General features: G+C 32.4%; 3 protein-coding genes across 4 annotated transcripts in view; 2 read left to right on the plus strand and 1 right to left on the minus strand.

Annotated features, from left to right (window-relative positions):
* Window positions 1–12,699: 12,699 nt before the first annotated feature.
* Window positions 12,700–15,294, plus strand: LOC107892369 (putative pentatricopeptide repeat-containing protein At3g01580). Its single transcript, XM_016817437.2, has one exon. The coding sequence runs from the start codon at window positions 12,794–12,796 to the stop codon at window positions 14,879–14,881; it is 2,088 nt and encodes a 695-aa protein (XP_016672926.1). The 5' UTR covers window positions 12,700–12,793; the 3' UTR covers window positions 14,882–15,294.
* Window positions 15,295–28,992: 13,698 nt separating this feature from the next.
* On the plus strand, window positions 28,993–31,838 carry LOC107892370 (probable WRKY transcription factor 72). The gene is made up of 4 exons (XM_016817439.2): window positions 28,993–29,257; window positions 29,348–29,866; window positions 29,951–30,064; window positions 30,551–31,838. The coding sequence occupies exons 1-4, from the start codon at window positions 29,165–29,167 to the stop codon at window positions 31,280–31,282; spliced, it is 1,458 nt and encodes a 485-aa protein (XP_016672928.1). The 5' UTR covers window positions 28,993–29,164; the 3' UTR covers window positions 31,283–31,838.
* Window positions 31,839–72,031: 40,193 nt separating this feature from the next.
* LOC107892371 (translation factor GUF1 homolog, mitochondrial) overlaps window positions 72,032–72,089 on the minus strand; it is a 4,468-nt gene continuing 4,410 nt past the window's right edge. For both annotated transcript variants that reach the window (XM_016817440.2, XM_016817441.2), the window contains exon 12: window positions 72,032–72,089. This exon is cut by the window's right edge. The gene's annotated coding sequence lies outside the window, so the exon portion shown is untranslated.

The following is a 72,089-nucleotide window of genomic DNA, read 5'->3' on the forward strand; positions in this document are numbered from 1 at the left end:
CTCCACTGCAACTTGAGGGAGATAAGACTTGTAACTTTAACCTGCTCCAATGCATCTTCAGGGAGATAAGGTTTGTGACTTCAATCTGCTCCATTGCAACTTCAAAGAGATAAGATTCGCCATGATAACTTCGATATGCTTCACTGCAACTTCAGGGAGATAAAATTTGTGGCTTCAATATGCTCCACTACAACTATAGGGAGGTAAGATTCGCCATAATGACTTCAATCCATCCCATTGCGACTTCAGAGGTATGGGATTCGTATCTTCATTGATCTGTTACACCATTCTCTGGGTAACATGACATGTAAAATTTATTTTATGATTCTATTTATACCAAGTGATTAGGATGTCATGATTAAAATGAATCAAATGCTCCTAACTGAATGTTTATGAATGATATTTGCATAAATACAGAATGTCATTTTTCAGGAATAATCTCTTTGTAGTGCTTAGGTTGTCATTGCTTGTTGCTCATCGAGGTTCTGTCACTGATGTGTTACTATGCATTCTTCTTCAGCCGGTATCTTTGGTAGAAAATTTGAAGAAATAATCACAATTTAGACTATTCTTTCTCAAATGTTTCCAATTCTTAGGTTTGGTTAGTTCTAACTAGTGGTCCTGTTTCAGGTCCCTGTACTATTTAGAAGCTTTTCAGAGCAATATGCAAAACCCTTTTATGAAAGTATTATTAACCCATTAATCATTATTTCAATGCAAAATGCTTGAAAAAGATTGTAATAATGGACAAGACTAAAATTTATCGGAAGCAAAGCTCGAAATGAATGAAATTAATCAAAATAGCAAATTTTGCTAAAATACAAAGCGGGTAAGATGAAAGTCAGTGCCTCAGATATCACAGCATGAGTTTCCCTGCACAAACTTCTTGAGGACCATTTTGAGCTTAATTATGTGTTTAAGGGATCTAGAGTACTTTGTTGATGCCTCAATATGTAACGTTCTTCTTTTTTAGGAGACCCGACCATCACATGTTCAATCTTCAATCCAAATTTGAGCTGCCTCTTTCCAAGTTTTCAACTCAAATCCCTTTGGCCTAAAGACGGCTTTTACGCGTTTTCGCCTTGGCCTCTCCTCTTTTTTTTTGTTTTTTTAGGTGAAGTATGTCTTGACCGAATCTGAACTCACTGGATTAGGCAGGTTCTTTTCATTCATCTCAGTTAATATTAGTGCTCCTTCAGAAAAGGTCTTCTTTACCACATAAGATCTTTCCCAATTTGGTATCCATTCCTTCTGAAGTCCTTTTGTATGGGCAAGATCTTTTTCAATACTAGGTCCACCTCATGGAATTCTTTAGGATGAACCTTTTTGTTTGGTTTTGGTACATCTGACCATAACAGATGGCTTTCAACCTTTTCTCTTCGATCAAGTTTAGTTGATCATATCAGGATTGGATTCATTCTGCTTCATCCAACTTTAATTCTGACAAAACCCGGAGAGAAGGAATCTCGACTTCAATGGGCAAAACCGACTCCATTCCATAAACTAATGAGAAAGGCGTTGCCCCAGTGGAGGTTCTAACAGAAATTCAATAAGCATAAAGGGCAAATGGTAACTTCTCATGCCAATCTTTATAAGTCTCAATCATTTTCCCCATGATCTTTTTGATGTTTTTATTGGCTGCCTTGACTGCACCGTTCATTTTTGGACGATACGGTGACTAGTTGTGGTGTCTGATCTTGAACTGACTGCAGGCTTCGGATATTGTGTTGTTGTTTAAATTCAATGCATTGTCAGATATGATCATTTCTGGCATTCCATATCGACAAATGATTTCCTTATTTAGGAATTTGCTAACTGCTGACCTTGTAACATTGGCATATGAAGTGGCCTCTACCCAATTGGTGAAGTAGTCGATGACCACAAAGATAAATCGATGCCGATTTGAAGCTTTTGGCGAAATCGGCCTGATGACATCCATGCCCCACATAGAGAAAGGCCATGGAGAAGTCATAACATACAGATGCGAATGAGGTACATGAATTTTATCTCCATAAATTTGGCACTTATGGCATTTTTTGGCATAATTGATGCAGTCTCCTTCCATGGTGGACCAATAATACCTGAATCTTATGATTTGTCTGTCCATTGTAAAACCATTAGCATGTGTTTCGTAGATGCCTTGATGGACTTCTTCCAAGATTTTCTTAGCCTCAACAACATCCATGTATCTTAGTAGAACTTGATCCTTTCTTCTTTTATATAGGATCTCCCCATCCAAGACATAGTCACTGGCCAATCTTCTCAACGTCCTTTTATCATTCTCAGTAGCTTGGTCAGGGTATTCATGATTCTTCACGTATCACAGTGTATCGTGATACCAGGGGTGATCATCTCTTTCTTCTTCTTCTTTGATACTGTAGCAATGGGCCTGAGCCTCATAAATACTCATCTGGATTGGTTTCACATCCTCTTGTTTGTTCACCTTAACCATGGAAGCTAAAGTTTCTAGGGCGTCAGCCATCTAATTTTCTTCTCGTGGGAGGTAGTAGAAGGTGATATCATCAAACTCTTTAATTAATTCAAGGACTTCAATAATCGATCAACTTGGGATCTCTCGTCTCCCGTTCACCTTTGAGTTGATAGATCACTGGCGCAGAACCCTCATATACCTCTAGACTTTAATTTTACGTTCTATGGCTGCACGGATACCCATGATGCATGCTTCGTATTCTGCCATATTATTCGTGCAATCAAAATCCAATTTACTAGTAAAGGGATAATGATCTCCGTTTGGGGATACCAGAACTGCCCCGATTTCGTTACCAGTAGTGTTTGAGGCATCGTCGAAGTTTAGTTTCTAATGATGGCCTTCTTGATAGTCTTCTTTGGTGGTTGCAACATACATTAGATCTTCATTTGAGAAATCAAAGTTCAAAGGCTCGTAATCTTCTAGAGATCTATTGGCTAGAAAATCTACTATTGCACTTCCTTTTACTGCTTTCTGGTTTACATAGACTATATCAAATTCAAAAAGCAGAATTTTCCACCTAGCCATTCTTCTTTTTAAAGCAGTTAACTCCATCATGTACTTTAGAGGTCCAGTTTCGAGATGAGCCAAGTTGTGTGGTACAACATGTACTGTCTCAGTCTTCGAGTTTTCCAGATTAAGGTACAACATAATTTCTCAATCTGCGAGTACCTTGTCTCACATTCAGTGAACTTCTTATTCAGGTAGTATATCGCCCTTTCTTTTCTTCCTAACTCATCGTGTTGGCCAAGCACACATCCCATAGAATTCTCAAATACTACCAAATACAGTATCAGTAGCTTATCTAGACTAGGTGGTGTCAGCACTGGGGCATTGGACAAGTATTGTTTAACCTTGTCAAAATTTTTCTAGCATTTGTCATCCTATACACCTAGATTGTGTTTCTTGAGAAGACAGAATATGGGGTCACATTTCTCGGTCAGTTATGATAAAAATCTGGCAATGTAATTTATTCTTCCTAGAAAACCTCGGACTTCTTTTTGAGTGCGCGATGGAGGCAAGCCATATTTTTATAGAGAAACGAGGCGTCAGCATCCCCATATAAGTAGGCCATGACGGCCGGTGAGACGGGTCTATCAGCAGCACCCACGACACCGAGGACCATAGAATTGATGCCCACTCTACCCACCAATCAGTATGTACCATCTTATTCTGGTGCGTATTCTAACCCTATCATCTTCACAGAAGCACCATATATTGCACCACATTTTTCTGCTTGTAGTCATATATGAAGTTGTTGTGTAATACATCCGTCCTAGATGTATTACACACCTATGCCATCGATAACTCTGATGGCAATAATACCGACGATGATGTATAGGTTGTCTATGTTTTAGGCACCAACAGAGAGTCCACTATTATCCTATCGATGTATGAGACTCAATATAGTTATGCTCGTTAACTATTTATGAAGCAAACACCTACAAGATCTTTATTCTACCAAGTTGGGTCATCTTCCTAACCATCTAATCCTAGACTGAAGGATGCACGATGGCAATCGAGAATGCAAGGATCGCAATTGACCGAAGGTGAAGAAGAGCAGCTATCGAGACCACAACTCTAACGACCATAACTCCGCCCAAAGGCTGAACCAAGAAGAAATCCAGCGCGCAACTGTCGACCACCTTGATGTGACACAAATTTTGACCGATATCTGGACTGATTAATTTTATCATTGTATGTTTATATTGTATTGATGATTTTTATTTTTATGTTTTTAGAGGAATATTGTTATCATTTAACAAAAATTAAAGTTGATATTTGTTATCACTTCACAAAATTGAAGTTGTAATTTGTTACCATTTCACAAAATGGAAGCTGATATTTATCATCATTTCACATAACCACACGTTTACATATTACAATGGAATTGATATTTGTAATCTAGTTTGCATCTTCTTCAGTTGGTTTGACCTATTTGAATATTCATGTTATCGCGTATTCGAGTCGACATCGAATGACCTTTTGGTTTGCAATGCAATGGCCTATCGGGTAACAACTTAAATGGAGCACTCGATACAGGCAGCCACATACAATTTGTGTAAATATAAATATTTTAAATATCGAATTCAATAATCACAATTATTATGTTAAAAATTTAATCAATTTAAAACCCTAAACCCTAAACTCTAACACACTAAAAACCTTAACGACCCTAATATAACATCTATTCCCGTAAATATTCCAAAAATCGGCCTATTCTGGTAATTTTAAAAAATGACCTTTTTGGGTTAATCGAAATATTAAAAAGGTATCTCAAAAGAAATATTAAAAAGGATATGTAAATGGTAAAATCTATATAACTATATATGGAAGGGCCGTTGACACACGGGTCATCAATCTTCCCTTTTTTTTTGCATTTTATAGGAAAATGGTAATATTTCAATTTTGGTCCCTATGTTAATATACCTATATAGTCACTTTTTTCTTTTATTTTTGCATTAAAATGGCAAAGTTTTAATTTTGGTCTTGGGGTTACACCCAAATTTAAGATTTAATATTTGAACTTTAACTTTTTACAAAATTCGGTACCTCAAACTTATACAATGTCATTTATTAGTTCAAATACTTTATTTTGATTAAAACGCTTATGCAACTTTTAAAATTTGTAAATACTATTAAAATCATTTGTTAAATTCAAGTTCATTGCAATGTCATTTTTATTACATGTCTACTAAGTGAGCTTTTTTTTTTCAAAATATTAAACCAACAAATTTAACAAAAGAATTTAATGGTATTAACACTTGTATATGAATTTTTAAATTTGAAAAATAAATAGACTAATTAAAGTATAAAAACTAAATTTAAATATAGGAATAATACAAAGACTTCGAATATATTTTAATCTTCAAATATTTACACTATAATTGAACTTAAAAAATAATCGTTAAAATTTTGTGACCCAAATTCCTGTTAAATAAAATAAGAGATTGCTTGCAAGTCAAGTTAAACAAAATTTGTGTGTTCAATTTCTCAATTTCTTTCGCTATTTTTACTTGTTCGTTGCTTAACCTGGTCGATCCCCATCAAGTGGTGACCCAAATTCCTGTTAAATAAAATAAGAGATTGCTTGCAAGTCAAGTAAGAGATTGCTTACAAGTCAAGTTAAACAAAATTTGTGTGTTCAATCAGGTTGATCTCCATCAAGTGGTATCAAAGTTAGTTCAATTTTCGTAGATCAACCCGTTCAGAGATGGCAACAACAAGATATGACATTGAGAAGTTCAATGGTGTCACAAATTTCAATCTGTGACAAGTTCGATTGATGGCAATTTTAGTTCAGATCGGCCTAAAAAAGGTCATTACCAAGAAAAAAAACTGAGAATCTAGATTAGACAGAATGTGAAGAACTTGATGAAAAGGCCATGTTTGCAATCTAGATGTGCCTCGTGAATAGGGAATTGCAGGAGGTATTGATGCAGGAAACTTCATTTGCATTGCGGAAAAGGTTAAAAACTCTTTATGCTACTAAGTCGCTAGCTAACTGTTTAGTGTTGAAACAACGTTTATTTACGTTTTGCATGAATGAATTTGAGATTCTTAGAAATCACATTAGTCAATTTATTACTCTTTTGAATGATTTAAAGAATGTTGAGGTTAAGACTGATGATGAAGATCAGGCTTTCTATTTTTGTGCTCTTTACCCTCTTCATACAAGTCTTTCAGGGTGAACCCTGATTTATGGCAGAGACAAACTCCCGTCCGAGGATGTGAAGAGTCATTTGTTGAGTAAATACAAACTCGACAATGAGTTTGGTTCAGATAGCAAGGCAGATATACAAGCTTCTATTTTGGTAGCATTAAAGAAGTGAGACAAATGTGTAGCTATTGTAAGAAGTTAGGTCACGTCAAAGCAAATTATTATAAACTGCGAAATAAAAGGGCTACTGAGAGTAACGAGCTGGTGCTAATTTGGCCGACAAAAGCGTTGATGATTACTTGTTAGTGTCAATGAGTAGCTCCGAGCTTACGTTTGAGTGGATCCTAGATTCGGGATGTTCTTTCCATATGTGTCCCAATAAACAATGGTTCTCCATATACAGTTCGGTTGAAGGTGAAGTTGCGCGCATGAGAAACAATTCATCTAGTAAGGTAATCAGTATTGATACTGTTAAAATTAGGATACACGATGAGACGATTAAGACACTCTCAGATGTTAGGTATGTATCTGATTTAGGAAAGAATCTCATCTCTTTGAGTATTTTAGACTCGAAAGGTTGCAGAATCAACATCGAGTCGAGCGATATTAAGATGTTTCGTGGGGCTTTCGTTTTGTTAAAAGGTAAAAGGACCGACATTTTTTATATTTTGAAAGGTTATAGTGATCGGTGCAATAGGACTTCCCTGTCCGTTACGGAGTCGAAGTCAACTCGTTTGAAGCATAAGCAACTTGGTCATAGGAAGGAAAAAGATATGACCGTTTCATTGAAGAGAGGTTCTCTTTTGGATGCAAGTTTTGAAAAGTTAGGGCACTGTGTTTACGAAAATCAGACCCGAGTTAGTTTTGATTTGGAAGTGCACAAATCGTAGGCTCGAAGTCTTCCAGCTTCTAAGCACAAATTCGACTTAGTTAATTCCTTGCATAGTTCAAGATAGGCCCGTGGTAGGCTTTGACAAAGATGGCGATGTGAGAATCCGTGTTAACGTGGAGATTGTTAGAATTGTGTGACCCAAATTCCTGTTAAATAAAATAAGAGATTTCTTACAAGTCAAGTTCAACAAAATTTTTGTATACAATTTCTAAATTTCTTCCGCAATTTTTACTTGTTTGTTGCTTAAAAAGGTTGATCCCCATCAATAATTAATCATCGCAAAGCATGGTAAAAAACTATGTAACGACCCGAAAGTCAATGGTGTCAAAAAATACGGTTTTGGGACCCCGTTTCTATAAATCGAGAATATTTACAAGTTATTGTATAAGTTAATTGGATTTTGGATAGGTAATTTTGCTGAATTAGTGTTTAATCAGGGCCCAGAGACTAAATTGTAAAAGGTTATTACTATAGGTTTTCAATTGACTAAAGGCTTAGAGACTTATATAGTAACTAAACTAAAATCTAAAATGGAAAAAAGAACATTTAGCAATATAATGGACGCTTAGGTGTATAATTGTTAACAAATAATGTTAAAAGTATATTATAAACTTAATAAAATAAATAAAATGTGAAAAAGGCATAAAAAAACATTTCTCACCTCCCTCTCGTCTTCTTCACTAAACCAAGAGCAAGAGAATAGGTTTTGAGCTTCAATTCTTTTGGCATTGTATGGTGTGTTTAATTTAGTCTTTTTTCTTGTAATTTTTATATTTTTTTAGGTCATAAGAACTTGATTTAGCTAGCCCATGTATCAGTTTGTAAAATGGTTAAAATTTTAGAAAGTTACCATTGTTTATTTTTTGAATTTTTTGTATTACATTGATAGATTTTAAACTTAGCGGTGAAAAATGGTTAAATTGTGAAGTTAATTGATAGTTTTGTACATTTGGGACTAAATTGCATAAAATGTAAAATTGGTTGTAGAATTAAGAAATATGAGGTCCTTAATGGACAATAGTGAAATCGAATTTCAATTTGGAATTTTAAATTAAAAGTTATGTTAGTCCCGATTTTAGGGACTAAATTGAATAAAATACAAAGTTTGTATAAAATGACAATTGGTTGTGAATTTCATTGATTATTGATGATATTGTATGTTTATGTTAATTTGTAGCTAACGTCGATCCAGTTTCCTCAAGTGGGGAAGGAAAAGTTGAAGTTGTTGACTAATAGCTTGGAGTTTTTAGTTTGTATTTCTATAATTCAAATCACTTCAATTGTTGCATGTCTATTCTGTTATGCATGGTAAGATAAGGAGGTGAGCCATAATTGATTAATCGAGATGAATTTATCTGATTTGACTAAGTATTGAGTGGAGAACTAAATTGAAAATATTGTAACTTTATGTGAATGTAAAATTAACCTTGAATTGGATTGAATCATGTTATGATACAAGTGATTTGATGATTGGATGATGAAATGAAATTTATGAATTGTGAAATTAAGCTATTTTCGAAATTGAATAATTGCTACCCTATTAACTGCTCAGACAGAGTCAGATATAGTTGGCATGCCATAGGATAGATTGAGTATGGGTTACTTCGACTATGAGTCGTTAAGTGCTGGGCACAACTTTTACTTCGATTATATTGATGATTGTTGGGCTCAAATTATTTACTTCAGAATTACTCGATGAGACATTGGGGGCAAAATTGGTTTGTTAGTTGGATTTGTGTATCAGCTTGAGTCCGAGCTAGGTTAATAGGGAATTAAAATTTGAAATGTATATGATATACAAAATGATTGCTATTGCGAAGTATTATGTACAACGGATTTATAAATCCGGAAGATTGGGATGGAATTATGTTAAATTAACCGAATTGATTCGGAATATGTGGTTTTAATGCATTATACTCATATACTAGTAGTTAAAAATGAATGGGATGATTCAAATGGTATAATGATATATTATGACATGTTATTTAATGTTTGTTTTAAATAGCATATCATTTATATGTTGTATTTGATTTTAATGTGCATTTTATTGATTGAATTATAGAAATACTACTGATTTTATTACTCAACGTACGATTTTGTTTTCCGTGAGCATATTAGGTTAAATACAAGTTCATGAGCATTGGTTCCAGCATCCGGAGAGAATCTCGAACTCAACTAAGTTGGTGAAACTCTTTTGTTAGTTAAATAGCATGTACCTAGTAGAGTCATTTTGTATTTTGCTCTGTTTGGAATGGCTGATTTGGGAAGTTGAGTAATGTAAATGCTTATGTGTATGCAAAGTGGTAATGAAATATGGTATGCTATGTTGATGCATATTTTAAGATGGTATATTTTCAATATTGGTTAGGTTGCATATAAGGCATGTAAATTGGTAGAAAATGTGGTAATAATGGTTAATGCTTTATTGATGTTGGCATGTTTTGGAGATGTTTGGATGGTTTATAGGTATGTGAAATGGTACTTAGGGATATGGATTGGTATGAACATGCAATATGTAGTTACCGTTTGATTGATGATTTTGATAAGTGAAAATGATAAGTTAATGGATGATTGAATTGTTAAGATTGGTTGTAAATATGTGAATTGTTGTTTAAATATGACTTGAACATGTCTTTGTGTTTGTTTTGGTATGGTTTAGTGAAAGGATTGACATTAAATAGGTACCAAGTAAAGATTTTTGAACCTTATTTATGAGGTATCGATACCTAGGGAAGGGTATCAATACTTTAGTAGTTTTTCTTAAATTCTTGAGCCATCGAACCTTAAAATGGTATCGTTACTAGAGTTAAAGTATCGATACTTTGAAAGAGGTATTGAAGCTTTATGGGATGTATCGATTCTATTGATTTTTACTCAATTTTCCAACATCGAAGCTCAAATTAGTATCAGTACTTGTCTAGGGTATCGATACTTGATTAAAATTTTTGAAGACTTTATAATTTGGTCCTTTTTCACACTTAGGCCAACAAAAGAGCTTTCGTAAGCTTGATTAAAGATAGAATTTAATTGTATGACATATTGTGAATGTGTTTATGACCCATTTGAATGTTTGAATGATTTATTTACGATGTAATTGTCAGTCGTTGCTCCAACAACAAATGTGACACTTTGTTGTACTAACCCGGTAATTGGGTCAGCAATAGGGTGTTACAAACTATACTAATAATAATGTTAAAAGTTGAGCGAAGGAGCGAAGGAAGAGGCTTTTAATGCAATTGCCTTATTTCGCCACACATTCACTTCAAAAAATTGGTTAAATTTAGTTATTAATTTTATATTATGGGTAACTTACGGATTTAGTTCTTATATTTTATTTTGGTCATTTTTAGTCCTCATATCTTTTGAATTTTAAAATTGTAGGCCTAATTAAATGGTAGTTGTTAAAATTCATTAAATTTTTCTACTTTCAAAATTTGATGCAGCAAACATATTACTAAATAAAATGTCATGTCAGTTTGTTATTTTGACATAGTACTCATAAAAAAGTCAATTAATGCACTTAACTGTTGTCGTTTACATCAATATTGAAATTTTGAGATCCGAAAAATATAGAGATTAAAAATGATTTTATTAAAAAACATATACTAAATCTATAATTTTACGCATAGTACAAAATTAATAGCAAAATTTAATCAATCGTATTTAATTATTGCTATTCGAATTAAGACTGAAATTTAAAATTTTAAAAAAATATAATAATTAAAATTAATGAATTGAAAAGTATAAAAATTAAATTCGATGAAATAAAAATATCCGAATGTATATATATATATTAAAGTATTTAGGCAAATTAGGAAACATATAATTGGTAATGAGTTTGGAGTGAGAAAAGTGGCAGTGTTAGCTAAGTCACACATAAGCAATTTGCATTATTAAAGTAATGTGGGTCCGTTTTTTTAATTTGATGATTTAATTTTTATTAATTCACACATATAATGTTTGTGTAATATTTTTAATTAAAACTATTAATTTATTTATCATTTTAAATAAGTCCTGTATTGAATTTTTATTAATAGCATTATTAATCCCTTTTAAATTATGATTTATTTTTAAATAAATCATTTATATATTAATTTTTAGTAAAAACGCAATCTTTTAGATTACGGTTATTATAAAAGATAATGTAATTTCCTTAATCATTATTATTTAGTAATTTGATAATAATTATGTTTGGACTAAAATATAATTACTTAGTGAAATATAGCAACATGTCTCTTTTTCTTATTTAAATACTTACCAAAAAATTATAAATGTAATTTTTAACTTATTACCTATTTATTATATTTTTATCCTAGTTATTTTATTTTATGCCTTTTTTAAATTTATGTTAATTGATTCACCATCGTAATAAAAGGTCATTCACTGATATATAAATATGATAGTGGATAGGGACTGCAAAGAGTTAGACTTTTTCTTTGGCTAGCATTTAAGCAAAGGCTTCTTACTAACGCAGAGCGAATTAGATAAGAAATTGGTTATAATAGCTCTTGTTCGGCCTGTGGTCATGAAGTTGAGGATATTATTCATGTACTTCAGGATTGTTTCGTAGCTAAGGAAGTTTGGATGCAGGTTGTCTTAAGTGATCAACAGTGTAGGTTCTTCTCTGGAAATCTCTATGATTGGTTCGTGTATAATCTTTCTTGCCATGAGAGGTTGACTGGTAGGAGAGTAATTTGGTCTTATCTCTTTAGAATCATTGCTTGGCGACTCTGGAAAAATAAGAATATGTTTATTTTCCAAGAGGTTTTTTGGATGATTCTTGAGGTTGTAAATGTCTCTTTTAATTGGACGAGGCAATATGAGTCAAGTTATAAGATGTTTTAGCATACTGGTTTACCTTATGGTCCTTGAGGGGCATTTACAAAATATTTTATTCATTGATGATGCAGTGGCAAGGGAGAATGAGAGTGTAGTGGTGTGTTGTGAGATCAGCAAGGGAATTGGATCTTAGAGTTTAATCTTCTTGCTGATTGCCTAGCTAAACTAAGTTTAGTGTGGAGGACAAGTCTACATGTTTTTTAAGATGCACCCAATAAAATTTTGGGGTACTACAACAAGACAAAGAGAATGGTGCTTTTGCTCAATTTAATAGATGTAACTTTAATTTTTTTTTAATTTTTATCACACAAAAAAGTAGAATTTATTTCTTAATATATTTATGTAGGTTTTCTATTAAAGATTAGATTAATTTTATTTTTTATTACCTAATCTATTTTTATTCACTTCAAAACTTAAATCAATATAAATAAGGAAATAAAAGTCTCATCATTATCTAATTTAACTGTGAAAATATCTTAAAGTTTCTTTGTTTTGATACAAAAAAAATTTAGAACTAGCCATAGTCCTTTCTAACCCTTTAACAAAAAGATAATTGCGTTTCAGCACACTTAAACTTATATCCTCTTACATGGACAATAATGCTAATATCAACCGAGTTAGTACTCAATTAGCAATACCAAATTATTGCAAACAGATGGTGCAAAATATGTACAACATTATATTTGAACTTAAAAAGAAATGGCAGGGCTTGCTATAACTTAAAAAAAATAAAAGCCCATGACCAAAATGATGAGGATCCCGAGCCCAGATAATAGAGCAGCATAAAAGGCAAGCCATTGTTTTGCAGTTAATGAAAACCTAAGACTCTGAACCTGGATCTGTTTCATTTGGTGAAAAAGCTTGTGAATTTTATTTTATTTTTCTAGTAAATTGGGATTCCGTCGTTTTGTATATGAAAGGGAGGGAATTTTTTATCAATTTATGCAAAGCATGTAACGATGGAAAATCAACAGCAAAATTACATTCACAAATTCTCAAAACTGGGTTTTCCCACGACAGTTTCCTCGCCACAAAGCTCACCTCTTTGTATTCAAACTTCAGTTCCATTGAGCAAGTTCAAAAACTGTTCGATGAAATGCCTCAAAGAACTGTCTATCTGTGGAATTCAATTCTTAGAGCTTATTCTAAACATAAAAAATGGAAAAAGACTTGGGTTTTATTCAAAAACATGATATCCGATGATAAGGGGGAGGAAAATGTGCCTGATAATTATACTCTCTCTACAGTTTTAAAGGCTTGTGCAGAGCTGCAGTTGCATAAACATGGTGAAATTTTGCATGGTTTTTTGTGGAAACATGAAAAGATAAGATTGGATTTGTTCGTGGGATCTGCGTTAATTGAGTTTTACTCGAAATGTGGTGAAATGGGTGATGCTTCCAAAGTTTTTAATGAGTTTGAGAAACCTGATGTTGTTTTGTGGACTTCAATGGTGAGTGGATATGAGCAGAATGGATATTTTGAGAAGGCTATAGCTTTTTTCTCAAGAATGGTAGTGGAGGAGGGTGTTCATCCAGATCGCGTAACACTTGTTAGTTTAGTTTCTGCCTGCGCAAAGTTGATGAATCTCAAGCTTGGCAGGAGTGTACATGGTTTTGTTGTTAGGAGAGGGTTTGAAAGTGAATTATCTTTGGTTAACGCATTGTTGAATATGTATGCAAAGACAGGTATTGTAAAAGTAGCAGAAAATTTGTTTAGGATGATAGAAGTGAAAGATGTTGTAACATGGAGCTCAATGATTGGTTGCTATTCTCGTAATGGGGCCGCAGTTGAATCATTGAATCTTTTCAATGAAATGATCAACAAGGGATGTCGACCTAATGCAGTTACTGTTGTTAGTGCACTACAAGCCTGTGCGGTTGCTTGCGATTTAGATGAGGGTCGGAGGATCCATGAACTTGCAACTAAGACAGGTTTTGAGCTAGAAGTCTCGGTTTCAACTGCTCTGATCGATATGTACATGAAATGTTTGTCACCTGATGAAGCAGTTAATGTCTTTAGGAAAATGCCTGGGAAAGACGTAGTTGCTTGGGTTGCTTTGTTAAGCGGGTATGCTCTAAACGGGATGGCTAATAAATCTATCGGAATCTTCAAAGATATGCTGTGTAGTGGAATCCAACCTGATGCTGTTTCTATGGTAAAGATTCTTGCTTCTTCTTCAGAGTTAGGTATTCTTCACCAAGCAGAATGCCTCCACGGTTATGTCACTAGAAGCGGCTTCGATAATAATGCTTTTATTGGGGCTTCTCTCATAGAGTTGTACTCGAAATGTGGTAGCTTGGATTATGCAATAAAAGTGTTTGAAGGAATCATAGACAAGGATGTTGTTCTGTGGAGTGCAATGATTGCTGGCTTCGGAATCCACGGAAGAGGCGAAGAAGCATTAAAGTTATTTCACAGGATGGTCAAGAGTTCAGCAGCGAGGCCAAACGATGTAATGTTCGTCTCTATTTTATCTGCATGTAGCCACGCAGGTTTACTTTTGCAGGGGATTGAAATATTCCATATGATGGTAAACGATTATGGACTGCATCCTGGTTCAGAGCATTATGGCATAGTTGTGGATCTCCTTGGCCGTACCGGAGAGTTAGAAAAAGCCATGGACATTATCAACCGAATGCCAGTTCCAGTTGAGCCTCATGTTTGGGGTGCATTACTTGCTGCATGTCGGATTCATCACAACGTTGAGATAGGTGAAGTAGCAGCAAAGAATCTCCTCTGTTTAGATTCTAATCATGCAGGTTATTATATTTTGTTATCCAATATGTACGGTGTTGATGGAAAATGGGGTAATTTGGCAAAAATTAGAAGTTTAATAAAGGAGAAGGGGTTAAAGAAGATGATTGGTCAAAGCATGATTGGGATAAGAAACGAAGTTCATAGCTTTGTTGCTGATGATAAACTTCATCCTGAATGTGAGAAGATCTATGAACTTGTAGGACAATTGGAGTTAATTTTGAGAGTGCAACTACAACATATTTAAGGAGTTTCTTGAGCTCTATCAAAATTTAAGATAACCCGAATCATAGTTCGTTCTGATATCGGCTTGATCAGTAGCTCGCTCAGCAATGACATTGTAAGAACATGAAGTAACATAAATAGATCTTCCAGTAAATTGTTGTTGCAAGTGAATTCTAGATTTCACTGAAACTCATCCACCATCCGTATATCGGCTTGATCGGTAGCTCACAAACAACATTGTAGGAACAGGAAGATAAAGAGATCTTCCAGCCATGGTAGCTTTTGTCCAAAGAACAGGATGTAAAAATTTAGTAGCTTCTGGAGATATAAGTTACTATCTTGCTCCAACTTTCATTTTTCTTGAAGTATATGCATTTGTTTTTGGCAGATACTGAGACATACGTATGAAATATATAATTTTCAATTTTTTTATAATTATTATTATGATAGTTTATTATAATAATTGATTATAACTATTCTAGTAAATATACAATATTGTGATTGAATTATTTTTCTGTGTTTCTTAATAATGATTTTTTTAATAAAAATCTTATTTTATTTTATTTTTGGTATAATAATTTTTTTCCCTCTCCAACTTTATTAAGAAAAAATTATTTTAGACCTACATTTAATTTTTCGCTTCTTTCAACCATTTGAATTTGCATTTTTTTTAAAACATCCAAAAATGGATTAAAAAGTTCAATATTTGTTAACTTTGCTGACGTGGTATGCACAAGGATTACCACGTAGATAACACATAAGCATTTAATTAATTTTTTATTTTTTTATAATTTTTAATAATTTTTAATAATTTTAATTTTTTTAAAAATAATTTTTATAATTTTTCTGAATTTTTTAAATTTTAAAAAATTAATTAAATATTGATGTATCATCTACGTGGAAATCCACGTATATGTAACCTCAGCAAAATTAAAAACTGTGAGTTTAAAAGTTAAAAAAGATGAAAAAATAAATTAAGAGCTAAAATTACCTTTTTTTTTTTGAAGTCGAAGGGTAATTATGTCATTATACTTTTATTTTATTTTTTTAAATCAATGAATTTTTAGTGTGGGATCTAAAAGGAAAAATAAAGGATATGAAAGAACAATTAAAGAAAAAATAATAGGAAAAATGTTAGACATGATGTGTTGGGATATTGAAGAAAATTTAGAAGACCATTTCATTAGCTTTGAAACACACCAAGATGGAACCTATAAGCAAATACATTACTATCATAGCATTAGAATGCATTATATCTAAATATATATATATCTAATTATAAGCATGATTCACAAGTATTAATTTATTTTTCTAAATATATATATATTTATATACTATTTTATCATATCTCGATTCTCGACCTGATTTTGGATTTTAAACTCAATCATAGAATAATTTTTACATTAGAGGTGATTATTGGACATGTCATTTTGGCTTTGGGTTAAGTATGGTATTAGCACAATTTATACTTGTTTAAATTCGATCCAATTCAAAATATGAACTTCAAATTTTGTTCAAGTCCATTTATATTTATAAATAGTCCTCATATTTTATTTAAAAAAATTAACATATACTATTTTAATTTATATTTAATAATTTTATATATTTTTCTTTTATTAAAAATTTAGATATAAACAACCTGTTTATATTATAGTATTATATATTTTTTGATTTAATTTTTTTGAGAATTCTGAATTTAATAATTGAGACCTTAAAATTGTAACTCAAGTAGGCTTGAATTTAGATGAGTAATTTGATCCTCCAAATTAAACTCTTAAAAATAACAAAAGCCTTGATTAAATAGTCTTGATATTTAGTTGTGCAATTTCGAGGTGTTTATGGTTTAAGATAGTTGGGTTTAGCTTGGATTCATGTATGGTATGAATATCATACACAATTGTTTAAATATAGTTTGACTCGAAATTTTAATATCAAAATTTGCCGAACTGGGCTCATATTAATTTAAGACTAACATAAGTTCATTCATTTTATTTTTTTAATAAAATAAGAATATATTATATTATTTTAATATTTAGTATTTATATGCATACTTTTTTTAATATTTTCATTATACACATATCTAATTCTCATATAACAAAAATTACATAATACATAAAAAAAATATATTATAAACTTGAAAAATAGGCTAACTGAAGCTTTGATCGTTGAGTTCGAGCTCAACCCAATACATTTATTCAAACTTTTTTTAAGTTTAATATTTTTTTCTAGACCCTCTTAAATATCATATAAATATCCTAACAAATATACATATAGAACTAGGCATGGGAATATGTAAATTTTGTTTAATCCCCTTTAGGTGTGAAAAGATGTTACCACTTTCAAAGACCTTAACTTATTTTGGTCTGATCCATCATAATTAAATTGAATTTAGTGTCTGTGGGTTCAACTTCAACTATTGCTTCATAAAATAATAAAAATAATTTACTAATTAATTTTCAAAGCCTAATCAAGATAAGCATTGGTTATTAATTTTAATAATTAAACATATAAGTCAAAGGTTTATTAAATGATGAACTAAATTGACTAGAACAAAATAATTTTGGTGTATTTAGGGGCAACTAATTTAGTAATCCAGACCCCCAAATAAAAATGATTTACCAACTCTATATAAAACCTTGAGAAGAGATGTAGATATTATAATAATTTCAAGAATTTTTACTAACCATAGTCATATGTTGAATTTTATTAAATTAATTTAATTAGGTTAATGTCAAATGGGCTGAGTATATTAAATGATTAAATTGTAGAAGAAAATGGTACAAGTTGTAGAAATTTATATCCCAACTTAATTTAATAATTTACATGTCGCCGCAAGACTTGAAACTACTATTCACTCCCAATAACTGCTTGACGCCTTGGTAATTTATTTATTTGGGATTCCATTTTTAGTCTTAGATTAACCAGTTGAGTTGGGCAATTAATTGATGATTGAGTCTTAGCTTAATTGATATGTGTATTATTGTCAATGCATGAGAATGTGGGCTCGAATGCGCTGAAACGTATTATTCTCCTAATTATGAGTTGGGGAGGGACTATGAGTAATTCTAGGCATTGTGAAAAGCAAATATAATCAGAATTTATGATGAGATTGTGGGAAGAATTGTCACTCTAGATATCTTTAAAATCATTTAGTCATGAACAATCAACATATATAAGAGTGATTATTTTATTGTTGACTATAGTGAAGTAAAAATATATATATACTTGATCACGGATCGAATCGGATTAATGTAAAATTTTATCCAATGCAAAAAATGCGCATAAAATTTGGTCCAAACCCGATTCAGATTAAAAAATGCTAAATCAGAGCCCAACCCAATTAACATTAATTTTTTTAGATTATTTTTATATAAAAAAAATTAAAAATAGAATACATCAAATACACTAAAAACATTAAAATAAATGTTTCCCAACAAATTAAAAATACATTAAAAAAGTCTTTATACTTAAATAACACTAAAATAGTTGAACTTAGCAAGCAAATGCCTTTAAAACAGTAACAAAATTAACAATAAAATAAGAATTATATAATATCCAAAAAATAACAACAAAATAGTAATAATATAATAGTGAAATGCTAGTAAAACAGTAGCGAAATGACAATGAAACAACAACAAAACAATTGATTCGGGCCGGCCAAAAAAACCTACCCGAGGTCCGATCCATTTAAAAAACGAAAATTATTTTTTGTCCAAACCTATTTTTCAAGCTTATATTTTTGTACAAACCTCTCACTTTTCAAATACGTCTTCGAATCTAAACAAATAATCCGACTCATAATCAGGTCTACCACTTAATATGGTTTTTTATTATTTTACTATTTGTGTCATCTTAATCTATTTGTGAATTATTTTATTCATTAATAATGAATAAAATAATAAAATCTTGAAAATAATATTCTTGACAAGAACAGCCTAAATATTGAATTTTAAGGGAGAAAAATACAAACAGTCAATCAGGAAATGGACTTAGTAATTTATGGGGAAAAAAAGGTATTGACAAAAATTACTTGTCGTTTAACAAGAGTAAAAGAATTCAAACAAGTTTTGGGAAACTGTAATCGTTGTTCTATGTTATGTCGGCACATGCCTTATCATGTTCATGTGATCTTTTTCAACCCTTCAGATATTTGGGGACATCTCCCCACTTCATGAAATTCAATTCTTAAAAAAATATTTTTAGAGATTTTTTTTAATAATTTTATTATAAGTTTTGATTATATTTATTTATTTTTTTCGAGACAATACTTAGAACTAGCCGACTCATAAATAGGAGGATAATGCGGTTCAACCCACTCGAATCTAAGTCCTCTTATATTGACAACAATACCCATATTAATCGATTTAAAATTTAATTAACTAGTGAATTTTAGACATTTTTAAAATGTTAGTATTTTGAAATTCATAAATTCAAAAGGTCGGTAATTGTAATTGCTTAATTTGGATAAACAGTTATTTCAAAAAAAAAAAACTAGTGTTATTGAAATTTTACAATTTAAAAATATAATTATAAAAGAAAATTAATAATATTAAATATAAATAATATAGAACATATTCAATATGGATATCATTAAATTTGTAAAATATTCTAAATATTTTTAATAAAATATTTTTTTTAAAAAATATATATTAAAATTAGGTAAAATATTTTTTAAGTTGTTTTTATTTTATAATGGACCATTTGTATTAAAAATAAAATAATGAGAAAATTTGAAAAAGCAACTCTTTATATCAAATTTGAAAAAAGAAATTGAGGGACTTAAATACCCTCTTAAAATTTTTTTCATTATTTTTTCCTAAACAAATAAATTTATTTTTAAAATTTTAAAAATCTTGATATAAATGAAATTATTTGAGGAAATTCTTCATATCTTGAGGGATACATTTTATATATGAAACAATTAAGCTAATCTCAATCTTTTGCTTTTACAATGGTATATACAATTAAGAATATTTTGTAATCCAAGGATAAAGATGTAGATTCAATCAACCATGTTTCATGGGATGACAATTTCACAAGTGAAATGCAGGATTTGGAATGGTTTATTTTGGATCAAGTTTTGAGTTTAATATTTTAATTATTTCAATTTAAATAATTTCAACTTTTTTAATTAAATCAAGTTAATAAATTTCGATAAATTTAAAATTTGTCAAAATTTGGCGAGTTTCAATTATTTGAGTAGTCAATCAAAATGGTTATAATTTAAATTCAAGCTATGTTTACTTTAATTTCTATTAATACAAAGATCTTTACTTATATTAACATAGAGGTGTTCATGGGTCAGGTCGGGTTCAGATCAAGTCTAAGCATGATATTAACACATTTTATTTTTGCCCAAGCCTGACTTAAATTGAAATACGAGTCCAAAATTGGAACTAAGCTCATCCATATTGGTAAATAGCTAACTCGATCTAATTTTAGGCCCGCGTATATTATTTTTTAAAATTTTAAATATTTGTATTTTTAATTTAATATTAATAATTTTATATGTCACACCTGGAAAAGTCAAAACTTATGTTGTAATAGTGACTTTGGGGATTAAATTGAAAACTTTCTATTTGGGCGGGCTCCAACGTAAATAAGAGTAATTGGCGGATTAAAAAACGGTTTGCATGGAGGAAACAAGCTAAAGTTTATGCATAAGTAACTGAGAATTTATCAAACTGGTAAGTTACTTAACATGTAACCTCCCAAACTCGACCTATACGTTATGACCAAATCGTGAAGGTTACATTAGACACCCAAAACAACGAGACTATTCTATCGTTGGTTATATTCTATCGTGAATGTGTATGAATGATATGCGGAGTTGTAAAGGTTTGTTGAAGTGTAGGTATGATAAAAGAAGTAGCAGAGAAAGATAATATAACATGTTATAAGTTTTACATCCGGTATAGCATGTAAATGCAAACCGAGAATGGCTAATGACCCTGACCTTGTTAGGGAACACTTATGTGTTCAAATTAACAAGGAGGATTTGTGGAGGTTCGGGAGGACTGTATGGAGAATGATGTGCACCAATATATGAAAGTCTTTTACAAGTAGTATATGAAAGCCCTTTAAGGGTAGTATGAGACTCTAGGGAGTCTAAGGCTTTAAATCGTATATATGAAATGCAAGACCATGGCCATGACATGATCTAAGGAGGTTCGCCAAACTTGCCTAAATGGTATAATCTAGTAGAGGTTCGCGATATAGGTCGCATATGTGAATCCGTGTATATGTTTGCATCTATGTTTCCGCAAATATTGGATCCACTTTTATAAGTTTGCCAAGAATGAGTTCATTTAGTTCTTATCTGTTACTATGCACGAATCCAAAGTACGAGTTATCTGTGAATGTGAGTCGTATAAAAGATGTGACAATCCATTAGGACCATCTTACAAATGTACAATTTTGCAAGTGGAAGTCCGCCAAGACTATCTTATAAGTGAGAGCCTGTTAGGCCTATCTTACAAGTATGAATCTACAAATAAAAGATTCGTTCTTATGAATCCACCTACATGTAATATGTTTCTATAAGTAATGCACTATGTATGGGTTATCTGTTATTACGATACAAATGTAAGTTATTACAATCTGCCAAATTTGTTCTCTAAACTTAGTTTCAAAGCTAGACATAGAATTCCATCTTATGAATGTTCGTAGAACCACTCGCATATTGGAATCCATTTCTATATGAAGATCTTTTCCTATAAATCTGTATCTACTTATATGAATCTGTAAGTCAGTATCTGTATGTATATATGTTGCATTCTAAGAAGAATGGTCTATCTTTCAAGTGGAATTCGTAGAAGCTATTCATCAAAAGAGTGTTCGCAAGATTTAGTCGTCATGCGCTAATCCTCTATATAGTGGTTAGTGAAGGTATTTCACGGTTGTGCCAATGACAAATTGGTAATATGATGTCAGTTATACTATCACTTAAAATAATCTGCAAGGGGTTCCATAAAGAGAAGTGAGGAAGAGGAAGTTTGTGTCATAGAAAATAATATGTTAACTTGTTGGATGCTTCGATATGTGTGGTGACAAGTTTGCACTAGTGTTATTGACAAATTGTCTTAGTACGGATAAAGTTAACATAAATTCAGAACCATGAAGGCCATGTAAATACAAGTTTTGTGAGGATACGAGGTATGGATAACTCACTAAGTTCAATTTGAACTTACGTATGTGTTATTATGTATTGTAAGTAAAAAAGGAAATTCGAAAACTCAAGAAGGGACTAGTCCAGAATCTGTCATGCTTAGGCAAACTTGCTCCTTAGTCATAATATGTATATAGCAGGGCTACTTAGAGGTGAAGCCTTAGGGTCATAGTCGAATATGTAATTGAACATGGTTAGAAGATAAATGTCAAGACTAAACGAATATTCAATATGTTAAAGTTACTTTGTGGAATTTTTGTATCTTAAATTAAAGTTATATATTTGAAAAAAATTCATGGATATTGTAAAGTCAATTAGCTAATTGTGTTAGATAATATTTGTATTAAGTGGTTATAAATTGCAGAGCGTAATAAAAAATGTGTTAGTTAAAATTCAGATATGGAGCGTAGCATCCTGTAGTTCGAATCCAATGATCGAGTTGAGTATGGGATGTTATATTATGTATTTTTATTTATTGTAGTTTTATATATACTCATCTTAAAATTTTTTTAATGTTTACATTATAATTGTATTATATATTACTATAGATTTAACTTTTATGTTATAAATTACATAATATAGACATTACAAACTTGAAAACGTACTAGGTTGGGACTTAAATGTTCAAGCTTGAGCCCAACCCATATTTTAAATGAGCCTATTTTTTTGTCCAAGCCCATTTTTCGGGCCTAATATGTTTGCCCAAACCCTCCCAAATTCAGGTGGGCCTTCAGGCTTGGACGGGTAGCTCGGCCCATGAACAAGTCTAGCCTTAACATAAATATTGTTGACAGTGTAGGAGGACGTGAGTTTGAGTGCGCTGAAACACATTTACCCTCCTATTTAAAGATTAGAAATGAGTTATGGATATATATAAACATTGTAATAAAAAATAATTATTACATGATTAAATTGCATTAATTAATTGGCATATCGAGATTGTTATATCTTCACATCAAACACCAGAAACCAAGTTTAATAATTCATCCCTCATTCTCTTTTTCAAAATTTAAATTATAAAAAAAGGTTAAACTATATGAAAAATTACTAAATTCCTATTAAATTTATGTCTTGACTACCTAATTTTCAAATGTTGTGTATAGTCAATAACAATATCAAATTGTTATATCTTTGTCACTCATCCATTAACTTCTATCATCCCTTAATGGAATGATGACGTGACATGTTAACTCAAAGGGTTAGTAACTAATTTGGCCTTGAACTAAAGCTAAAATATCATTTTGATATTATTTGAGTTTTTCTTAACAACAATTCTAACAAAATTCTAAAAATATAAAAAAATTAAAATTCATAATATATTTTCTAAAATTCTAAAAAAATATTTTTTGAAATTATAATTATATGATCTATTTTTTAATATGAACAAGCTAAAGCTTTCTTTCAACGCTCACTATTAATCCTCTTTAGACAGTACTTGTAACCTTCCCAACCCAGTCCAAACATTATGGTCGAATCATGGAAGTCACACTATAGACACCAAAATGGCCAAGTAAGATGTTGAATTTTCAGAAAAGCTACAAAAGCCCATTTCATAAAGGAGTCAAGTTTTACAATTCTTAATTTTAGTTCAATTTAGTCTACAACAATCATTCAGAGAATAATAGTTCGAGTAAGAAATAGTTTTAAAAATACGAAATTCTAGATCTCCCCGAAGGGTATCAATTTCAAATAGAAAAGTATTGATACTTATTTAAGTATTGATACGATTTGAGCATTCTAACAATTTTGAAATCTATAAAACGTCAATTGGTATTGATACTTTTGTAAGTATCAATACTAGGTAAATCCAAAAAATTTCAGATTCAAAACAATATGTCGATAACAAAACTCGACATTTGTTATTTATCAATGAAACATAGACCGTAATAATGAGAAGTGGTTTGTTTGAATAAATAACCTCGGTTTTTTATGACATGTCTATTTTTTACATTAACAAAATTAAAATAAAAAATGCAACTGTAGCCTTCCTCATTGTCATCATCATCGCCTGAGTACATAGCTAGCGCAGCCCCGTTGGCAACTGTATCTTCGAGATTGACACCATTGTCATTTTCTTCTATGGTCAATTGTTGCATCGTCCCCACTTGCCATCATGTATCTGCCACTCGCTCATCCACCAGTTGCGACAATGAGCCACCAACGTAAAATTGTGATGTGCACGGTGTTTGGGTTACTATAGGCGTGAAACCATAAGGTGCCCCAAATCTTGGGTATGTCAGAATGGTACTGAGCATCGACATCGCCATCTACTGCTGCATGGGTACTTGCATCGGCGGCGGTGGGCACGTTGGTAACTGTCCTGACACGGGGTTTGGCATTGACATCTATGCAGGGGTGTAATATGCGAAAGACATCAATGAAACGAAATATGTACCTACGGGAACAAAAGAATTGACCATGTGCAGTGATGGTCCGTAGTGTAGTGGTGCTTGTGAATAAAACACATGGTTAGGTAATTGAATAGGAATACCTGGAGGGAAGTGACCTGAATATTGCGTAGCCATAGGCGGCACATCTTCTGCTAGAGTGGATGACGAACCCGTTGTACGACCTCGTCCCCTCCTAGTTTGTTGTGGCGATCGATGTGACTTCTTCGCCCGAATTTGGCGATTCCTCTCCTCTTGTGATAACAAATACAACTTACCAACAGCTTTGAACCATGTCAATTAATCATCAACTACCAACGTATCCACTAAGAAAAATTGTTCGCGAATGGGTATGGATTGCATCCTATTATCCTACGCCTTAATGTGCTTCTCGTGCTGCACAGACCAGCCGATGTTGTTCTTCCCCCGCATGTCCACATTGCGCAGATCCTTCAGGTCTTACGGTGGTGGTGAAATTCGTTGCCTCTATCTGAACTTCCGCAACACCTAGTCTATTTCGTGCATTTCAACTGTCGCGTATACTATCAACAGCAGCTTTGCGTCTTACATCTGCCAGTTGTGCAACACTTCTGTTGGGATGTAGGATATGACATCGGTGTCGGCGTACAACATCCATTCAAACTAATAAGCAAAATTGTAAATATCGTTATTTATGAATTTCTTTTTTTACGTATAATTGTGTAGTTAATATAGGTTCAAAAGAATAGATAACTAACCTCGACTTCCTACCGTTAATCTAACAATAGCCTAATATCTTCTAGAACCTCGGGCAATCCATGGTTCCACTTGTACAAGCGATATGTCAGTCAAAACATATAATAATAAAAATTATTGTACAAACTACATATTTGTTAATAAATGATGTTTACCTCATCACGAACGGGAACATATATAGGTCGGTTGCCTTGGGAAGTATAAACGGTAGTCGCCATTAAACCCACGACTGTAGTAGAAGCAGACAACCACCGATTGATGTCGACTTTGGGTTCATGGCCCAACACATCTCTCGGTATAACGTGGATAATACGGCAGATCCCCAACTTAGTTTCATGCAATCATTAAAGTCTACTAAATGTAGTAGCCACCTTACATGCACCAAATTTCAAGATTTGTCGGGCATTAACCTTATGATGTATGCTCGAGTATATTATTGTATCACTTCCTCCGTTCTGTCTTCAGGGTCTTCAGAGAGCTCGTCGAAATTATCCTTCAACCAGTTCATTGATATTCAACCACTTTTGAACTTGTTCGGGACCTTCCTTAATAGTGATTGACAAAAGGGTCACTTCATCTAAAACGATCATAGATCCCGTGGCGATTGGCCCATCCACTGCAGACTGAGTTGTAGCTCTACGTCTTCAAGTGTGATTGTACACTCACCGTATGGAAGGTGGAAAGTATATGTTTTCAGCCTCCATCTTTCCACCAATACGCTGATCAGTTGCAAATCGAGTTTGTAGCCCTCGGACATGCTAGATACATATGAGAATCCAGTCACTTACAAGTGACCACGAATTTCAGGAATTGCACGCTTTCCCATATTATGAATAAAGCCCTCTAGAACATGATCATCCACCTATTTGCACAAAAAAATTATAATTATAATTATAATTATAATAAAAACAATTAAATTTAACATTATTGAAATTTAAAAAATTTAAATTTCGGTCTTACCATTACTAATTGGGTAGCGAAAATATGCTTGTCGTCAAAGCGGATTAAGGAGGCGACCATTCGTGAGAAATCAATTTAAAAGAATAAAAACAAGATAATTAAAAAATAATATTTTTAAATAAAAACAGTGAAAATTATTAAAAACGAGAGAGTTGAGAGACTTGAGAGGGTTTGAGAGAATTGAGAGAGTTGAGAGAATGATGTGAATGAAAAAAATGAAATTTGAGGGGTATATATAGTGAAAAGAAGTTACCGTTAGGGTTTTAATTTTCTTTATTGTTGGTGGCAATGTTCAAAAAGTCATTGGGATTTGACCGTTAGCTGGAAAGCGTGCGCTTTCCAAAAAATCGACTCATATCATTAATTAAAATTAAAATCGATCAAAAACCCTAATTTTTTTTTAAAAAAATCGACCTATAGGACTTATTTTGCCAATAGTAAAATATGGTATATCATATGTATAAGAAAAATTTTGAAAATTTTTTACACAATAATTCCTCTCTATATAATTTTATGATTTTTTAAAACTTTTTTTTATAATTATAATTTCGAAAAATTTATAATTTTAGAAAATGAATTGTGATTTTTAAGTTTTTACTTAATATTTTTAGATTGTTGTTGATTATTTCTTTTAGAATTATTGTTAAGAAAAATTTTAAATGCATCAAAATGCTATTTTAGCTATAGCTAAGGAGTCAAATTAATTATTAACACTCTGAATTAACATGGCATATAATTGTTTTGTTAAGGGGTAACATAAGTTAACGGACGAGTGACCAAAATGTAACAAATCGATAACATTAAAAGTTTGGTGATCAAAACATAATTTTAATTAAAATTTAGTGATTATTCACATTTTTTACCCTAAAAATTCATATAACCCGATATCTATACTTATTTTAAGGCTGCATTAGTTTCACTGAATACAATTTTTAGAAAATGATTTTTGAAAAAAGGATTGATTGTTTGGAAAAACTAATATTTTCTAGTGTTTGGATGATTCTACGTAAAATATTTTTTGTCATTCACATAATTTTAAAAGTTGGGTGACCAAAATGTAACAACTTGATAACATTAGCGACTATTATGTAATTTTTAAAAGTTGGATGATTAAAACATAATTTTAATCAAAATTTAATGATTGTTCACATAGTTTACCCTAAAAAAAATCATATAACCTGATATTTATACTTATTTTAAGGCTGTGTTTATTTCACTGAAAACAATTTCAAAAAATTTAGTTCTAGAAAATGGATTTTTTTTATTGGAAAAACTGATATTTTCTAGTGTTTGAATGATTTTGAGTAAAATATTTTCTATTTGTCAAATTTTCCTCAAATCATTTTCTAAATTTGTTACAAAATATTATATTACAATTTGCTTTTGACTATTGAAATTTATTTTATAATAAGATAATATTTTGTAAAAATTAATATCATACAGAAACTTAATAATAAATAATTCCTAATTAAAACTTAATTTAAATTACATACATTTCATATATGAGAGTGAATATTGACACATAAAGTTGAAAAAAATAAATGAAGCTAAGCATGATTTAAACAAATACTCATATTTATATAATTAAAATATTCATATTTTATACTATGTTAAAATATGTCATAAGTCTTTGTACTCTTCATAAATTTCAAATTTAGTCCTTATACTTTAATTTTTAGGAATTTAGTCCTTTTACTTTTTTAGGTTTCAAAATTCAGGTCCGACTATTAACACTATTAAAATTATTTTGTTAATTTCAAATTCATTATAACATCATTTTTTAGTTACATGGTTACTATGTGAATATTTTTTTTTAAATATCACATCAACAAAATTAACAAAAAAAAAATTAGCAGTGTTAATAATTGAACCTGAATTTTGAAATCTAAAAAGTAGAGGGACTGAAGTCCTAAAAATAAAAATACAGAGACTAAATTCCAAATATATGAAGAGTACATGGACTTATGACATATTTTAATCTTTATACTATAAAACATTTATTAATAATTTATTTATAATTATAATATATATTTATTACTAAAATCTTAATATAAATATTTTTCAATAATATATGAATAATATTATTTAAAATTTAAAAAGATATTATTTTTAAAATTTATTTATTAAAATAAAATTTTAATATAAAATAATATATTAAAATAATATTTTATTATATTATTAAATATGTATTTTAATAATATTGAAATTTATAATACTTGATATTAATATTTTAAATATTTTTAAAATTAAAAATTATTATTATAATATTAGGCTTGATTGTTAATTTTTATATAAAAATAAAATTACCTATAAATGAATTTTTTTCCGAAAAATTATTTACCTTTTTTAGAAGTGTAAGTCATTTTACAAAAAAAAAAGTTTATTTTCAGTTGATCAAGTTATTTTTCATGAAACAAACACAAAAGTCAAGAGTCGACCGAACACCATCCCATATGTAAAATTACTAAAATAGCCTCTCATATGCAAATTAAATTATATTTTTATAAGGGTGTTTTTAATTTTTTATAATTTTATATAAAAAATTAATGATAATGAAAATTGGTTTTTATGTAACGGCAATCCAATTCCTAAGTTGAAGTGGGTTTATAAGCATGGAAAATGAGGCAAAGTGCAAATCCGTGTTAAGCAAGCGTATTGACCAACAAAGGCCAATGGCCAGGCTTAAACTCCAAGCAGCTGACTCTTCCAAGAAAACTCGTCCATCACCCAACATCCATGGCTACCTAAAATGCATACTTTGACTATCAACCCCCCCCATGTGACGTCGCCTCATTAATTATCATATACACATTTACATTTAATATTAGGGTATTGGCCGCAAAATTAGCTCTCTTTCTACACCTTTCAGATTCATTTCTATATCTCTAAACTCTGAAAACGTTGAAGTTGAATTCTTCCATAACAGTTTACTCACTTTTTTTTTAAAGATAAATAAATTGATCTTCCAACTGTAGATGGGATGTTGACATTTTATGCTTGTATTATATAGAAAGGGGTTATAAAGGTTTTCATCATTTTCACTAAAACAATAACAATGGAGGTTTTGTTGATGAATATGGCAGATGATCATGCTGTCAAACAAGAGGAAAATATTACTCAAGAAGGGTGCAGTCCAGAACCTAGCAAGGTACATACATACAAACCATGCATACATACATACATACATACATACATACATACATGTACATATATATTAATTGACCATTTTAAGTTTTAGACTGATATTGGAAGAAAAGTTCGTAAAACTGTTGATCTGAAATTATCGTCGTCGTCATCAACCCATGATGAACTTGAAACTGCAAAGGAAGAAAACGAAAGATTGAAGATGATGTTAGAGCAGATCCAGGAGAATTACAAGTCTCTTCAATCACGCTTCTTTGAAATTATTAAACAAGAATCCGCCATTGAAGAAGGTTCAGAAGAACCTGAACTTGTTTCACTTTCACTTGGAAGATCAAGTCCAACTGGTTCCAAGAAAGATGATAAAAAAACAACAATCTGCAGCAAAACTGAAGAAGATGATCATAATAAAAGCGGTCTAACTCTGGGATTGGACTCTAAATTTCAATTGTCTACTGAGATTGTCTCAAATCCAAGCCATGAAAATAGTTCAAAAGATGCAAACAAAGTTCAAAAGAGACCAAGTTCTGATGAGGACCACGAAGAGGGAGTTGAACAGAAAAGCCAAGTGAAGAGAGCTAGGGTTTCTGTAAGAACCAGATGTGATGCACCAACGGTTAGTGTGTCTATATATATATATATAATATTGCTGACTTTAAAAGCTTTCAAGCTTTTGATTATGGTGGATGTCAATGGACAGATGTATGATGGATGTCAATGGAGGAAATATGGCCAGAAAATTTCAAAAGGAAATCCATGTCCTAGGGCTTACTATCGTTGCACTGTTGCACCAGACTGTCCTGTAAGAAAACAGGTAGATTTCTCGTTATTTTACTGTTTAAGCTCTCATAAATATTTATGGTAATACAATAATAAAGGCTATTGCAGTTGAATTGCATTTTTCTTTTGTTTATTCTATAAATTAATTATTATACATTAGATCAAAGAGTAAACTAGTCATTATATTAAAAATTCTATCTATTTCGGCTATTAAAAAATTGACTTTGTACGTCAAAAAGAGGTATACATTACAATTCACTGTGTAATTCTCTACTTATTCCATCAGCTATTTCAATTTTTAATATCAGAAATAAATGAGATTTTTAATAGAAATAATCAATTTGTTCTATAATTTAATGTAAATGGACTAATTCACTCATTTTTTAAGTAAAGAAGATAAAATATAATCTAATTCCTAATAGTAAAAATTTCATGTAATTTTACCATATGATCATGATAATCAGATCATGATAATTTTACCGATTGAGAGTAGTGATAGCAATTGGTGATATATATATAGGTGCAAAGAAGTTTTGAGGATATGTCCATCTTGGTCACAACTTATGAAGGGAGCCACAACCACCCAATTCCGGTGTCAGCCACCACTATGGCGTCCACGACGGCGGCGGCAGCTTCCATGTTGTTATCCGGCTCTTCAACATCTCAACCAGCTCTTTCAACTGAAATCAATGGACTCAATTTCAGTAGCAGCCTTCATGAAAATTCAAGATTACCTTCGTACCCAACGATTACTCTAGACCTCACCGCCTCACTGTCCTCCTCCTCGTCGTTTAATTATTTCAACAGGTTCCCCACCAACTGCCCGGCAACACCCAGATTTCCTTCGACAAATCTCAACTTTTCTTCACCACTAGTATCCAATGAATCATTCACCCAAGAACACTACTTTTACCAAAAATCATTGACAGACACGTTAACCAAGGCAATCACATCAGACCCTAGTTTCAGATCATTGATATCTGCTGCCATTTCATCAATGGTTGGCCATAGCAGTGCAAAGCCTGGAGATGGAACCGATCAAAGAGGTGATAGTTTTAGTCAGAATTTGATGGAGGCAGCCTTTAATTCTCAAAGTTTAAATGATTCATCATTACGTGGGTCAAGCTACTTCAAAGGATTTGAATCTTCAAGTTCTCGAATCGGAAGTTCAAATCAGTCGTCTTCATTGTCGTTTTCTAGTTTCAATGCTGCTTCTACACTTGCTTTTGATAATAAACAAGGAAAGAATTAATGGATAGTATTGATAAAGATAGGTTAAAAAATGCTATTAGTCCCTATACTTGTACAAAATTGAGATTTAGTCATTCTACTTTAAAACTAAAAATTAAGTCTTTTTTACTTTTCTGATTTAAATATCTCTGTCCAATTATTAAAATCGTAAATAGTTTCTATTAAAATTTCTCAACTTAGAATTTTGATTAGACTATGATTGACAGAAAATAGGTATGAGAAGTTGACAAATTTTGATAGAAACTACCGAAAACAATAATGGTTAGATTAGAATTTTTAAATTAAAAAAGTAAGAAGATTAAATTTTTAATTTTTTAAATATCGAAACTAAATCTCAAATTCTATATAGGGACTAACAGCATATTTTAACCTAAAAGATACGGTCCTTTGAGATAGTTATACATATTGTTTTACCAATATTAGGTGTTTATATATTGTTGATACCTTATTGTTATACATAGTGTTTTAATGTAGTTGTATGAAATTATTGATTATTTGTATAACTCCTGGGATTAAAATTTAGCATTTAGTCTATTTGTTGAGGATGTTTATATTTACATTGTGAGATTTGAATGGCAAAAATTATATATAGATTATTTACAATTAATATTTTTTTTCTTATTAAATGATGAAGATTTGGGAAAGAGATTGTAAAAGTTTTTGAGGTAAAAGTAATCTAAAATGGTTGGAAGGCACCAATTAATGGTTTAGTATACACATCACATCTCAGTGGGCATGCTTGCCTTCAATCAGGGAGGTCATGCCGCTGCAAGGGACCCAAGCAGCAACTTCCAACAGCCTCCTTGCAAGTCGAGCAGTTGTTATTGGGGCAGAAGTCAAACCGAGAATGTGGGTTAGACCACCAAAATAAATCTGGTGAGTTGAATGCGGATTGATGGTGAGTTTGATTTTAGTGATATTAAAAATAACGACGGTGATAATATTAGTTATTAATAGTGAAATTAAAAACAGTGATAAAATATGTATTTAAATTTAAACATCGTAATAATAATGATGTGAGAATATAAAATGATTATTATGAATATTAAAATAAAATGTGTAGGTAATAAAACATTAAAAATTGTATTAAATTAAATAAAATTTAAATTTATCTTGGGTCAATTATAATTATAAAAATCCTAAAATTATATTAATTTTAAATAATATGTTATAATTTTTTTACTAAATAATAATAAATATTATATTTATATTTAATAATACATATTATCCTAACTCGATTTGAATTTTTTTGAAGCGAGTCGACTAAAATGATATTCAAGTCAAGTTGAATTGAATGGAATTGTCCGATTTAAATTAAAAAAATAAAACTTGTCAAATTAAAATCCTGTTACAATATAATTAATTCTATGTTAGAGCACATAAATTTGAAACTATATATTCTTTAAAACTCTTTCAAAGCAAAATAAGAAAGAAAAAAAATATTTTAGTATGATAAACTTGAATCATTAATTTACTTATTTAGGTTCTAAAAATTATTATTTTAGATTTTTTTAATATTTTTATAACTTTTTTAAAATATAAATTTTGGAATTTTATAAATATTTTGAATTTTAAAAATTATTTGGAATTTTTTTTTTGTAATTTTTGTTGAGAAAGACCAATTTGTTCATTTTCAAAATTGATAGGGACCAAAGGCGTATTTACATCAATCTGTTATTTGAGTTACTCGAGTTATTTGGAATTATTTGGAATTATTCGAGTTATTCGAATTGTAAAATTTAACTCCACTCGAAAGTCAAAACTCGAATAACTTATTCGATTTTTAATTCTAGTTTACTCGAAAAAACTAAATAACTCGATTAAATTAACTCGAAATTTATTTTTTTATTTTTTTTATATTTTTTAGTCGAATCAAGTTTTGCTCACCCCTAATTATCAGTAAGTGGTTGAAAAAAGTCAAAGTGGACTTAGTGGACTTCTTCCCCTAGGTATTTGGACTAATTTTAAATCTTAAAGTCGTCACTATTGGGAGAGCTTTACCTAAATACTTGATCTGTCGTATTTATATACGTCAAATTAAGCTTTTTAAACACTTAAAGAGCTTATTCTCGAGAATTTTATGTCATCTTTTATTACTTTTCCGCAATTATTAGATTTCATGCTTAATCTTAGATTTTATTGTGTTTTTATGCTCTCTTTTTTTTAATAAATTAACAAGTTTATGCCTTTAGAAACTTAATCTTTGAGTTAAGCTTGTTTCAGGCACTTGGTTAATGCGAAAATGAAGAGAGGAGCCTAAACTGGAGCCAAGGTTGCAACACCAATGTATTTGCCATCAACTAAGGATTTTGGACTTAAAAAAAATGCAATCGAGAGTGGACTGCCCCCGAGGTCACAACACCAACACTGAAGGTCATAACATTAAGCTATTGAAGTCGCAACATTGACCACAGTCTCCAAAGTTGAAGTTGAGTTGCCTAAGGATAATGCTGCGACACCAAAAGGCTAATGTCCTGACAGTGAAATCCAAAAGCACCCAAGGGAGTAGATTGTCGATGATGTCACGACACTAACTTCTGATGAGGAAAATTTGTTGAAGGGTATTTTGCATCCAAGTAGGGGCATATTTGTAATTGTTAGGTTAAAATTATTATAACTATAAATATTATATTTATGAGGCTTGTTGAGTGTGTAAAGTAGCAAATTAGGACAGAACATACTTTACTTTTCATATTTTTTAGATGAGTTTCTTTCTTTTTTTCTTTTCCTTTCTTTTCTTTAGAATATATTTTTGTTGTAAATTTTCTTCTCTTTTGTCGAGAAATATGCAAATGGAGATGATTAAGCTTGTGGACTTCATGTGATCAACCTATTTTTATGAGCATTTCTTAAACTTTTACTTTTATATTTTTCCACACCATGTGTTTGATGAAATGTTTGTTTGGCTATTGAGTTTGGTTATGTGCAAAATTGGTTGTTGGTTAATTGATTAGTTATTTGTTAGACTAAGTTGATATTTATTCTTGATTAATTGGTTGTTCAATTATATTGAATTGCTTAATACGCTAAAATTGGTGACTCTAGTGAAAAATCTAGATAAACAAGATCGAGACGAGAGTTTATCCTTGATAGTTCGATATAGTTGTATCGGTAGTGAGATCAAGAGGAGAACTACTTGTCCAAGTGAAACTAAGAGGAGAACTTAGTTAGTAATTTCAAATTAGGATGAGATCGAGAGGAGATTCCTGGCTAAGAATGGCAAGCGAGCTAATAGGGATAGGTTATTGGCTTAGTTAGCAATCGACTAATCAATCGAGCATTGTTTTTATCATTTGGATAGTCTAAAGCAATAGGAAGAAGGTTTAGTTTAAATAGTTTAATTAAAAATTTAGAATTAGTCTCAATACATTTTTATATTTGGTTTGTACTAATAATTTTTCAAGTCGATTAGATTAGTAATTGCTTAGTTCGTAATTAACTTGATAAATACATTTACCAATTTGATAATTCTTTGGGTTCGATCCTCAGAATACTTTCGTATTTTGTTGTAAAATTACTATATTACCACTAGATACAATATGCTTGTGACTGTGTTCGAACGTACGCATAAAACAAACGATTTTATAAAACAATTTTAAAGCGTGATTTTATTGCAAGCATATAGGTCAGTTGTAATATTTGTAGTGTTACAATGTAAGACTGGTGTATTCCAAGGATTAAACCCAAAAGAGATGAAGATTGAGTGATAAATAGCAAACACTATAGAGTCTAAGCGGCTGTTGATATGATTTTATAGTATGACAAATCATAACAAGAAAGCTTTGCAAGAAAATTAAATATGCTAATCTAGGGACCAAATTGTAAAAAGTACAAAACTAAGAGATTAATCAATAAAGGACTAACGGTCATTGGTTGATTTCGATGTGGTTTGTCAATCTTCGAATAAGGGACTTAAATCGCTCAAATTACTAAGTGGTTCCATTTTATCTTTCGATCCCAATTTTACAAACTTAGACGAATCAATCCAATTTATCTCTCGATCTCACCGGTTAATCCGGGACTAATGAATTGCTGCAAAACAAGATTACCTCTAGGTATTACTTGTCTAGATATTCCCTTATGGGAGTCACTTCCTAAGTTTTTAGGTCTATTCGATTTAGGCTAATTTATTATTTAGTCCCTTGTCCAAAAAAATTCAACTTACCTACATTTCCATCAACCAACCTCTTGTTTAGGTTTAGCTACTCGTGCTAAAAATAAAGAGAATGAGCATGCAAATGAAAGGCAAAGAAAACATTAAAGTAAAGTTTAAGAAAAATATAAAAGTTTGGATTTTTATGCAAGAAAACTTAAAGAACATGAAACTAAAGGCTTTCAATAAGAAAATCTAAAGCAATAAACATAAAAGGAACAAATTTTAACTGATTCAAAGTAAAAGAAACTGAAATACATTAAACTAAAGCTAGAACTATCTTACAACCAAGGTACATGAACTGAAAGTGCAAATAAACATAAGTTACAATGATAACTAACTTAACTAACATTAAGAACACTAAGAACAAGAAGTAAATGTAGAAAAATAAACCCTAAAACTAAGAAAGAAGAAAAGAAAATAAAAACCCTAGAAAAGCTACAAAAAAAAAGAGAAAACTTATAGAAACTAAAGCTAAGAACTAAACTAATGTGTGTGTGTCTCCTCCTCAGCCAAAATTTGCTATTTTAGGTTGAAAGTTGATGAATTTTGTTTGTCAAAATTGCCCCTACACAGGCCTTGGGTGATTAATGGATCAAGTGGACAAAGACTATGTTTTTTGTCCAATTTTGTTCCCCTCACAATGTCAATGTCGAATACCCAGAAGAGGATATCACGATACCTTAGACAGTTTCGAACCTTAGGGGTCTTTTGAAGGTGGATATCGTGATACCAAAAGTGGATATTGCAATTCCATTGAAGAATGGTCTCCACTCTTCAATCCTGTTAGAGGTATCGCGATTCCAAGGTATGGATATCGTGATGCCATTTTCTTTGGTGTCATTTTCGCTCATTTTGAACCTCCAACACGTCCTTACACCACTTAACCACATGTTAGGTCCCCCAATGGCACCATTGACCAAATTAGGTCACAAAATGAGTAAAAACGAGACATTTAAACTTATTAACTTAAAATCTAAAAATTATGAAATACTATGAAAAATATGCTACTTTTCTCGAAAACAAGCTCCTTAAGTATACCGGTAAAGACTAAAATGCCGTATCAAACTATGGCAAATTAGCTTGCAGTTAAAATCGCATTTCAAATTGTTAAACAATTTCATTTTTTTTTGCACTTGCAGTACAACGGTCAATACCACTTGTTGCAATAGCCCGGTCAATGAAGACTCAATATTCTATTATTGTTCGGTATATAAATGGTCAATTAAGTATAGAATTCAGTAAGTAAAGTATTATTTTTAGCTAAGTAGAGAACTTTGTGGGATTTGACGTTTGACAAACTTTATGTTTTGACGAACATTAAGGTTTTGACAGACTCTTCTGTTAAGTATCCACCCACCCCAAATTAGATCTGTTCATGGGTCGGGCTATCTGCCCAAGCCCGAAGGCTCGCCTGAAATTTGGGAGGGTTTGGGTAAAAATATTATGCCTGAAAAATGGGCTTGGGCAAAAATATTAGGCCTGTTTAAAATATAGGCTGAGCTCAGGCTTGAACATTCAAGGCCCGAGCCCGGCCGACCCATTTTTAAGTTTATAATACTTTATATTATGTTATTTTTATATATTATGTAATTTAGAATACATTAAAATTTTAAACATATACTAAATATATAATACTACTATAATGTAAACATTAAAATAATGTCAAGATGATTGTATAAAAAATTTCAATAAATAAACAATGTATAAAATTATTAAATATTAAAATAATATAATATAAATATTTTTTTAAAAATAATATGGGCGACCCTAAAAGAGGCTTGGGTTAGTCTTTTACAAAAATGGGTGGGTTTAGGCAAAATTTTAAACCTATATTTCAAGCCAGGCTGGGCTTAGGCAAGCATGAAGTATGTTAATATCATGCTTAGGTCTGACCTGAACCTGACCTAGCCTGGCCCGACCGATGAGCACCTCTACCCCAAATGTTTTGGGCGAACTTACTAAGTTCGCAGTTTTGATTAACTTGTTTTATTTAGTGCTTGGTTACTAAATTAGTTATATTGGGTTTTAGTTGAAATTTAGTTAGAACTAAACTAAACTACTGTAGAATGATTAGACTTAAAACTTATTAAGTGCATTTGATCACGGGAATCAAGAGTGTTAGAGGGATTATATGATTTCTCCACTAAACGTTGCCTCCGTTGCTTGGTATATAAAAGTATTGGTGGCTATCATAAAACACCTTTACATATTCTTCTTTCTTGAATTTCTCTGTAAGTTTTTGAAAAAACTAAATTTAGAAGAACTTTATGGAGGAGAAGGTTCGTAGTGTTTAGATAACATCCACGTTAATACCATTTTACTGGTACTTTTTGGTGAACCTTTAGGTTATTATCAAAGTAATCTACGTGTTTATCATATTGTATGCATAGATGTTTGAATTGTTTGTAAGGAAGGAAACTTCTTGATTCTGGATTTTGTGATACCGATTCTTGCATGCTGTTAAGTTTCAACAGATTAATGAACTGAAAAGAATAATTATCTTTCTTTTAGCTCAAGAAGCTAATGAGGGTCCCAGCGATAAAGGTAAAGGACCTGTTGTGTAGATTTGTACTAGAGTTTCTAGTGAGTTCCTTCTTATCTCCATGTGTTGTAAATTCTTTTGTTATATAAATTGTGCGAGGTAAGTAATCTTCCTTTGTAATGTTTGAATGGTATATGTGTGGGTGATGGTCATTTAGTGTTATCATTTTAAGTTCAGTTTGTCTGTGTTTTCAAGTAAACACTATATGCTTAAGCCAATACCGACAATTTGTGATATTTGAGATATGATCTATGGTGAAGGAGAAGGGGAGATATGTTTGTGATGCCTCTAGTAGGACAGCTATATTGCAAACCGGACTAGCAAATCACAAAAACATGTTATTTTGAATGAAAACGATATGAGGAATTAAGGGGGAATATGTACGTGAATGAGATTGTATGATATGCTTCTGACTCTAAATTTTGGGTACGTGGCTGGCATGTGGATAGGTTGTCTATTTCGGGTTAAGTTGGCGTACAGTATCCACCTATGTGTTATGTATATTGGTGTATTAATTTTGTTTAGGTTTTGTGAATGCCATTGGGCATATTATGATCATCATGTGTAACTCCTTCTGAAAGGTTTGGTATTATCATGAAAAATAGTGTGCATGATTTCTATTTACCTTTAGAACTCACTGAGTTCGTATGAACTTACTCTGTTATCTTTTTCTTCTTAGGCGTGCTAATTGAATGAAGACTTTTTTTTAAGGGACTACACCAAAGAACTATTGCTATTATGAGCTATCTGTTTTGTCATGTATCATGCATGACCTTTTGAGGGTGGTGTGCAGATGTATTTTTGAAACTAATCTGTATAATGATCTATTATTTTGTCAAGACACTATTTTTATGAGAATCTTCTTAAATTTTAAATGTTTGTATTTGGATTATTATAAATTGTTTCATGAAATTACTTATTTGAACTTATTCGCCAAATGGATTGAACATTTTTTTAAACTACCAATGATGTACATTGAAACTTTTGTAAAGAAATAGCTCATCACACGTTTTATACTCATAAATTTGAAAAATTTTACAAAGTTTCCACTAAATGATTTGTTAAAATTAGTTTCATTTTAAGTTGTGACACATCATACTTGGATCCAATTATCAGGTCGTGCATGGTGCGTTAAAGTTTAGTATCAGAGTCAAGGTTGAGCCGATTCTCGAAAAATAGAAGTTGTGTCATGCCCCATCATGCACGATACACCTTTGGCTTAGTCATTGTAATTTGAACTAATCTGAGTTTTCTTGTAATGTTGACAAAAATGTTTGTATAATCTAGATAAGTAATTGGTGAGGAAAGTGAAAGTCATGTGCCTCCCTGCTCAAGAGGAAGCTCCCATAGCCAATCTAGGTGTTGCTACTGGGAATGCTTTTCGAAACATCTTCTTCAAATGATGACCCAAATGTTCGATCAATTTATGGGTCCTACTCAAGCACCCTAGCCTCAATAACTTCAGCAACCACAACCAAAATGGTACGACCAACACCACATGTACCACTAGTACCAGTTGTAACTCCATCTAAGAGAGATCCTGTAAAGGATATTAGAAAGAGAGGTGCTAAAGAAATTTTTGGTGATAAAGGTGATGATCCCACTGTAGCTTAGTAGTGGTTATCACGACTTTGTAAAGTGATTAAAAAAACTAAAGTGCTCTCCAGAAGATAGTCTTTTGTGTGCAATCTCTTTGTTGGAAGGAGAAGTCTATCAATGGTGGGAGACATTGAGCAGTGTAACCCTTGAGGAGATGATTGATTGGGCATTCTTTTTAGAAAAAATTAGAGAAAGATATGTGAATCAAATGTATGTAGAATAGGTACAAAATGAATTTATGTATCTTAAGTAGGGAAAAATGTCTGTAATGGAGTATGAACGTAAGTTTATTAGACTCAGTCCTTATACCAAGAATATGTTCCAAACAGAGAAAAAGACGTGTGACAAATTTGAATAAGGTTTGAGAGATGAAATTCCTACTTTGGTAATAGCCTCAGGGTGTGAAAGCTTATAGCCATGACAACTAACACAAAATGGAAACAATTATTCAAGATAAAAGTAGAAGTTTTGAAAGAGAAAAAATGAAGCGTGGAATGTCTAGCCCTCCACTACCAACAAATTTCAAGAAACCGAGAGACAAAAATGTTTCAATATCAAAAAGGGAGTCACAACCTATGAGCTTCATGCGTGATGGAAATAGTAGACTTGTTGTTTCGATGGCAAGTTCTAGTGGATCTAGAATAATGAGAAATTCTATGTAACGCCCTCAACCCAACTCGATTCACCAGGTCCGAATCTTGGGTGTTACTAAATAATACAAAACGTTTAACAAAAATAGTTTACATTTTTATCATATAATTTAAACTTGTTACTTGAAATTCCAAAAGAAATCATAACATTTAGAAATTTTAAAATAAAATATATAATAAATAACTTATTACATCAGATTTGATAGAAATATTTACAAGTTGGAAACTAATTCAAGATAGGCTTACAGGCGTATTCAAAATTGCACCACAACTCTACTGTATGCATAATAGCCCACTTCGCCACCAATTTGGTGTACTCCTGGTGTTGTCCCTCTAGAAGAAATCTCTTCTTGAAATACCTGAAAAGAAATAACAAACCTTGTAAGTATAAGAGTACTAAGTCAATCCCACTATAACCATACCTTTATGCGTACTTTGTGATATTATATGAATTCTTATGAGCCAACCATAATCTGCACCCTTTACTTCGGCTAATACCATCACTGTGTTATCATTTTTTATACAGCAATATCATGATCTTGTCATACTTAATCTTCCATATCTTGTTAACTGAGGAATTCCTCCAATCGATTCATGAATCTCTTATCTCATAATATTTACATAATAGAAAATCCCTTTAGAAACTATTTCCGCACTTATCACCTTAACCCATGCTATTATTTCAAACAACTGCTCACTGACCTTATCTTGGGCGGATACATATATATGGTGAATACTTACACAAAGTTTCATACCATTGGTTCACACTCAGACATACCATGATCCAATTTTGTACACATATCTCTATTGATAATTTATAGTGTATAACATCTAGATAAGCTCCATATCATGCTATTATAGAATCTCATAATTCAAATAGTAGTGACTCAGATTCAGAATAAACTTAGAAGAAGATGCGATACCCCTTTCTTTTCATACTTACAAATCATCATAACATATACCCTTCTTGACCTACAGATACACATCTCTTTTTCATGGAAAACCTTTAAGGATTTATTTAACTTTTATTCCAGAGCATATCAATACCTTATCTTGGTTACATTTATTACAGAACTATTAGAACTTACTCATATGTTCCCATAAAGACAGATATTCAGATTCATAGCTTACCAAATGTTCCTAACAGTTCACGCCACATAGACTTAGCAGAACACATCATAAAAGCAATCAGATAGAATACGTCACTTAAGCAATCCATTCAGAATTTGCAACAAAGGCATCCCTTTTCAGAGTTTGACACACAAGCTATTCCTTTCAGAATTCACTACAAAAGCTATTCTTTTTTGAGTTAGTGACCAACTGCTCGCATGCGTATTAAAATAATGAATTTATGAAACTATTTTTAAAGCTCGATTTTACAGCAAACGTACAGGTTAGTTGTAATTATATAGTGCTATAATGAAACACCAAAGTATTCCAAGGATCGAACCCAAAGAAAAAGGCAATTGAGCAATAACTAGCCTACACTATAGAGTCTAAGTGGCTACTAATATGATTTTATAGTACGTAGTCCATAAAAGATGATTTTTGCAATAAAATTAAATATTCTACCCTACTAAATTGAAAGAAATAAAAACTAGAGGGACTATCTAGCAAATAACTAATGGAGGTTGGTTGATTTCAATGTTACCGACTTAGATGAATTAGGTCTGACTTATCTTCTGACCTCACCAGTTAATCTGGGACTAACGAACGGGTGCGTGACAAGATTACCTTCCAATCTCACTTTATCTTAATATTCCCTTAGGGGTGTCACTACCTAAGTTCTTAGTTCTATTCAAATTAGTCTAATTTGTTACGATTTAGTCCTTTGTCGAAAGATTTTAGTTGATCCACATCTCCATCAGCCAACCTTTTTAAAGGTTTAGCTACACATGCTTAAAATAAAGAAAATAAACATAACAATGGAAAACAAGGCAGCTATGAAAGTAAGACTTCAGAAAAATAGAACAATTAAGATTTTTATTCAAGAAAACTTAAACAGCATGAAACCAAAATCATTTAACAGAGAAATCTAACGCAAGAAACATAAAAGGAACAAGTTTTAAAAAATTTGAAGTAAAATAAACTGAATACATTAAACTAAAGCTTAGATAGTGTTGAAAGCAAAGTACAAGGACTAAAAATGTAAATAAACTTTAGCTACAATGTTACCAACTTAACTGATAATAAGAACAATAAGTAAATGCAGAAAAATATACTCTAATCTAAGGTAGAAGAAGAGAAACACAAAACCTAATAAAAAGTGAAAAGAAAACTAAATAAAACCTAGAAAAAACTAAATCTAAACTAAGCTAATGTGTGTGTCTCCTCCTTAGCAATTTTTGGCTGTTTTGAAGTGTATTTTTATGACTTTTCAATGCCAAAAATGCCCCTCCACGGGGCTTGTGTGACTAGTGGGTCGGGTAGACAAATTTTCCCTTTTTGTTAAAGTTTTCCCCCTGACGAATGTGATATCACGATACCCCGAAGAGGATATCGCGATATCTCAAATAGTGTTGAAACTTGGGGTCTTCCTTGGGAGGTGATATCACGATACCACTAAAAGGAATCCTTAGTTTTCTATATTATTGGGGTGTCGCGATTCCAAGAGTTGAATATCGTGATACCCCTACCTTCGATGCCATTCTTGCTCATTTTTGACCTCTGACACGTCCCTATAGCACTTAAACACACGTTAGGCCTCTAAATGGCACTGGTGACCAATTTGGGTCAAAAAATAAACAAAATTGAGACATTTTCACTTATTATCTAAAAATATGAAAATAACAAAAATAACGAAAAACTATGCTAAAAACTCTATTTTGCTCTGGAAAAGCTCTTTAAGTGTGTTGGAAAAACCTAATTTTCTACGTCGATTTGTGGTAGATCAGTTTGCGACAAAGGCTATTCTTTTCAGAGTTCACCACAAAGGTTATTCTTTTCAAAGTTTGCCACAATGGTTATTCTTTATTGTCGTGTTTTAGATATAGATTTTCCTAAACTCACATTAAGTGAGGTTTACCCATCATTGTCCTAGGACAGACAAAGAACCTTGGGTAATCAGAATTCCTTAGTTCTTTTTAGAAGGTGTCATGGCCATGGACTTTTCCTTTAGAGTTCATATCAGAATTCATGTTTTCAGTCCCGACAAACTCCATTAGTCACCACCGTGGTTAACAAACATAGACTCTATTAGCAGACTTTTTATGCATTGACACGATCTACATTCAACCTTTTTAATCAACAACTTATACCCAAACAGAACACTCATATATCTTATAGCATATTTTTTAGACATATACATACTTCCTATCATATTCATGCTATGCATTCAATGGTTTTAGATTTCTAGTTTGATCACTTTTTTACTGACTTACTTCAATATAAACAATATTCATGTAAGAGTCAGAGTAAAGATTCACTTAACACCTACGTATAACAGCTTGAACTCCAGATTCAAGCTTCTGTCATGAAACTGTAGCAACCACTGCTTACAAAAGATAGGAACACCATTACTACTCTTACACATACAAGTTGCTTATCAATTCAATCACCGTCGATCCCATGCAGAAACCTTATACTTACAGTCTCAATGTTTTGTTACCAAATACAGATTTACTCATTCAAAACTTAACATGCAGAGTTGAAATACTTACCCTGATGTAAAGTAATTATTGATTATAAAAGAACCTTAACCTCTAGATCATCAAGGTAGGATACATTCATATTTAGATAAGGTTTCATTAGATACCAATTAAGGAAGAGAAAGAAGAAGAAGGAATAACCCCTTTCAGAATACACTATCACATATAAATATGACTCATCTTGCTAAGTGGAATTTAACAAGTATCATACATATCAAAACTTGCCTTCTTATTGGCCTAAAATTTTTGAGAAATGTATAAATAGGTTACCTTCATCCAACTTATCAGGTTGAACTATACAGTTGATTTCTAACCAGATTACTTAAAGTCTAACTAGCACAGTATTTCATACAAACCAGGCATACTATAACTTTGGCGAATACTCATCCCGTATTCCACTTTTATCCCTTAACATGAACATCTCTTTAATATAGCAAAATATCATGAAATAAAATTCTTACTCACTTAAGCGGTGGTTACTATACACCCACATGTATACGTCAAAATGGTCATTTGGGCCGATATCACCACGCCAAGTAGACTATCTACTTTTATACTCTCAAAACTTTAGATCCGCCAAAATTAGGGTGTTACAACTCTTTTTCTTCATCAAAATTTCTAACTCGAGAAAATTTCCAAGTATATCTGATAACTAGTTGAACAAGCCAGGTGCATACCATGAGTTGGGCGAATTCAGGATTTGGCAACTACCCGCATAAATTTAAACTTTACACACTGATGCGTCGTTGAGAGCACCAAAAATATCCTATTCCTTGTAAAATAACGAAAAAGAAATAGTAAAGGGGAAGTAGGATCGAATCCTCAGGGATCGGATTATACAAATGCTTGTTTCTCGAAATCCTGGGCAGAATCGTGCCCAAGAAAACCTGCATTCCTGGAAAAAATAAAAAAAAAACAGAATTTAAGAATTGATTTTGGAAGCAAAAAATAAAATAAAAACAGAATTTAAAGTTTACTGAAATTATGATTACGAAAATAATAAAATAATAAAGAGAGTTTTAAGAGAAAAGAAATTCTTATGGGAAAGTTCCAGCCTCCGGTTGTCTCATTCCGCCTTAGGCTCAATCCTTGGGTTTTGGATGATCCTTCTCGACTCAAGTAAGCCAGTTATAGTGGAAGAGGACGCCTACAACCACCAGCTCCAAAGATTAGACTTACGATTTTTAGAGAACCTGACTCTAGCCAGTAATCTATGCTAGATCAACGCTTCTCAATAGCGAATCCCACGCCATTTTGTCTCTTTGGCTCGCCAACCTCTGACGCAGTAAGTTAACGAACCGACTATGCAATCCTTCCAAAACATACAAAGCGGCCGCCTTTGCATATGCTGAAAAGCTTACTTCTTAAGGGCCATGGACGGAAGCATCAGCCTGTAGTGCGGAGAAACGATGAATACTTGGCGAGAAGGCTAAGTACGGATTCTAGGCCTCAAGAACCCTTTTGGGGGGAATATTGACAACTTTTGGCTAGAAGGGTTTTAGTGGCTCATGATAACGGAGGAAAAGAAAAGAAAATTATGGAAAAAGAAATTTTATTAAAAGAAAAAAATATGGAAAGAACAAAAGAGTTTTAGGGGGAGAGTGTTTACAGAAAAGATGCCCCCCAAATAGAGTCACTTCACCCCCTATTTATAGTGCTAGGGAGATAGTCTAATTGAACTTAAATTCTAAAAAGATAAATACATTTAATTAAAGATAAATAAATATAATTAAAATAAAATCCTAAATTTGAATAATCCTAATAATTATCTTAATATTAATTATCCTAATATAAATAAAATAAAATAAAATAAAATAGAGTCTTCCAAAATATAATCTCTTCTATTTGCTTTTAAGTCCTTGTGCCTTCCATGTTCGCACATTTGGCACCATATTTGTCCCAGTTGCATATTGGCTCATTTAATCTCCAAATTGACGATTTTTCCCTTGAATTTACTTTTCGCCTCCAATTTAGTCCCTAAAAGATAAAAAGACATAAATAGCTCAAATTAGTAGGCTCAAGCTCAAAATAAACACATGATTAATATATAAAAACACGTCATTTTAGAGTATTATCACACACTTTCCCAATTTGACAGATGTCCTGATTATATTAGAGAACCTAAACCGTTCCCACGAAATAAACTTCTTGTACAAGTTTGTTTCTATAAAACAAATACACAAACACTTATTCAATCACTTTTGCAAAATCAATCAAAATCCTAACCTTTCATTTCCTTAATCTTTCTACATTATTCATCTTCCGTTTCCGATTTCCTAAAAGGCAACTCTTTTTCTTTCTTTCATTTCCTTTTATTCCATTACCATCACACACAATGGTTCAAACTACCACTAGAGGAAGAGGTCAAGGCTAGGCCAAGCAAAACATTACCCCAAGCAATCCTCTTTCATTTGCTCCTCAAGAACTCTAGGATACATCACCGCAGGTAGAGGCAAAAATAGTTGACTACAGCAATACTCAAGATGAGATGGACAAGTATTTAGGAGTTCGGAGAATCCAAAACTCGAACTTCGCTTATAATTTTCAACGACTTGAGAAATCTCGTCTAAGTGACAACACTCTAAGTTTCATCTTACCCTTGATTCTGTTAGAAGTTAGCTTTCACTTGCCCTTAAACCCTTTCTTTTGCTTTATTTTAACCAAATATGACCTTACACCTAGGCAATTATCAACCCTTTCTTGGTCGACTTTGTTGGCTTTCTACATTGATTACTGCATATCCAATGAGCCACCTTTTCTAGGCGTGTTCCAAAAGTTCTATCAATCAAAGGTGAAGAGATAGGGGTTATCTACTAGTAGGGCTCACTTCAATGTACGTACAGGCCATGAGCCCATCATTCAAAATAGCATCTCCAACCTTCACCAAAGAAAAGAGAATTTTATAAGGGTTATTTGCATAATTGAATAGGGGTTTGGTTTTCCTACTAGATGGTCTCTTCCTAATGAAAAGATTTGTGCACACTACCAGCCAATGGATTCTCAACTTGCTAAGAGTCAATATAAGAGGCTAAGGAAATGGCATGTTCTCAATTTAGTGGAACTCGTTATAGCCCCAATGGTTATCAATCAAATGATTCTTTGAAATGGTTGAATGATCTCTTTGTACCTTCTGCTTCAAAGCGTTGCCACATGATTCAAATAGTGAATTAGTACAAATTTTGTTGGGGTGAAAAAGAGAGCCTCCATTCTATTTTTATAGCTTCTATGGTTTTCACCCATGAAATTGGAATCTTATAATTAATCATGTTACTAATTCTACCTCTACTTCAAATCGGGATAATTCTTCTGTTGATGGTGCAGGGTCTTCATCACATTCACATCCCTCGAACATAGACATTTCTTCCATTCTCAAAGAGGCTTGTACTAAGGTAAAGTCTATTATTTCTCCAGCAAAGAGATCATCAACAAAGAAATCTAATATGAGACCTAGATTAGAGATCAATAATCAAAAGGCGAAGAGTAGTAAGTGTCCCCTATTAACAAGGCACAAATTAAGTTGAGGGCCTGTCACTACAGTTAATCCATCTTCCTCAGTTCCTGCTATGTCTGAAATTCCACTCTTACCTAGAGAGTCTGCCTAATAAACAAACTTTCCAAATCACATGTCTGATCCCCAGCCATTAGAGAACCAGAGTCCTATTGAGGCATTGCCTCAAATCCAATCCTCTATTCATCCCAATACTCCACCTCTTAATGTTCTATCCACTAAAGCAAGAAAGATCTTTCCTTGGCATGATCTTTTGGAATCAGTGCCAACTTCCATGTCTTTCAGTTCCATCTTTCAACAACAACAAAGCTTAATACCTCTACCATTAAGGGAAGCTTTTTCCTCTTACCTTACATCTCATTCCACTGAATGCCCTCTATCACTCATGGCTCAAGTTTTAGAAGTCATGTATATCAAACATAGTCTTTGGAGTGGGGCTCTTAAAGAAGTTGATAAGCGTTATAATAACAAAATGGTAGATTTTGAAAAGGTAATGAAGACTGGCGAAGATCCTTTAACTGAGCAACTCCAAAAATATCAAGAATCTACCAATTTAATTGGATAGTTGGATACCCAAGTTATAACTTTAAAGGGTAAACATAGGGATGCTTAGACGGAGAATACACAGCTAAAAGGAGATCAACCTGTTGAAGGATGAGAAGTCTACTTTAGAAAAGAAACTCAAAGTTTTAGAAGAAAGTCACCAACCAGAACTAGAAGATCTACGTCGTTCTCATGATGAAAGCTTCAAAAAGTATCAAGGGGATACTAAGAAGAATATTACTGAGGCTTTGCCGGAGTGGAGATCAAATCTACTTCTACACGCCCAAGTGGTTGTAGGTCATTTCAATCTAAGTCGCGTAGATTTCAATTGCCTTGGAAACATTTCTATAGGGTCTCTCGATTTAAACATTTACAATCCTAAGGGTGAAGAGTGGGAATTATTTCAAAAAGAATAGAACTAATCAGGTGGCTTATTCACTCCCAATACACCCGATGCTGAAGACAATGAAGAAGGTTCAATCTCTGAGGGTCAGAACCCTGAAGATCCTCTTCCAACTGAAGAGGCCTCTATTGTACCTACCAGTCAGCCTAATGAAGGAGATGATTGAAATTTTCTTTGTTCAATCATGGGCTCTACTTTTCAAAAACTTTGTAATATAATTTTTACCGTTAGTAATGAGACCAAATTTTTACCTATCCTTTGTCTCTTTATTTCAGCATTATTTCTCTTCATCAAACTATTATTGTTTCATATATCTACCCTAAACAAGATAATTCAATTATACCTAAGGAACTCTACCAGGTACGGCATATTATGCATATAGGGTTTCTTCCACAAGAGTTGTCCAAGAATTGGATAAACCGACCTCTAATACCAAACTTGTAATGCCCTCAGCCGACCCAATTCACCAGGTTCGAATCTCAGGTGTTACTAAACAATACAAAACGTTTAACAAAAACAATTTGCATTTTTATCATATAATTTAAATATGTTATTAGAAATTCCAAAAGAAATCTTAATATTTGGTTATATTTATTACAAAACTACTAGAACTTACTCATATCTTACCATAGAGACAGACATTAAGATTCATAGTTTACCAGATGTTCCTGACAATTCACGCCACATTGACTTAGCAGAATACACCATATAAGCAATTAGATAGAACATGCCACTAAGGTGATCCATTAAGAATTTTCCACAAAGGCATCCTTTTCAGAGTTCGTCACACAAGCTATTCTTTTCAGAGTTCGCCACAAAGGCTATTCTTTTCAGGGTTCCCCACAAGGGCCATTCTTTACTGTTGGGTTTATGATTTGGATTTTCCTAAACTCACATCATGTGAGGTTTGCCCATCATCATCCTAAGACACGTAGAGAACCCCATTAGGTAATCACCATTCCTTAGTTCTTTTTAAAAGGTGCCATGGCCAGGGACTTTTGCTTTAGAGTTCATATCAAAATTTATGTTTTCAGTTCCGACGAACTCTATTAGACACCACCATGGTGAACAAACACAGGCTCTCTTGATAGACTCTTCATGCATTGACACAATCTAGATTCGACTTTTTTCATCAATAACTTATACCCAATCAAAACACTCACATATCTCATAAAATCTTTTTCAAACATATACATATTTCCTATCATATTCATACTATACATTCCATGGTTTCAAATTCCTAATTCGATCACTTTCTTACCAACCTACTTCAGTATGAACAATATTCATGCAAGAGTCAGAGTAAAGATCTTTTATAAAACTTAGTTCAAAGTGTTGTCTTTTATTGAACATTTATTCAATTTGGCCACAAATGCTTTGAACTTAGTATCATGTCTCATTCATTATTAACATATTCATTAATTCAATTGCTTTTTAACTTATCTAACTTTTAGCTTAGCACACAACACTGTTATTCATATAAAAATTAATATTCGTAAGTAAGTCTTATCATTAGTATTTTTAATTCATTTTGCCCTTAATAAACTCCAGCAAAATGACTTCAGTACACGAGATCCATCTATACACCAAATAGCGCATAAGTACTAAGCTTGAAGGAATCAAATAACGCACGTGAGTGATGAACTTAAAGAAAACAGAGAATGCACATAATATGTGCAACCCACAAAGGAAACAAAACTCCAGATCACCCAAGAACTTCATAACGTCCTAGAACTCCAAATCATAACAGAACTCATATCTAGTCCCTATTGACATGTCAATCTTATTCTAACTATTTTACTAAGTTTACTATGGCACCTTATAATCATAAATAACTTATCATATCACTGCCATTAAGATACTCATTATTCATTCAAAGTCAACTCAGATCTTATAAAACTTAATATATCTTTGATATTCATCATGAGATAGGTTCCAAAGCCTAGAGATTTGATAGACAACTTATTGTTTAGCTACACATATGGGCATTTTAAGTGCCTTGCATATGTGCAATTCACAAATGTCAACTTAGATCTTTTATATAAACTCACTTTTCATTTTTGGTTTTTGAAAATAGTTATTATGACCTCATTTACAAAGTCAAATTTCTATTTATAGCTCATGTAAAATTTACCACATGTCAAATTCATTAGTTGAACAAAACGGTGATAACAATAGATTAATCATTTTTTTCCTTGATGGCCTATTAACATATTTTCCTCATTTATAACCATGTGTTGACTTTATCAGCAACTTTGCAAGATTTACTCATTACTCACATGTTTGCCACATTAACACTATATAAAAAAAATTTCACATATTTCAAATCACATTTAGTAGTCATTCCATGGAAACTAAATTCTCATAACACATTATTAGAAATTTTTAACACTTAATAATTAAGACTTATTAAACCATAACTTTACAAGACTTATTTCCAACATTTAATTCATAAAATTTGCACATATACATTTCAATATCATTTTCATATTTATTCATTATTTATTAATTTTTTTCTAAACATAATAAGATAAGATTAGTGCGAGTATGCAATTTTACTTACTTCTTGGATTCATATTATTTCAAAATCAAGTTTCTAAACACATGTTTCATCCTCATCCCAGCTTGAGACACTAATATCCATTATTCCTCATTTCACAAACATAAGAACACAACCAAATATTAATATCTAAGCTTTCTCATAACAACCTATAGCAAATATCAAGTTAATGAGGATAGAAAACATTGTTTCTTACCTTAATGGATCTTTCTCTCTCTAGCTTCAACTTTCTCTCACAAGAAATAACCAAACTCTTGCTGAAAATAGAGAGATTGAAAGTGGAAATAAGTTTAGGAGGTAGTTTTTCAAGTGATTTTAGCAAATTCTCAAAGTTTGGGTATTGAGTTTTTGAGAAATTTCAAAAAAAATAAGAAAAATGAAAGAGGAGAGAGTCACCATGGGAGAGAGCTGCCTGCTACTATATGCTAATAGGGGTTGAGTTCTCATTTTTTTCCCCTTTTTTAATCCAATTAGAAAACACTAAACCCAAGTTAAAGTCAATACACATTTAAATTTGTGGTCCACAATTCATCACACCAAAGTATTAGCATCCAATCGTCCAAAATAATTTCAAATGCAAAATATTTCATCAAACAATTTTCAAATTTTAATTCTTAATAATGACCAAAATATCTTTATGGAGCAAAATGGTAATTTTGTCCCTTTTTTCTCACTTTGCATAGTTTCTTCACAACAATAGGCACTTATCCAATCCAAATATCATAATTGATATTTAAATCTTAATAATAATATTTGGATGGTAAAAATTACATTTTTACCTCCTCTGCAAAAATAAAAAAAATTACAATTCAATCCCTGTACTTTCAAATCTTTTCAATTTAATCCCAAAAGTGATTTTACTTACTCCTATACATATTTCCACTTATTCTCAAGACAAAATAATCAATGATAATTCATTCTCTTTTTAATCAAATCTTCACTTTAGTCCTCAAACTTTTAGAATTTGCAATTTAGTCTTTTTTATCGCAATCTCACTTCTCAAATTCTTTTCATTAATTCCAATATCCAAAATCAACTTTATTTTCATAAGAATTCTTTATCTCTTCCAATTTTCTTAAAATTTTATAGTTCCTAATCTAAAAACAGTATTATATGCCTTATCAAAAATTTTGAGGTGTTACATAGCTTTTATGGTTTCCATTATATAGTCCCTAATTTTCATTTATGCACCAAGTAAAAAAAGGTTAAGTTTTCATTCCATTATTTTTCAATTAACCAAGTTTTTAATCACTTTGATCATACCACATTTCTCTTCTTATTAGTTCCACCCCTAGCACATATCACTTATTTCACATATGATAATTTTCGCCCTTAGTGAACGTTAGTAAAATGAAATTGGATGCGTGGGATCCCAACCAATCACACCAGAAATAATGCGCCAAAAGCACTAACGTCCGAAGATTGTAGAAATGGATCCATAACGCACAAAAGTGGTATGCGCCAAGGCTTTAAACACAGTTTGAAACCATATTTTCTAACATATGTGTGCTAATAACCCCTATAGCATGTCAATTGTATCCTCACTACTCACTAAGTTTACTAAGGCATTACAATATTTAGTCACTTAGGTCATTTCCAGATTTCACAGAATGATCAATTAATACTTACAACATGGTTTACATGTTCACATACAAGTAAAGATATATCTTATTTATGACATAAAGCACATTTGAAAATCACATAATTTTGGTGCTCTTGGAGCATCCATCCATTATCTCATATTTCCAATTTCACATATTCATTTATTAAGATTTTCAAGTACTCAGTGTTGTTAGTGACATTTTTCACATGCATACGTAAACCTATTGCACTTTTCACGATATATTCATTCTCTCTTTTTAAGATATTTCATTGTATTAAATTTCAACCTGACTCATTTTAACAATAATTCACTTTTCACGGTTTCAGTGCCTTTAGGCCAAGTTTATGAATTTCACCATTTTCTTCCAATTATCTCAACTTACTAAGCTATTTTTTTTTCATATAAGTACTCTTAATCACATTTTAAGTATAATAGTCATTATGTACTTTATAACATCATTTTAACAACTTTCATAATTATTTATATAGGGTTAAGAGAAACCATGGTACTTACCTTTTTAATAGAAAAAGTTCCAAACAAAGCTTCCCTTTACATTCCCTTCCACCAATCTCTCTCTCAACACACATACTCATATAAACACACAATGTTGGAAAAATTCAATTTAGAAAACAAATTTGTTGCATGGAAAAATTAATTTTTTTCTAAAATCAAGCTTTTATGTTAATTATGGCAATAAACCTTTACCAAATTAGTACATGTGCTTTGTGCTAGGCAAACTTAATCATTTCTTGGCTTTCTACCAACAAGATATTTTCGGCTTTTCTCGAACCCTAAGTTTTCTTAGAGTATGGGCTCTAAATTCACAAACTAATAACACAATGACAAATTCTTTAATGTTTCAGTGGGGAAAATCAATTTCTCTCTGAGCTGGAAACTAGTCAGAAGTTATCTCTAAAAATAAAATTTACTCTAAAAGAAAATCTCACTAAATTTTGATAGAGTAATTGCGCTCAAGAATGTATATTTTGGCTTAGCCCATAATCTCTATTTATAGAGAAAAATACAAAAGTCTTAGTTAAACAAAAGAACACAAAATGCTTTGAGACTGCATAAGGTGGGAACAAACCCTTCTAGGAATCCGAGGGTTGTCACCCATCCCATATTAAATGGGCCTATTGGGCTCAATTTTGTATTGGATTTAATTATGTGTGTTATCTAGACTTTAACCAACTCCTATAATTTATCAAACTCAATAAAAGAATTTCAATTCCCAAAATATTAATTAATTAATTAAAATAAATTGAATTAGTTTACTCAATTAAATTATTTTCTCAACGTAATTCTAATTCTGTTAAAGTCATAGAAACCTTATATACCAGAATCTATGAGTAAATAAATTTAATTGTCTTGATCAACAAGCTGTGATGAATAATTAATTTAATTTTTACTTAGAACTTAAATTATTTAATTACAACCAATTAAATAATAATTTAAAATTTTTAATTTAATCTCTAAGTCATCTCTTGCAAATAGAAAAAAAACACATTCATTGCAGACATGTGATCTATTTCTCTAAATTGTTGTTTTCATTTATTCATCATATCAGTTCAAATGCAATCTGTAAAGGGTTGTGCCGAGCTAGCAGAGTGATCGATTTGACATATATAATTAGGGCTCAAATAATTTGTCATTGAGTTCCAACTATTCGCCTATTAATTACAATATTATTTAGTTATAGAGTCAATCAAGTAAAAGTATTGTGGTTGAACTCTCCCCATTATATACCAGTATGGAAGCAACTTAATTTATACTCGTCCAATAACCTTGTCATATGTATGTTACCCTCATTGGATATCTTTAATCCCATTGGGTTAAATTCGTTCTCATAATATGATCATATTTTATCTTGTGGTAATCATTACATCTTTCTTCATGAAAAATCCAATTATTAACTAATAGTAATTAAATAATTCCCATTGGGTTAAATTCGTTCTCATAATATGATCATATTTTATCTTGTGGTAATCATTACATCTTTCTTCATGAAAAATCCAATTATTAACTAATAGTAATTAAATAATTCCTCCTAAACAAATGACTTGTAGTCACATTTCCTTTCATCAACCATGGAAAGCCTATGAGAGGATATCATTACCCTTTATTAGGCTATAAATTTCACTATTATAAATGAAGTCATGTCATGTAAAAGTCATATATCCAACGTACAAACCTTATTATCTCTTACCAATTGAACTCAGACTTTCTATACATCAAAATACACAAGAAATGTCGACATAGTTAGTCACTTACTTAATATTAAAGTAAGTCACACCATGAAAGGATCTAGGATAAATTCAACTTGGGTCATGTTCGATGTATTATCATTCTAGACAATCACCCTTATGTCTCTATCTTCTAGGAGTCAACCACTCTGATACCAAAGACAATGTATCTTCCCAATTTGACTTGATAGACGACATAATGTTCTTAAATCGATTTACTCAATTTTGAAGACTATGGGTCATTTAAATTGCCTACTAATATCAATTGTCTTCTCACATTATGATCCGACCACATAATGAAACTTTATATTAGTTAAAGATTAGGTGAGTCAAAATTTGTTTATACAATTTGTTTTGTGTGCAAAAACAAGGCAAATACAAACTATATTAATGGGAATAATGAAATTTTATTAAACCAATCTATTCAAAAAATTACATAAACTACACTAAATTCACTAAATCCCAACATCTATACAAATCATTACCATATGCTCCAACAACTATCTCAAGCTAAAAATCTCAAATATCAAATATGGAGATGGCGAAAACTCATCTTCTTACTTTTTTGGAAGTTTTCTCTCTCTAATCATAGCTTTCTCTCACTAATCTACTTGAAACCTTAGACTCAAATGAAAAAGATAATAGAGGAAATCAAGTAAAATGTTGTTTTCTAACAAGATTGCATGCAAGAAAACTTGGGTTCTTAAGTAAGGTTTTCTTGGAAGAGAAAGGAAAAAGAAAAAGTCATGGGAGGAGAGATTTTCCAGTCTTCTCTTGTTATTGTCAAATATGGAGATAAGAAAATGGGATTTTTCTCTTCTTTTAATCACCACGTAAAATGGGTCAAAGTTAAAATTACGGTCCACATTTCATCCCATGTTAAAAATTCAATCCAATGGTTTAAAATTATTCTCAATAATTTAATATTTCAAAATATAATATTTTCAATATGGATTTCATGTAAAATAACTAAAAATGCCCTTTATTAGGAAAAATTACACTTTATTCCCCTTTTTATCTCATCACTTGTTTTTATTCCATTTAACGCACTTAATGCCTCAAAATTTCCCTAATTTATACCTATCATCCACAACCATTACTAATCCATGGCATTTAGTACTTTTCCCGATAAAAATGAAAACTTTATAATTTAATCCTTAAAATTTTTATTTTCACTCAATCAAGTCCCAAAAGTCCTCTATCCTTGGCACTTACTTTTTTGGTCGCATGGCACGTTATAACACTTCTTTTATCTCGCTTCTTTGTCATTGGAAAAATTTACACTTTAGATCCTTATACTTCTCAAATTTATGATTTGACCCCAACACCAAAATCTCATATTTACAATAATTCCTTCAAAATTTCTTTTCTACAGTTTAAGTTAATCTTTTAGAACTTCCTTTTATTAAAACTTGTTGTCGAAACCATTTTTAAATTTTGAAAACGGGGATCGACTTTAAAAACGAATTATAGAGTCGCCACCAATCTTTTTTGGTTTAGGTGCGATCGGATCACCTAATAAATCATTTTATTAAAGTATGGATTTTGGCCTATGAAAAACCAAGAAACAGGTTCGGAAGTCGATTACGTACAAGGAAGGATTAGCACCCTCGTACGCCCAAAATCGGTACCTAATTGATTAATTTATGTCCTAATGTCAAAAATTTGAAGAAAAATGTTAAAATATGATTCCTTTTAAAACATTCGACTAACTTAAATTGGACATTAAGCATTCTCTTGTTACGAAGGAATAAAATATCACATCCAGCACGTTAGAACATGACCTTTTAAACCCTCAAAACCACGACCAAGTCTTAATATCCAAAGCTCATGAATTTGAAAATTACAAAAGGATAATCGACTATTTGGTCCAACAAAAAACCGAAACTCAACACGTTAGGGCACTTTTTTTCAGATTTCCATATATAGAACATTGCCTTGTCTTGAAGTTAAGAAAACACAGACGAAATTTTAAAGGGATATTTGATTATTTTGGATAGATAAAAAATCGAAACCCAACACGTTAGGGCACGATTCCTCAAATTTTCAAACATCAAACATTGCCTTTTCTTTGGGAGATTTTCAAATTAATATTTGTAAAGCCGGCTCAAAACACATTTTACTTTGTTCACATGTACAAAATAATGGAACAAATAAAGGTGGCCCAAATATGTTGGAGAAGAAGGCGTAGTATCAAGCACAAAATAAATATACACGATTATAGCATTACATTGTTGAATGACAAAGATAACAATTCGAACATACAATTTTAAAAAAAAAACAACAATAATAACTTCCCAACACATTATATTCAAACAATATTAGTCAATCAAAACCAAATACATACACATATACATTTTATATTAATAATATAGCAAACTAATAAAATATAAAACAAATTTTGAATGATAATAAATGAATCTAAAATAAAATGGAGAAAAGGAAATTTGAAACCAATACATATATAATTTTAACCTAAATTATATGTACAAAAAAAAATACAATGGGCTTATATGAGAGAATTTGAAGCAAAGTATGTAACAAAAATAAGTATAATAATGCACGGATGAGTTTTAAAATAAATGTTACATAAAAAGACATACGAAATACCAAAATAATCTTAAACAAAATATATTGCCTCAAAAAAACGATGACGTATAAAATAAAACTTGATACAATTAATACAAAGACAAAAGAAATGATAGATGAGGATGTTAAAAAGCAAAGTATCATAAGATCTCTAAAAGAGAAGAATTACGTATAAACAAATTTAAAAAGAAAATATATATACGTGGATAAAAAAGGAAAATATGAAATCAACAACATGTATGAAAAATAATGTATCGCATAATAACATATAAAACTTTCTAAAATAAATATTAAATAAATTTTGAAAACCAAAAAAAGGACAATAAAGAAATCTTAAAATAGAAATTGTAATATATACGAATAGAAGAAGTCACAAGCTAAAACAATATAGGGTTAATAAAATAGTATGCTAAAAATAATAATATATAAAAAAAATCATAAAGCATACAAAAATATAAACTAAAAACACTCAATCGGAATAAAAACAAAGTTAGAAGAATAAATTATAAATAAATCAAATTGTTAAAACAGAATCAAGGAATGAAATTAAGCACGTGTAGACGACCGAGGATTGAAAATGCAAATGGACCAATATTCCAAAATGAAATGTTAAAACGCGGCCTAATTTGAAACCACACGCAAATTACAGGAAAAGATAAAATAAAAAAAAGAACGTATAAATAAGGTCTAATTAAACATTGGCGCGAAAGTGGGGGACTAAATGCACAAATCCCCCACTCATAGTCAAAACACGCAGACAAACTTTCTTCCCCCCCCCCAAATGTTGTTTCATTTTATTTCTTAAATTAAAACCTGTTTTAATATTTTGCTTTAAAAAACCTTTTAACTTTTATTTTTTTAAAAAAAAAGAAAACCCTAAATGCCTTGTATGTTTACTCATCTCCCTCACTCTCCCTTTACTCTCCAGCAGAAAGACTAGTGCCTAGGCCCTCCGTTCGCGACCAACGAAGGCCCGCCGATGGTGCCAGCACGGTGCGACTCCGGTGAGCTTCTCCCTTTCTCCTTTATGTTTTGTATCGGTATTGTAAACCCGAATGAAAACGAAAAAACATAATAAATAGCGAAAAATCACCTTTGAAGTATATTTTTGATTGCTTTCTATTGATCTTTGTATGTATTTTGTATACAATCTCTCTAAAAAATCTAACCCTAGCCCATGGCCCAAAATACAACAAAACCCATGGCCCAAAACTAACCCTAACCCAAATGGCCCAAAACTAAACCAATTTTCAGCAAGAAAAAAGAAAGGTAGAAACCCTAGCCGCCGAACTCTAGGCCTAGCCCTGGCACCGTGCCTACTACCGCCTCTCCACACGCGTCTGACGCTTCTCTGCCATCACCAGCAACACGCAAAACAAAGGACAACGAAGAAAAGACAAAGGAACAATAGCAAACAAAAACAAAGAAAACAAAAGAGGATCTTGTAATTGTAGCTATAAAAGAGCCACAACAACATCTATGTTTCTTCTTCCTTTTTTTACAAAATACAAAAAAAAATACAAAAGAAGCAGAATCAATCCAAGAACGAAAAAGGTTGCCTTTTTATTTTTATTTTTTTCTTTTCGTCTTATTTTGCTATCACTTTAAAAGAAATAAACAAAGAATAAAAAGAAAGGGCCAAAATCTATTGCGTTTGCGCTGCCGTGGGTGGCCGAGGACCACCCTCTCTTATGAAAGAGGGCATTTTTTGGGCAAGGGAGTCGAAAAGCAGAAAAAAAGGGCCTTTTTACCCTTCTGGCCACCGTGGATGGAGGCGCTATCGTTGGTGATCAATGGCCTATGCGGCGATGGTTTGCCAGAGCATCGGCCGGAGGTAGGCCTGCTGCAGAGGAAAAAAAAGAGGGTGTTTTCTTTTCTTTTTTTTAGAAGGGCTGAAATGAATTTTTAAAAAAAAATTGGTTTAAATAGACACATCAAAACGGCGCATTTTTGGGCCGCAACTCCAAACGTCAAAACTGCGTCTTTTTAATACGAATCGAACTGACCCGACCCGCAAGTTGGAGATCCGCGTGTTTTTGTTTCGATGGGTATTTCTATACCCAGTCCTTTTGTGTGTTTTTATTTTTTTTCTTTATTTATTTTGGTCCTAAACAATGCACAGGTAAAGGGGTTCGGGATAATTGCCCATGTGACCTCTGCTGTTTTCGCGTGATTAGTTTTAGATCCTCTATTTCTCCTTTTTTTACAATTTAGAACCTTTAGATTCCATTTAAGTTGTGATTCAGTCCCATCCAATTTTATTAATTCGTTTTATTATAATTTAGGCCTCCATTTTTATTTAAACTTCGATTAAATCATTTCTTTAATTTCAACATTTCTATTCTTATTTTATTATTATTTGTATATTTATCAATGTTATTATTATGGTTTCTCCATTTCCATTCTGTTTGTATTTATGCATATTTTCATACTTGTATTTCATTTTTCTTTTTGTGATTTTATTATTCCTCATTTATTTCTAAGTTGCGTTTTTTAAATCATGTGTTAATTTTTCATTTTTTTTAGTTTTATTTTAATTATTATTGAAATAGGCCTTTATCTATTTTATATTTTTATCGTTCCAATACGCTATCTATGTGATCATTTTGTATTGATTCGTCGTCTCCACTTCATGCATTATGTTTGGAAATGATTAAATATTTTTACATTATGCCTCAAATGAGATGAATACACATATTTTAAATGTCACATTAGTTATTATTAAAAAAAAAGAAATTTTAAAATAGGCAATGTTTGATTTAGAGATTCGAGAAGTCGTACCCTAAGCTGTAATGGGCCAATTTAGCTCGGGCCCAAAACCCAAAAATAAACAGAAATAAAGTCCAAAATAATTAACAGTCCAAATGTTATAGGCCCAATTTACAAACCCAAACTTAAAACCCAAAATACAAAAACCCTAAGACCAATTCTATGGCCACAGCCTAAATGGTTACAGCAGAAACAGAAACCCTAGGCACACCGCTGCCTCCGTGCCCTCCGCACCCGTACCTCCACAGCTGGCCTTCGTACCTACAAGCAAGACAGCACAACAACAGAAAACAGTAGGAAAAAAAAACAAATAGAAATTTTGTAACAAAACAGTGTAATTTCGACTATAAAAGCCATGAACACAATGTATTTTCTCTCTTTTTTTTGACGAAAACACACACAGAGTAATCAAAAACAGAAAAAAGAATTTAAAGATGGTCTTTTATTCTACACTTCTTTTCATTTTTTATTTCGCTTATTTTTCCTTTTAAAGAGAAAACAAAAAATAAAAGAAAAAGTCGAACCTTATCATTTTGGGCTCGGGGAGTCGAATAGTCAAAAATTGCCCTTTTGTGATTTTCTGACCACCGTGGATGGCGACGCTGTCGCCGAAAACCTTCGGTCGCCACGGTAGTCCGGTGACCGGAGCATGGCCGGCCAAGAGGATTGAGAGAGAGAGGGGAGAGCTTTTTGTTTTTTTTTTTTTTGAAAGAAAAGGTTGGAATGTATTTTTTTAAAAAAAAATTACTTTTATAGGCTATAGAAAACGACGCCATTTAAGGCTGATTCTAGTAGCCTTAAAACGACACCATTTTGGCCCTTAACCCAGTGGCCGACCCGAGATCTAACCCATCCGCCTGGAGGATCTGCGTGTTTTTAGTTATTGGTCTATTTGAACATTAGACCCCTCCGCTTTTTTGGCCCATTGCAATTTAGTTTTTTTCTTTTGAATTTTGTCCCATAATTTTATTTTGTCTCACTTTGGTCCCTGAAAGGAACGATGCCGTTTTGAGAACAGGGAATAATTTCCCAATTGGTCCCTGTTCTTCCTTCGCACATTAGATTTAATCCTTTAACTCATTTTATTCTTTATTTTTATTTTCTGATTCGTACTTTAAATTTTGTTTCGATTTCAATTTAGTCCCTTATTTTCAATCTTTTACATCTTATTTTCCTTTGTACTTATTTATTTATTTACTCATTTATCTACTTATTTATTTTTTTATTTTTATGTTGTTCCCTTTTATTATTATTATTATTATTATTATTATTATTATTATTATATACTTTATTACAAATGGCACTCCAAATTTCATTTATGTTTTAATTTGGCCCCTTATTTTCAATTTTTTTAAACTATTTTCCTCAATATTCATTTATGTATATATTTATTTCTTTCTTTGTCTTATTTATATTAAAAAATTAGTATTTTCCTTTTTGTGCATTGTTTTGTCATTATTATTGTTATTATCGTTATTATTTATTTTGTTATTTATTTCATTTTTCTTTGATTGTTAATATTGGTATTAAATTACATTATATGATTATTGCCATTATGAATAATGAATTGCTTATTAGTATATTGATATTGTTGTCATTCATTGGTATAATATTTTATTCACATACCATTTTTTAAATATTGCATTAATTTTCACCCAAATTCAAAAAAGAAAATTTTTAAAAATAGGCAATATTTCACATTTTGGAGATTCGAGAAATCGTACCCTAACTTACGGGGTTTCAATTTTCTCGTTAAACCTAAATAGCTAAATATCCCTTCAAATTTTAAAATACATGAATTTTAAATAAAAATAAATGCAATATTCCGTATTTAGAAACTCAAAAAAATCATGCCCTAACTTACGAATTTTTAATTTTTCTCGTTGAATCTAAATAACCGAATATCCTTCTGAATTAAAACACGTGAGATTTCAAAAATAAAAAAAATAAAGACAAGCTTACTCTCAAAGGTTCAAAATGTCGTGTCCTAATTTACGGGACGTGACACTTTGCTACCTTGAAACGAGAAAATCTTTAACATTCGTTTCAATTTATCCAAGCAAACTTTTGTAAAATTAACATTGATAAAAAAATGATCGTAATGCAATTTCTTTCAAGTTTTCAAATATTCGACATTAAGACATTAAATAATTAATTAGGTACCAATTTTGAGCGTTACGAGGGTGCTAATCCTTCCTCGCATGTAATCAACTCCCGAACTCGTTTTTCTCGAACTTCATAGACAAAAATCGTTATTTTAATAAATCAAAACATTTTATTAAAACAATCAAATTACGAGGTGATCCGATCACACCTCATAAAAAAAGGATTGGTGGCGACTCTCACATTTTTTTTGATTTTCTTAAAATAAAAAGTTGATTTCAAAAAAATAGTTTTCGATAGCTTGACGACTCCATTGGGGAAGAAATAAGAGAGTAAAGCCACGATTTGATTAACTCTTGTCTTATTGGTCGAAAATTGATGATTCAATTTTAAATTTACGATCCTTTCGTAGCATTTCATTCGACTTCGTTATAATTTTCATCACTTTGTTCATATTTGCTTTAATTGATACATGTCTTTTGGTTTATTTTTGCATATTGCATTGCATGACCGTTCAATCTTACCCTTTTAAATGAGAGTGAGAAGCTAATCCTTCGTGAGGTCTTCACCTTCGTATAGGATAGTGGATCGCTTTCGGGATACATCCGTACCTGTGTCTTCGTAAGATTTTCATCTCCGTCTAGCCATAGAAAAATGTATTCCCCTAAGCTGAACTCGGTCCGTAAGAGCCTATAATGGGTGAGGAATAACGAATTTGCCGGTTTAAGTACCTTTTCTTTAGAATCGAACCACATATAGTGAGCCATAAAAGCCCATCTTAGGTAGAGCCACACCGAACCATTAGTGGTTACCCGAATAGGCTCTTTATTATTTCTTACTTCAAATTTTTAGTTTTGTATAAAATGTACTGACTTGTTTTGTTTTGCTTTGATTGTGATTGCATGACATTTCCATCATAAAAAAGGTGTCGATTCACGTTTGATTACTAAATAAAGAGTTTGCCATGGGGAACGAATTTCTTGATAAAGTGAAAGATAATACGATTGTCTGAATATGGTTAGAAAAAACGCAAGTAGAGAAAGGTGATAGTTTGGTAGAGGGGTACACATTGAAATTATGGGACTTCACTCGTACCAACGTGACATAAAACGATCTCTAAAAACTGAAAAAGATATAGGTCCATTGGGGCGATAAGATCAAACAGCTATTTTACTGTAAATATGGTGATCTGCCCTATCTACTAGACATGAATGTGGACAAGCACTTGTTTCGAGCTCTACCTTTAGAAAGGTAGATTTGGTGCATACTGTGGAGGAGTATACAGCCTTGCTTCGTTGTCATTAGATTCAAGCTGACAAGGCATTCTAGAGCCGTCAATGTCCAGACCTTCGTAAAGAAGTTAATAAATACCACGAAAATAAGTGAACAATGAGTCGCGGCTCAGATCAAGTAAAAAAGAGAAGCAAATATATTCCTTAGAAAAGTTTACGAGATCTCATTTTGGCACACCCAGATATGAAAAAAAAGGTCGACGTTTTTGTTTTGAAAATTTACGGGTTGATGATTTTCCCTAAAGTGCTAGGGCATGTAGATGAGGCAGTTTCAGATTTGTTCGACCGACTTGATAAGAGGGTCACACCTGTTCCCGCAATTTTGGCCAAAACATTCTCCATTAAAACTACATCAAGGCAGGACGACACCGAAGGAAAAATGGATAGTGATCCTCTAAAATCTACAAGAAGAAAACGTCGAGTGGAGAGCCCCTTGGATGGTCCCCGATGAGATTTTGTACAGGTATAGGGACTTTTACTGGGTCCCTCTTCTTAAGATTTGAGGGGTTGTCGGATATGCTCCTCTAGTAGTGTTGAGGCAATATAGATCAAGACAGTTCATACCAGGAACACAAGGGCTAGCTCAATGCGAGTTTTCATATAAAGGTGATAACTATAAGAAAAAGGATCAAGAAATGTCTTAACACTAGGAACTAGACCTGCTGGATTAAAAAATTTGTTGTAGGTCCGATAGAGACCCCCGAATATAATAGGCGGTGGAGTAAAAGAGTCAATAACATCCCCGGGCTAAGTCAAGAAAGTGCTCAATCGATGGAAAAATACTTGCAAATGATTTCATCCGAACTAGATATCATAAAGCAGGATTTTTAAAATAGTAGTTTGGAGCTAGAAAAGAGGATAGAACAACTAGAAGAAGAAAAATGCATTTAAGATTAAATGTTAATGTTTAGAAGCTAGAAACTGAAAAATCGAGAAAGGGAAAGAGTAAGGCCAAAAAAGATTTTAATAGCTTGAAAATAGATTATAAGAAGTTGCGTTTATCGATAAGAACTGTCGGATTGGGAAAAATGTCAAAGCAATGGCGACAAAAGATTCAAGAAAAAAAGATTACAGTCGATCGATGGGAGAGAATTTCAAAATGCTCAGGTCCGAAAAGAAGCCCTAGAAAAGAGTTTGTCAAAAAGCCGAAATGAAAAAATCAAATTAAAGACTAGAGTAGCATAACTAAAAAAGTCACTTCATCAATATCGTAGTCACAATTCTGCAATTGAGCTTAAACAAGATTGAAGATCTGAAAAGGGAGATAGAAGAACTCAACTACGTTACAAAATAGCGAACTCCGGGTTGAACTCCTTTAAGCAAATGATTAGCGTTGAGAAGAACAACTCCACCGTTCTCATGATCAAGTTAGGGACAGAGATTATATTATGAGTTAAGCTGTGGCTTAAATACGATAGGTGGCCGATCATTTACAGACCTTAACAGTTAAGGTTGACGTGTTAAGTGTGAAATATGAATTAAAATCGAAACGGGACCGAGAGCTAGGTTGGCTTTTTAAGAAAGTCAAAACTTTAAGCATTAGGGCAAAGTCATATATGTAATCCGTTTTATGTAAAGAATTTTGATTTCTAGTAAAGTTATTCTAAATAGAATTATATCAGAGTCGACGCATTTTTTGCATTCATCCAATGTATTTGCATTATATCGCATCATATGTATTTCATTTCACAAAATGACCTTAATTAATTAAAAATTATTTCAATTAATCTGAAAACCGACAAAAGTCTATCAATTAAGCATCGTTGCGGTACTCGCGTCAAAACTAAAGTAATTCACCAAAGATTGGAAAGGCTAGAACAAATTCAAAGAGAAATCCAAGATCAGCTGCAAATACAGATGCAAGAACAATTGGCCAAAATTTAACAAGACATAAGGGATCAGATGCTAGAATCACAAAAAATTATAATGAACCAATTAACCCATTTGTTAACTGGATGGCTAGAAAAAAGAAAGAATCCTATTGTCAATTCCGGGAACGATAACGAGGACCTTGCTTATCCTCTAGACTTTACCCCAACAAACACCCAAGCACAACCAAATGCATATCCACAAAGGGTGTCCGTTAACATCAGACCCCAATATTAGACAGGTGCCTTGGGACAAATAAGCTTCTCGACAGGTTCAGGCTCCAACCTAAGAGACAATCCAGCAAATCTCGTTGACTCTGATCTTGATGATAAAGCAGAAATAGAAAAGGCGAGAGTGTAGCTCCCAAAACAATTTGAAGACCGATGCAGATGGCTAGAAGAAAAATTCAAGGCATTAGAAACGCTGATTGCCATTGTGGAATTGATGCTAAAGACTTAAGCCTAGTTCCAGATCTAGTACTCCCCGCCCAAATTTAAGACCCCGAAGTTTGAGAAATATAATTGGACCAGTTGCCCCGAAGCTTACATTACAATGTTCTGTCAGAGGATGACAGGATATGTTGATAATGATTAGTTGTTAATTTACTGTGTCTAATACAGCTTGACTGGGGCTGCGACCAAATGGTATAATCAGCTAAGTCGTGCCAAAATTAATTAATAGAAGGACCTGGCGCAGGCTTTTATGAAATAATATGGCCACATAACGGATATGGCACCCGACAGAATCACATTGCAAAACATGGAGAAAAAGCCAAGCGAGAACTTTAGGCAATATGCTCAAAGGTGGAGGGAAGTCGCCACATAAGCCTAGTCATCTCTTCTGGAAAAAAAAAGCCACAATACTTTTCATCAACACTTTAAAGGCTCCATTCATCAATTATATGTTGGTAAGCGCCACTAAAAGTTTCTCAAATATAATGATGTCAGGCAAAATTATTGAAAACGCAATAAGGAGTGGTAAGATAGATGCGGGGGAAAGCACCAAAAGATCAACCCCAATAAAAAAAAAAGAGAATAAGGTGAATAACACAAGCACATATAACAAGAGTTATTCAAAACCAATCACTGGAAGACAGTAACCACTAGCCATCAGGGCTTTCAAGACAAGAATCTAATAGAAGGACATACAGAAAAGCTTCAGTTTACACTCATACCAACAACATATAAGGAGCTGTACCAAAGCCTGTTTGCTGCAAACGTAATATCCCCTTTCTACTTAAAACCGATGTAACATCTATTTCCCAAATGGTACGATGCAAATGCACAATACGAATATAATGTGAGAATCACCGGACATTCAAATGAAAATTGCACCGCATTTAAAAAGTTGATCGAAAGATTCATAAAAATGGAAATTGTAAAGTTCGATGACCCATCAAGACCAAATGTGGCAGGAAACTCATTACCCAATCATGCTGACCAATGAGTAAATGGGATAAATAAATGTGGGAGTAAAAAAACCAAATATGATGTTGCGGAAGTTAAAACCCCACTAAGATGGGTTTGAAAAAAGATGATAAAAAGAGGACTAATCGTACCGTATTCAGAGGAGAGATATGAAGGAATGAAGAACTACTGTGAGTTTCATAATGGGAAGGGACATGGGATCCAAGAATGTATCGAGTTTAGGGCCTTAGTGCAAGACTTGATGGATAATAAAGAAATTTAATTTTATGAATATTTCCAAGGCCTAGAAAAAGGAAATATATGCGCGTTGAAAGGAGAATCAACAGCGAAGGTCCAGAAAATGACCACTAGGTAGTTGATTTTCTAGACCTTCGCTATTGATTCTCCCTCCGAGGCGCATATATTTCTTTCTTCTGAGCATTGGACATCTTTATAAAGTTCGACTTCTTTATTATCTATCAGGTCTTGTGCAAGGGCCCTAAACTCGATACATTCTTGGATCTATGCCCCTCCTAATTATGAAACTCACAGTAGTTCTTCATCCCTTCAGATCTCTCCTCTGAATCCGGTATAATTAGTCATCTTCCTACTATCTATTTCCAAACTCATCTTAGTGAGGTTTTAACTTCCGCAACATCATATTTGGTTTTCTTACTCCCACCATCATTTATTCCATTTACCTATTGGTCATCATGATTGGGTAACAAGTTTCCTGCCACATTTGATCCTGATGATCTTAATGGGTCATCGAACTTTACAATTTCCATTTTTATGAATCTTTCGATTAACTTTTTAAATGCGTCGCAATTTTTAATTGAATGCTCGGTGATTCCCGCATGGTATTTACATTGTGCATTTGCGTCGTACCATTTGGAAAATGGAGGTTGCATCGATTTTAGGTAAAAAAGAGATACCACGTGTACATCAAACAGGCTCTGATATATCTCCCTATACGTCATTGGTATGGGTGTAAACTGGAGCCTTTCTGTAGTTGTCTTTGTGTTAAATTCTTGTCTTTGGGTCCTGGTGGCTAGTGGTTATTATCTTCTAGTAATTAGTTTTGAATAACCCTTATTATACGTGCTTGCGTTATTTACCTCATTCACCCTTTCTCTTGGGGCTAATCTTTTGGTGCTTTCCCCCGCATCTACCTTACAACTACTTACTGCGTTTTCAATCATTTTACCAAACATCATTATATCCGAACTTTTAGTGGTGCCTCTCAACATATGATTAATGAATGGGGCATTTAAAGTGTTGATGAAAAATATTGTGGCTTCTTTTTTCCAAAAGAGGTGACTAGGCTTACGTGGCGACTTCCCTCCACTTTTGAGCATATTGCCTAAAGTTCACGCTTGGCTTTTTTTCCATGTTTTGCAGTGTGATTCTGTCGGGTGCCATATTAGTTACGTGGCCATATTGTTTCATGAAAGCCTGCGCTAGGTCCTTCCATTAATTAATTTTGGCACGGCTTAGTTGATTATACCATTTGGTCGTAGCCCCGGTCAGGCTGTCTTAGAAACAGTAAATTAACAACTAATCATTATCAACATATCCTGTTATCATCCGACAGAACATTTTAATGTGAGCTTCGGGGCAACTGATCCTATTATATTTCTCAAACTTCGGGATCTTAAATTTGGGCGGGAGTACTAGATCTGGAACCAGGCTTAAGTCTTTAGCATCAATTTCACAATGGCAATCAGCGCTTTCCAATGCCTTAAATTTCTCTTCTATCCATCTGCATCGATCTTCAAGTTGTTTTGGAAGTTCCACTCTCGCCTTTTCTATTTTTGCTATATCATCAAGATTAGAGACAACGGGATTTGCTGAATTGTCTCCTAGGTTGGAGCTTGAACCTGTCGGGAAGCTTATTTGTTCAAAGGCACTTGTCTAATATTGGGGCCTAATGTTAACGGACACCCTTTGTGGATATGTATTTGGTTGTGCTTAGGTGTTTGTTGGGGTAAAGCCTAGAGGATAAGCGAGATCCTTGTTATCGTTCCCGGAATTGAGCATAGGACTTTCTTTTTTCTACCCATCCAATTAACAAATGGGTTAATTAGTTCATCATATTCTTTTAGGATTCTAGCATCTAATCTCTCATGTCTTATTGAATTTTGGCCAATTATTCTTGCATTTGTATTTGCAGTTGATCTTGCATATCTCTTTAAATCTGTTCTACTCTTTCTAATTTTTGGTCAATTACTTTAGTTTTAGCACGAGTACCATAACGATGCTTAGTTGATAGACTTTTATCGGTTTCTAGATTAACTGAAATAATTTTTAATTAGTTAAGGTCCTTTTATAAAATTTAATGCATATGATGCGATATAATACAAATGCATGGGATGAATGCAAAAAAGATGTCGACTCTGATTTATTCCATTTAGAATAATTTTACTAAAAAACAAAATTCTTCACATAAAACAGATTACATATATGGCTTTGCCCTAATGCTCAAAGCTTTGACTTTATTAAAAAGTCAAGCTAGCTCTCGACCCCGATCCGATTCTAATTCATATTTCACATTTAACATGTCAACCTCAATTGCTAGGAACTAATTATCCTATCGGTCAGCTCTAATATTTTCTTCTTGAATCTCTTGTTGCCATTGTTTTGACGTTTTCCCTAATCCGACAATTCTTATCGATAAACGCAACCTTTTATAATTCGTTTTCAAACTATCCAAATCCTCTTCAACCTTATTCTTTCCCTTTCTCAATTTCTCGGCCTTTAGCTTCTGAATATTAACATCTAATTTCAAATGTATTTTTTCCTCCTCCAGTTGTTCTATTCTCTTTCCTCGCTCCGAATTACTCTTTTCAAAATCCTACTTTATGATCTCTAGCTCGGATAGAACCACTTGCAAGTATTCTTACATCGATCGAGCACTTTCTTGACTTGGCCCGAGAATATTGTCATTGATTTTTCTACTCCACCACCCATTATAATCGCGGGTCGTCATCGGACCTACAGCAAATCTTTTCATCCGACGAGTCTAGTTCCAAGCATTAGACATTTCTCGAACCTTTTTTCTTGTAGTTATCACCCTTATATAAAAACTTGCATTGAGCTAACGACTGTGTTACTGGTCTGAACTATCTCGATTTGTATTGCCTCAACACCAGTAGAAGAGCATATCCGACAGCCACCCAAATCCCAAGTAGAGAGACCCAGTCAAAGTCCCCACACCAGTACAGAATATCATCGTGGACCATTTAAGGGGTTCTCCACTCGACGTCCTCTTCTTGGAGATTTTAGAAGATCGCTATCCATTTTTCCACCGATATGTCATCCTGCGTCAGTATAGCAATTATTTCTTTTAATGGAGAATAATTCTCGGAGAATACCCGATAAGAAACTGTCTACTTTCCAGAAATAACTGTGAAACTAAGCTAGCAATAGTTACGCACATTCGATGAATCTTCCCTCCCCCGCTCTATGGCATGCATTCAAAGATCTGAATGTTTCAGCTAAAATTGCGAGAATAGACATGACCCTCTTATCAAATTGGTCGAACAAATCTGAAACCACCTCATCTACGTGCCCTAACACTTTAGGAAAAACCATCAGCCCGTAAATGCTCAAAGCAAAGACATCGACCTTTTTCTTCATATCTTGGTGTGCCAAACTCAAATCTCGCAAACTTTTTCAAGGAATACATTTGCTTTCTCCTTTTTGCTTAATCCGAGCCGCAACCTATTATTCACTTATTCTCATGATATTCATTAACTTTTTTACGAAGGTCAGGACATTGACGACTCTAGAATAGGCCTTGTCAGCTTGAATCTTCGGGAAACGAAGCAATGCTGTATACTCCTCCACAGTAAGCACCAAATCTACCTTTCCAAAAGTAAAACAGCTGTTGGCAGAATTTCAAAATTGAGCCAGAACTCGAAACAAGTGTTTGTCCACCTTGATGTTGAGTAACTAGGGCAAATCACCATAATTACAAGAAAATAGCTGCTTGATCTCATCGTCCCAACAGACCTATATCTCTTTCAATTCCTAGAGATCGTTTTGTGTCACGCTGATACGAGTGAAGTTCCATAATTCTAATGTGTACCCCTTTACCAAACTATCACCTTTCTCTAATTGCATTTTCTCTGACCATATTCGGACAGCCGCATTATGTTCCACTTTATCAAAAAATTCGTTCTCCATGGCAATCTATCTATTTAGTAATCGAACGTGAATCAACACCTTTTTGCAATAGGCCTAAAAAAGCAGAGGCGTCTAATGCGAATAACTAAAAACACGCGGATCCTCCAGGCGGACGGGTCGAATCTTGGGTTAGCCGCTAGGTTAAGGGCAAAAATAGTTCCATTTTAAGGCTACTAGAATCAGCCTTAAACGACATCATTTCCAATAGCCTAAAAAAAAACATTCCAACCTTTTATTTCAAAGAAAAAAAAACAAAACTCTCCCCTCTCTCTCAATCCTCTTGGCCGGTCATGCTCTAGTCACCAAACCACCGTGGCAGCCGCCAGTTACCGGCAATGACACCGCCGTCCACAATGACTGAAAAATCAAAAAAGGGTCATTTTTTACTTTTTGACTCCCCAAGCCTAAAAAGGATCGTTTTTCATCGAAAAAGACGAACCTTGACCTCCACAGCAGCGCAAACACAAAAAAAAAAAGAAAAAAAAGTAAGGTTCAACTTTTTCTTTTATTTTTTGTTTTCTCTTTAAAAAGAAAAATAAGCAAAATAATAAATGAAAAAAAATGTAGAATAAAAGACCACCTTTTAATTCTTTTTTCTGTTTTTGATTACTCTGTGTATGTTCGTAAAAAAAAATGGAGAGAATACATTGTGTTCGTGGCGTTTATAGTCGAAATTACACTACTTTGTTACAAAAATTTTGTTTGTTTGTTTTTTGCTATTGTTTTCTATTGTTGTGCTGTCTTGCTTGTAGTTACGGAGGCCAGCTGTGGAGGTATGGGTGCGGAAGGCATAAAGGCGTTGACGTGGCACGAAGGCAATGGCGTGCCTAGGGTTTCTGTTTCTGCTGTAATCATTTAGGCTGTGGGCCATAGGATTGGGCTTAAGGTTTTTGTATTTTGGGTTTTAAGTTTGGGTTTGTAAATTGGGCCCATAACATTTGGACTGTTAATTATTTTGGACTTTTTTTGTTTATTTTTGTTTATTTTTGGGTTTTGGGCTCAGGCTAAATTGGCCCATTACAGTACCATTGTAGTAATTACTATTAATCTTACATTGCTACGAAAATAAACAAATCATCATTAAGCATGAAAAGGTTAATCAATTTAATTATGATCCCTATCCAACAAACAACGGCAG

The sequence above is a fragment of the Gossypium hirsutum genome, chromosome A09 (genome assembly GCF_007990345.1).
Source record: "Gossypium hirsutum isolate 1008001.06 chromosome A09, Gossypium_hirsutum_v2.1, whole genome shotgun sequence".
NCBI lineage: Eukaryota > Viridiplantae > Streptophyta > Magnoliopsida > Malvales > Malvaceae > Gossypium > Gossypium hirsutum.

What these genes read in the sequence shown, in the direction of transcription:
- LOC107892369 (XM_016817437.2), top strand. Translation starts at nt 12,794, where the DNA reads ATGAAAGGGAGGGAATTTTTTATCAATTTATGCAAAGCATGTAACGAT.
- LOC107892370 (XM_016817439.2), top strand. Translation starts at nt 29,165, where the DNA reads ATGGAGGTTTTGTTGATGAATATGGCAGATGATCATGCTGTCAAACAA. An exon ending in GCAGTCCAGAACCTAGCAAG is followed by an intron (nt 29,258 to 29,347) that starts GTACATACATAC and finishes TTTAAGTTTTAG; the next exon opens with ACTGATATTGGAAGAAAAGT. An exon ending in ACTGTCCTGTAAGAAAACAG is followed by an intron (nt 30,065 to 30,550) that starts GTAGATTTCTCG and finishes ATATATATATAG; the next exon opens with GTGCAAAGAAGTTTTGAGGA.